The 54,332-nt window shown below is 36.6% G+C and overlaps 4 protein-coding genes across 4 annotated transcripts; 1 reads left to right on the plus strand and 3 right to left on the minus strand.

Annotated features, from left to right (window-relative positions):
• The first annotated feature begins 24,022 nt into the window (after positions 1–24,022).
• Positions 24,023–24,724, plus strand: LOC104112347 (uncharacterized). Its single transcript, XM_070178436.1, has 2 exons — positions 24,023–24,373; positions 24,458–24,724. Exons 1-2 carry the CDS (start codon positions 24,023–24,025, stop codon positions 24,722–24,724), a joined length of 618 nt encoding a protein of 205 aa, XP_070034537.1.
• Positions 24,725–26,079: 1,355 nt separating this feature from the next.
• LOC138893776 (uncharacterized) lies at positions 26,080–34,611 on the minus strand. Its single transcript, XM_070178437.1, has 12 exons — positions 34,141–34,611; positions 33,741–33,868; positions 33,510–33,668; positions 33,056–33,392; positions 32,728–32,842; positions 32,572–32,639; positions 32,410–32,499; positions 31,832–32,323; positions 31,280–31,563; positions 31,021–31,135; positions 26,582–27,081; positions 26,080–26,476 (listed from the first exon to the last, which is right to left on the minus strand). Exons 1-12 carry the CDS (start codon positions 34,609–34,611, stop codon positions 26,080–26,082), a joined length of 3,156 nt encoding a protein of 1,051 aa, XP_070034538.1.
• Positions 34,612–38,229: 3,618 nt separating this feature from the next.
• LOC138893777 (uncharacterized) lies at positions 38,230–39,039 on the minus strand. The gene has a single exon (XM_070178438.1). The coding sequence runs from the start codon at positions 39,037–39,039 to the stop codon at positions 38,230–38,232; it is 810 nt and encodes a 269-aa protein (XP_070034539.1).
• Positions 39,040–39,095: 56 nt separating this feature from the next.
• LOC104090213 (uncharacterized) lies at positions 39,096–44,948 on the minus strand. The gene is made up of 5 exons (XM_070178439.1): positions 44,917–44,948; positions 44,738–44,859; positions 40,757–40,854; positions 40,043–40,643; positions 39,096–39,799 (listed from the first exon to the last, which is right to left on the minus strand). The coding sequence occupies exons 1-5, from the start codon at positions 44,946–44,948 to the stop codon at positions 39,096–39,098; spliced, it is 1,557 nt and encodes a 518-aa protein (XP_070034540.1).
• Positions 44,949–54,332: the final 9,384 nt, after the last annotated feature.

The raw sequence follows: 54,332 nt of genomic DNA on the forward strand, positions 1-54,332 counted from the left end.
AAGACGCATCGGCTAAGCTTGGACCCTAAGTTCAGACCGGTGAAGCAAAAGAGAAGACCTCAGTCCGAGGTAAAACACGCATTCGTAAAAGATGAGGTAACCAAACTTCTCAAGATAGGGTCCATTCGGGAGGTGAAGTATCCCGAATGGTTAGCCAATATAGTTGTAGTGCCTAAAAAAGGAAACAAACTTAGAATGTGCGTGGACTATAAGGATTTAAACAAAGCATGCCCCAAAGATTCTTTTTCGCTACCCAACATCGATCGCATGATCGATGCCATGACCGGTCACGAGATCCTTACTTTTCTCGATGCCTATTCCGGGTATAATCAAATCCAGATGAACCCGGAGGGCCAGGAAAAGACTTCATTTGACACCAAATATGGAACATATTGCTATAATGTGATGCCCTTCAGGATAAACAATGCAGGGGCTACTTACCAACGCCTAGTAAATAAAATGTTGAAGAACAAATAGGTAAATTAATGGAAGTTTATATTGATGACATGCTAGTTAAGTCACTGCGCGCAAAGGACCATCTGACCCATTTGCAGGAGGAAACGTTTGAGATTTTGAGGAAATACAACATGAAGCTCAACCCCGAAAAATGTGCTTTCGGGGTCGGTTCGGGCAAGTTCCTCGGCTTCATGGTGTCAAATCGGGGAATCGAGATTAACCCCGATAAAATCAAGGCCATTGAAGACATCACCATCTTGGACAGCGTAAAAGTTGTACAAAGGCTAATGGGACGCATCGCGTCCAAGGCCGATTCATTCCGAGATCATCAGATCGAAGTCACAAATATTTCTCATTACTCAAAAAGAAGAACGATTTCACTTGGACCCCAGAATGCCACCAACCATTGAAGGAACTGAAACAATATCTGTCAAGCCCACCACTACTTCACACTCCAAACACAGACGAAAAACTTTGCTTATACTTGGCAGTATCAGAAGTCACAGTAAGCGGTGTCCTAACTCGAGAAGAACAAGGTACGCAATTTCCCATTTATTATATAAGTCGAACCTAAGGAGAAGTAGAAGCTAGATATCCACACCTAGAAAAATTGGCACTTGCACTGATAAGTTCCTCTAGAAAGTTACGACCGTACTTTTAATGTCACCCCATATGCATATTAACAACTTACCCACTCCGTAATATTTTTCCCAAGCCCGAACTATCAGGCCGATTGGCCAAATGGGCCGTCGAAATCAGTGGGTACGATATCGAATATCAACCCCGTACGGCCATCAAGTCTCAAATTTTAGCAGACTTCGTGGCCGATTTCATGTCAGCCCTCGTACTCGAAGTCGAAAAAGAATTCCTGCTGAAATCGGGTACGTCCTCGGGGATATGGACCATTTTTACAGACAGGGCATCGAACGTAAAAGGGTCTGGGTTGGGCATAATTTTAAACCCACCCACAGGCAACACTATTAGGCAATCTATTAAAACTACCAGGTTAACAATGAGGTCGAGTATGAGGTCATGATTGCAGGTCTCGAGCTAGCTAAAAACTTGGGAGCAGAAGTCAATGAAGCCAATTATGACTCTTTGCTGGTGGTAAGTCAAGTAAACAAAACCTTTGAAGTTCTAGAAGATAGAATGCAACGATATTTGGACAAACTACATGTCACTTTGCACCATTTCAAAAAATGGAATTTACAGCACGTTCCAAAAGAGCAAAACAGTGAGGCTGATGCACTTGCGAATTTGGGATCATCGGTCGAGGAAGGTGACTTGAGCTCGGAGACTATCATTCAACTCTCGAGATCCGTGATCAAAGAAAGTCACGCCGAGATAAATTCTACAAGCCTAACCTGGGATTGGAGAAATAAGTATATTAAATATTTAAAGGACGGAAAGCTCCCATCGGACCCTAAAGATTCAAGAGCCCTACGGACTAAAGCTGCTCGATTCACGATGGCTTCAGATGGAATGCTATATCGAAGGACATTCGATGGACCATTGGCAGTATGCTTGGGTCCGGGAGATACCGATTACATCATACGCAAAGTGCACGAGGGCACTTGTGGGAATCACTCCGGCGCTGATATATTAGTCCGAAGAATAATCAGAGCAGGGTATTATTGGATCGATATGGGCAAAGATGCGAAGGAATTTATTCGAAAGTGTGACAAATGCCAAAGGTTTGCGCCAATGATCCATCAACCCGGAGAGCAACTTCACCGAGTCCTATCCCTATGGCTGTTCATGAAATGGGGAATGGATATCGTCGGCCCTCTGCCATCGACCCCAGGTAAAGCCAAATTCATTTTATTTATGACTGACTATTTTTCTAAATGGGTTGAAGCGCAGGTGTTCGAGAAAATAAGAGAGAGAGAAGTTATAGACTTTATCTAGGATCATATCGTATGCCGATTCGGGATACCCGCCGAAATAGTATGTGACAATAGGAAATAATTCGTTGGCAGCAAAGTGACAAAATTCTTCGAAGATCACAAAATAAGAAGGATATTATCAACACCGTACCACCCCAGTGGGAATGGACAATCCGAATCAACAAACAAAACTATCATTCAAAACCTAAAGAAGCGGTTGAACGACGCTAAAGGAAAGTGGAGAGAAATCCTACCCGAAGTCCTTTGGGCATATCGAACGACGTCAAAATCCAGTATGGGGACGACCCCATTCTCCTCAGTATACGGATCCGAAGCATTGATACCAGTCGAAGTCGGTGAACCCAGTACCAGATTTCGATACACGATGGAAGAATCAAATAACGAGGATATGAACACTAGCCTCGAATTATCAGACGAAAGACGAAAAGCTGCTCTCGTCCAATTGGCCGCCCAAAAGCAGCGAATCGAAAGATATTATAATCGAAGAACCAAGCTCCGTCATTTCAAGCATGGGGACTTAGTACTAAGGAAAGTCACCATCAATACCTGAAATTCGAACGAAGGAAAACTAGGACCAAATTGGGAAGGACCATATCCGATTCTCGAGAACATCGGAAAGGGATCATAAAGGCTCGGCATTATAAATGGCAAACAGCTATCAAGCAATTGGAATGTGTCACATCTAAAATGATACTACTGCTAAGGTACGACCCTTCCACACTCATTTACATTTCAAAACTGACCCCTGCAGAAGTCCGAGCAAGAGCTAAGATAGATCCTTCGCCATAGATCTTAAAGCACGTGTTGCACTCTTTTTTCCTTAGACCGATTTTATCCCAATTGGGTTTTTCGGCAAGTTTTTTAACGAGGCAACCAAATATCATGTTGCACTTACAACAGTATCCGAGGCCTCTTTACAATCGACCTCGAATACTGGGGGGCATTAGCCTTCAAACATATCAAGTTCTGATGCAAGAAAGTTATTTCACAACAACGGGGTTCCTATAGGAAAAGTTGTAAGAGCCAAATGGTCAAAACGAACCATGCTCATGTAATTAGCCCGAACCTAGGCGCGAAACATGAACACATGTATAGTGACTTGCAAAGAAAGTTCTCCTCTTTACTGACATCTTATATCCAAGAAAAATTCCTCTATTTGGAGATTTATTACACAAACAGAGTTAAGATAAATTCGACTGCTAAGCCTACGGGCTACTTTCATTTCGAGTTCGAGCAAGAACTCACTCGACCATTACGCCTACGGGCTACATCACTTCGAATGCGAATCATTCACTCTACGACTAAGCCCACTGGCTACTTTATTTCGAGTTCAAGTAAGCACTCACTCAATCATTACGCCTACGGGCTACATCACTTCGAGTTCGAATCATTCACTCGACTACTAAGCCCACAGACTACTTTATTTCGAGTTCGATCAAGCACGTACTCGACAATTATGCCTACGGGCTATATTACTTCGAGTTTGAATCATTCACTCGACTACTAAGCCCACGGGCTACTTTATTTCGAGTTCGAGCAAGCACTCACTCAACCATTACGCCTACGGTCTATATTACTTCGAGTTCGAATCATTCACTCGACTACTAAGCCCACGGGCTACTTTATTTCGGGTTCGAGCAAGCACTCACTCGACCATTATGCCTACGGGCTACATTACTTCGAGTTCGAATCATCCACTCGACTGCTAAGACTATGGGCTACTTTCATTTCGAGTTCAAGCAAGCACTCACTCGACCATTACGCATATGTGCTACATTACTTCGAGTTTGAATCATTCACTCGACTACTAAGCCCACAGGCTACTTTATTTTGAGTTCGAGCAAGCACTCACTCGACCATTATGCCTACGGGCTACATTATTTCGAGTTCGAATCATTCACTCGACTACTAAGCCCACGGGCTACTTTATTTCGAGTCCGAGCAAGCACTCACTCGACCATAACGCCTACGAGCTACATTATTTTGAGTTCGAATCATTCATTTGACTACTATACCTACGGGCTATATTACTTCGAGTTCGAATCATTGACTCAACTTATAAGCCTAGGAGCTACATCACTTCAAATTTGAATAAGCACTCGCTCGATTATAGAGTTTACGAAATCCAGAATTTGATTAAGTAGATTAAATCTTTGTGAAAACATTTATAAGGCATGTACAAAGTCTTCACAAAACAAAAGCAAGTCGGCAAAGTTATCTATATACACAATCGTCTACATGATTGATTACAAACATAAAAACTAAGGACTAAGCTTCCTGGTCATCCTCAGGAGCAGTTTCTTCTCTATCGGGCTCCCCCCCCCCCCGTTCTTGGATCCGCTCTTACTACCATCATCATCATCATCATTGCCATCAGAAGCCAAGGCTTCAGCTTCGAGCACTTTAGCCTTTTTTATCTCTTCAGCAAGGTCGAAACCTCGAGCGTGTATCTCCTCGAGGGTCTCCCTCCAAGACCGACACTTAGCAAGTTCGGTAACCCAATATGCTCGAGTATCGACAGTATCCGCTGCCTCTCGTTCCTCCATCTGAGCAGCCTCGGCATCATCCCGATACACGGCAATGGACTTGTCCGCCATGACTTTCGACGACTCAACCTCTGCCTTGGCTTCAGCAAGCCGTGTTTCAAGCTTCTCGATCCTCTTAGCCTGAGCCGAACTCTTTTGCTTGACGCTTCGAAGATGAACATCGGCCGATAATAATTTGGCCAAGATGGTTTCTTTTTCCGCAGCCAGGCGGTCAATAGTCTCCTACCACCGATTACATTCAGCCTTGATTTGATCGACTTCTTCCCGAAGTAACCCGATCTTTTCAACCTTTTGTTGCAGCTGAGATAACAAAGGGTTAACTTCCACAGTTGAGTCAAACTCATACTCTAATAGAACGAGGCTCACCTACTTATCTAGTTCGGCCTCTTCTTCATGAGCCTTAGCCAAATCTGCTTGGAGGTCCTTTATAGCCTCGTCCTTTTGGCTGCAAAGAAGGCGCATGGCATCTCTCTCCCCGGAGACCTTCTGAAGCTCGACCTCGCACTGGCTGAGGTCGACTCGAAACCTACTAATGGCCTGCATAGTGGGAAAGAACACAAGTCAAGTTTGGAAAAGAACGAAGAAACCAAGTACAGAAAAATCATTACCCGAGAAATAAAATGTTGGGCCTCTTCTAGGAGAAGAGAAGCATCACCAATGTTGGAGGCATCATCGACTCCAGTAAAGTAATCCCAAAAAGGGTCCCCTACACTAGGTCTTCAATTCTCGAGCCTCCTTTAATGCCTCCTCAGAAAAGGTTGGAAGAGAAGGCAAATGACCCACTGTCATGGTCCCAAGAGAATCGCTCGGGATGCTCTGATCGAGACTCGGGGTACCGGAACTGACCCCGACCAGTACAGCCGCCATCGGCTCTGAAGCTCTGGCGACCTTGATAGCTTTAGCAGATCGAATCACCAAAGTCGAGGCATCATCTTTTTCTTCTTCTTCTTCTCTCATTCATTGGACCGAGTCCATCGAAAGAGCGATTGCCTTCCTCCTCACCCTTCAAGTTTTGGGCTTGGGGTCCTCTGATCGAGAGACAACTTTTCGCTTCTTATCTTTCTCCGGTTCCGGGACCAGGGACTTGGTTCCTTCTTTACCACTCGAAGGCCTCAAAACGACATCTTTGGTTACACATGCATGAAAGGAAATCCGTGACGAATGGAGCATAAAACATATTTCGAAGAACACGAGAAGTAACCCTTACCATGATTCTTGGTCTCCTATCTACCTTTTGCCATATCATGCCAAGCGCGTTCGGCATAAGAGGAAGTCGAGGCTAACTTCCGAACCCAATCCTCGAGGTCGGGTACCACTTGTGGCATCCAATGGGTAGATGTGTATCGGGGAAAGACATCAGATAAAATCGGGAAAAAATACGAAAAGCAACGTCTTATGAAAACCACTTACGGTCGAAATTTCAATCCTCGGGGAACGGCATCTTCTCTTCTGGAATGAGGTCACGGGTCCTTACCCAGATATAACGGCCCATCCAACCCCGATCCTTGTCTTCATCGATGCTCAACATCAAAGCCCTCGATGCCCGATGATGAAGCCTGATTAGTCCTCGAAAGATTTGAGGCCGATACAATTGTATGAGGTGATTCAGGGAAAATTCCATCCCCCTGACCTTGTTGGAGAAGAAGCAGAGCAAGGTTACTATACGCCATAAAGAGGGATGAATTTGACCAAGGGTGACCTGATATCTTTTGCAAAAATCGATGATCAGCGAGTCGACGGGACCCAACATGAAGGGGTAAGTGTAAACACTTAAAAACCCCTCCACATGGGTGATGACGCTCTCTTCGGGGGAGGGAATATGCAACACGACCTCGGAACCCCAGTTGCAGTCTTTCCTCACAGTCTCGAGATGACCCTCCGTTATCGAGCACATGTACATCGACACATGCTCACATCGACCCGGAACAGATGAAGGATTCTCAACCTTAAAATCGATCTTCAGAGTACACGGGCCGGGAACATACCCATAGGTAGGCGGCTCTGCCGGCGCCTTGTCGCCGGACGGCCGTGAAGAAGAAGCTTTCTCCTTCTGAGGTATGATTTTCGAAGTTTTGGCCATTGATATGAGAGAAAGAAAGGCAAAGGAAGATGAAAAGTTAATGTAGATGGCTCTGCAAGCGGCGAAATAGAGAGAAAGGGTAAGAAAATTTGGAAGAGTGAAAGACATAAAAATGGTAAATGTTAGATGAAGGGGTTATTTATAGGCTTGCATTGTGACGATTCAATATCAGAGGTGGCCGACCACCGTATGACATGTATTAAATACCTTGAAAAGACTAAATCAATGGGACAGCTATCACATACGTTATGATTGAGCCCTGTGCAAACGTCAGCTTATAAACCGATCGAACCATCGAAGATCATATCGATTCTCACCACATCCTTCCTAAGAATTGAGGGGACTATCTGTATACGGTCGAAATAGATTTCGGCTTTCCTACGTTCGATCGAGTTTGAATGGTAAGCAACTAGAGTGGGATTTTGGAATGAGTTTCGAAGGCCGTACAAATGAGCCTCGAGTCCGAAGGCAGATCGAGGAGTCGACTCGATACTTTTATCGAGCCCGTGACCAAATCGATCCGCAAGGCATTGCTTCGAGGTCAGGAATGCGCTACGCCCACCCCGGAGGTCGAACTCAAGCCAAAATCGAGGTCTCGACCCAATAACGAGTTCGAGCCAGTGTCGAGCTCACAAACAAGAGTCGTTACAACCGTACTAAGAGAGAGAATCTTGGCGGGAATCGAGGAAGAGACAATTCATTATGGGTCCTCCACTATATGCTTTATTTTATTATAGATAGAATAGGATCCCTCTATTATAAAGTTGGGAATCCTTGTAAGGAGAAAGGACACGTAGAATGTATTCTAACAAAAGATCACTTCTCATATTGAAAGATATCTCCTCATGCTTGTTTTATTTTACCTTATTCATTCTTTTGCGCACTATTCCCATTCTCATAGCCAAGAATATACATATTTCTATTTCTTTATACGATTTGTATCAAATAGTATCACATATCCTTTGAACCATACACAAATTTAACGTTATCTGATTTTTCGGGAAAACACATACAACTGTAGTTAGTTCTAGTTAGTGGGGTCTCAGATTAGTTCCAGGCTGTTAGGAGTTAGTAGTTAGTAGTTGATTAGTTGTTGCCAGCTAATATAGTCACACATGCGCATAAGTCCTGTAAATATGTTTGTATAGTAGTGAAAATATCTTGAGCTCTCGTTTTACGAAATACTTTTGCTTTCAGCTCCTTTTCTCCTTTTATTTCTCTTTACCAGAAACTTCTGGAATTTCACCATTCACGCTCATCTTGAGCTTCGTCTGCACTCCATCTCTGGAGTTTGATATGATCTCTTTTATTTGAGTGATACATTTTCAAGACAATCTTAACTTTTTTACTTCTGCAAGTACAAGCCAAAACATACAGAGAAAAACAATCAAATCTTTTAAACAAAAAACACAACATATGGCAAACTTTTTTTAACAATACGACCAGATTTTATTTCTTTTTTTTTTCTTTTTTGGACAAAAAAAAGTAATAATATTATTGATGCGGAACTAAGAAAGTGTTGTGATATGCACAAGGGACTTTCTTCCACCAAAAGTTATATAGCATAACATAATTCCACACCTATAATGACTTTTAAAATCACATATTTTTCCGTCGTGACATACCATATTCAACATCTTGTTCTAATCCGGGAAGTTCTCACAATAATAAACTCATTGGGCTTCAATTCAACAGGTTCCACCACTTGATTATATGTCACAAGTACAAATAGTATTCTTTAGACTTAGAAGAGAAGCGAATATTAAATTGATGAGAAATCTTCAAAAGAAATTACGAAGGAAAAAGTGGTATATTGAGTCAACTCTTGATACCCGATCAATGCTACTACTGGCAGCACAAACTCAAGCTCCACTTCCTTCTTGGATATGGAAACTTTAATAAAATGATACTTAGTTAGTATCAATATACTAGCTCTTTTCATGAAACACTGGATTCTTGGCCAATTAATAGCCGATTTATTATCAACATAAACTTTAGTTGCATCTTCTTGTGGTTGTTGAAGTTCTTCCAACATGCTTCATAGCCATATCACATGACAAATACAAGAAGAAGCTGCCACATATCCTGCTTTATAGGTGGATAAAGTCATAATTAGTTGCTCTTTTAAAATTCCATATAAATGCATAATTTTCAAGAAAAAGAATAAACCCAGTATTACTTTTTGATCAACAATATTACTAGCCTAATCACTATCATAATATCCAACAATATTGAGGTCTTTGAAAGATGAATAAAATGACATAGTCGATAATACTTTAATTTTGATGTACCGAAGTATTCTTTTGGGTACTTTTAAATGAGAAGCTGTTAGAGTTTCCGTAATGCAACTCACAAGTCCAACACCAAAAAGAATATCAGGTCTTGTACAGCTTACTTTAAGCTTCCAATAAAACTCTTGAAATATGAAGAAGTGATCTTTCTTATATCTTCATGCCTAGACAATTTAACTCCACATTCCACGGGATACTAACGGGCTTACAATTCTCCATATCAAATTTCTTGAGAATCTCATTTGCATATTCTCCTTGAGATATAAACATGTCATCTTTCCCTTGCCTCACTTTAAGGCTAAGATAATAGGACAGTAATCCAATATTCATCATCTCAAAATCTCTCGTCATTACTTCCTTGAACTCTTTAAACATCTTCGGATTATTTTTTGTCAAGATCAAATTGTCCACATACAAATAAATAAATAAAGTATCATCATTTTCGTTAATTTTTACATAAAGTGCACGTTCATGTAGATATTTTAAAAAATTATTTGCTTAGAAGTATTTGTCAATTTTATTATTCCAAGCTCGTGGAGCTTTCTTCGGGCCATAGAGAGCTTTCTTGAATTTTAAGACTTTTTCTTCATGTCCTTCAATCTTATAGTCAAAGGTTAATCAATTTAGACTTCTTCCTCCAAAATCCTATTCAAGAAAGCCGACCTCCATTCGATGGATTCTGTTGGTTTCGGGCTACCAAAAAAATTATCAAGCGGATGGTTGGGTGATTGATAGGAATGACGCTCTAAGGGGATGGTCTTTAAATATTTTTCATATTTTGTAATGTATTTTAAAATAGCCTTCGATCGCATACATATTTATTATTCACCAGGGATTTCTCAATTAGATTGGTAAATTTTTATGCTATATTTACTCACATATATTGTTAGTTATTCACAAATTATACCCAATTGGCATGACTTTGTGATTGGTCAATTATTCATCAAACTCTACCATATTGGTATCATTATGTGTCATCTACATGCAACCTATTTGTTAAATATTTACAAACTCTATTATGTTGGCATGCTTTTGTGTTTATTAAATTGTTCGCCAAACTCTACCAGATTGACATGTGTACTATCTGCAATCGGCCTATCTGTTATATTATCCATCAAAGTCTACCCGATTGGCATAATTATTTTGTATTTTTCAACAAAGTGTTCTTCGAGTTTATAATTTTAATTTCACTCAAACCACCCTAAATCTGATTCAAATAATCTCAAATTAGAAACAAAGCATTCAAATACCAAAAAAAACGATCAACAATCACCAATTTAGTCAAATAATACCAAATCAAAAAGATTCACTTTGTCTTCTTCAAAACTTTTGAAGGAACAATAATAGAGATTTGAGATTGTGATTTAAGTACAAATTATCAATATTCAAATAATTTTAACAATAATCGATCATTAATTTTCAGTTTTTACCCCCAAATAAGAATTTCAAGCTTCCAATATTAAAGAACTATAGTGTTTTTAGTGAAGAAAAAGCTTATTTTTGCAACAAAGACAAAAATAGGGATAATATATAAAGATTAGTCTCTTAGGGGACAATGTTTTGCAGATTGTTTTCGAACGAGCAATCGGTGCAAATACCTCATCATACAGGTCGTTCGCTTGTACCCATTTGCTGCCAATTTTCCTTTGAGCCTTCTCTTTTATAATTTTTCTTAAGCTTGTGAACTCATTTACTCCTACGGTGCTTTGCCTTCTGGAATTGTGACCAACTCCCATGTATTATTCTTCTTGATTTCTTCATCTATTGGATCTCTCTATTTTGAATTTTGGCCATCATCTCCATAATTAGAGGTTCACTATCTACCAACAGATAAAAGTGAGTTAAATCCAGAGGCGGAGCCAGGGATTTAAGTGTGTGGGTTCTAAATTTTAAAATAAAACATTGCTTCCAATGGGAATCTAACCCTCACCTTCTCCAGCGAACCCACAACCCTTACCATTGAACCAAGACCCCTTTTGTTACTGGGTTCAGTAGTATATATTTATATAGATTTAGTAAATATTTCAATACAAATACAGAATTCCGTAAAAAGTCACTGGGTTCGCCCGAACCCGCACCCACTACTGTAACTCCGCCCCTGGTTAAATCATGCAATATTTCCTTACAACTTCCGTCGTTTCATACAAATCAAAAATATTTCTAGTCTTCCGAGACACTTTGTTTAAACTTGAACTTGATTCTCCCACTTCTTAAACTTTTGTGTCACGATCCAAAATTCAATCCATCGTGATGGAACCTAACTCAACCCGCTAGGTATGCCAAATAACAATAAACACGATTTAATAATGACGATAAGAATCAAAAGTGAAATAACTGAATTTTATACAACTTTCCAAGGACTGGTAGTACAAGTAATATGCCACTAAGACTTTAGATTTACAAAGCTGATATGAAATAATGTTTACAACATCTATTTAAAATATACATAACAGATTACAAATCTAGAACTACCAAGGACAAGCGATAGTTATGTCCAGAAATCAGGTACACTTCCAATGTCAGCTTCCGCCATACGCAACAACATCGGCTCCAAGATTTGCAAGCAAGGTGCAGAAGTGTAGTATGAGTTCAACTGACCGCATGTACTCAATAAGTATCATAACTAAATTCGGCGAGGTAATAGAAGCAAGGATTATAAATGACACTCACTATCACCTGTACAATTCATAAATTCCAACAAGTATAGAACAAATATATGATCAAATCAGAAAATCTCAGGTAAAACCAACTTGGTGCTCACGATTCTTTATTTTATAGTGTTTTACTCAGTCAACAATCCAATATATAAGGAGGATATACAAGTAAATCACGTAAACAGTCAAGGGAATTGCAAGTAAAGATGAAATGCAATAACCAAATATCAGCCTGTTGCAGCGTGCAACCCGATCCAAATAACAATAAGCCAATAAGGCTTGTTGCGGCGTGCAACCCGATCCAAATAATAGTAATCATCTCTCCTAGAGCTCACATCAACCAGAAACCCGTCGGTTTCTCACTATCCGTATGTACACCATCAAGAGAGAAATATGAGAGGGTGACCCTAAGGGGATGGATCTGTATCAACACGCTGCACGGATAATTCACGTATTGCACGGACAACTCATGTACTAATAATATCAACCGCACGGACAACTCACGTTTTGCACGAACAACTCACGTGAAAATATCACAATCCGCCCGGCATAGTCACATGCACAATATCATAATCTATCCGGCATGGTCACAGGCATAACAACACAATTCGTCTAGTATGGTCACAAGCATAATAACACAATCCATCCGGAGTGATCACATGCATAATAACATAATCCGCACGACGTGGTCACAGGCCTCCAGTCCAAATCATATCACACAGAATTAAGTACACAGGAACATATGTATATGATGAATAAATATCATATTTCATTCTCCCAGACTGTTATAATAACATGCTAAAGTATAGGCATGTGCAAATTGTGCTATCATAGCTCAAATCAGCAAATTTTATCACAGAAATAGCAATTACCAAGTTTATTCAGGGAATTAGCCTCTTCGTAACATCAAACATAGCTCAAATAGTTCATAACAATATTATAAATATGAGAAACATTATAAATTAAAGCTTAACAGTCAATTCTAGGCATATCATAGCCTAAACAATATCCCGAGCATGGATAAATACACTGGTGCTCGCACATGGGCTCAAACCCCATAGATATGCGAGTCCATAACACGTAGCTATCACAAATAATTCAGGCAACTAGTGCCTCAGCCATGTTTAGATAGGATACTTACCTCAAGCAAGCCAAATCAATAATCTAGACATGCCATCCCGCGCATATAAATCTCCGAATAGCTCGAAACTAGAGAAAAGCAACTCAAAAATATCAAACAATGCTATAGGAGACAAACCCAATCGATAAAGGTTGTATCTTTAATCAATTACTCAAAGTCAACAAAAACGTCAAACCCAGGCCCGCACCTCGGAACCCGATAAATCTTTATAAATTCCGATAAAATATTTAATTACAAGTCCAACCATACGGATTTCACTCAAATCCGACTCTGAATCGATGTTCAAAACGCAAAAATTTACTTTAGAAAAGTTTAGACAAAACCCCGCAATTTCTCTTTCAAATTCATAATCCAAATGACAATATCGAAGATAGATTCATGAAATATAATTAAAACTGATTCAACAATACTTATTTCAATCCATGTGGTGAAAATTCTCTCCAAAATCGCCCAAAACCGAGCTATAAATTTCAAGTTGTAACAAAATAAAACAAAACCTCGAAATATATATAATCAGCCCAGCACTTTGGCATTTGCGAACTTCCAGTCGCTTCTGCGGCGCTGCTTTTGCGACCATATTCCGCTTCTGCGGACTCCACTAACTAGCCGACATCTCGAACCTACAGACAGTTGTCCGCTTCTGCGCAATCACGGTGTGAGCCCAAATCCCGCTTCTGCGCTCCAGGCCGCTTTTACGCCCAAGACCATCACTTCTACGTGGCTGCTGATTCACCCAATGCTCCGCATCTGTGAAGTCTCCAAATTCAGCCCTTTTTCGCAGGTGCGACTAAAATTCTGCATAAGCGGTACCGCACCTGCGGCCAAAACCACACAGGTGCGACGAACCAGCACCAAAACTGCTCAAAGTGATCAAAACCATCCGAAACTTACCCGAATCACACTTGGGGTCCTCGGGACCCCGTCCAAACATACCGACAAGTTTCAAAACACAACACGTACCTACTTGAGATCTCAAATCACACATAACAACATCCAAACTACGAATGGCACCTTAAATCAAACTTAATGAACTTTAGAACTTTAAACTTCCAAAACTCATATCCATATCAAATAAACTCGGAATAACCACAAATTTTTCACACAAGTTCCAAATGACACAACGAACCTATTTCAACTTACGGGCTAACAATTTGAACCCGATATCATCAAATTCAACTCTCCGTCAAATCGATGAACATTCTAAAGTCTCAAATTGCCAACTTTGGTCAAATAATGCCGAAACCTTCTAGAAACATCCAAATGTAAATTCGGGCATACGCTCAAGTCCAAAATTATCATCCGGACCTAACGGAACCATCAAAACGTTAATCTGAGGTCAAATATATAAAAGTCAAACTTGTTCAACTCTTCTAACTTAAAGCTTTCTATTTAAGCATCATTCTTCCAAATAAATTTCGAACACCTCAAATTCCGAAACCGATGACATACACATGTCATAATACACCATATGAATTTACTCATGACCTCAATCCACCTAATGAACTGTAAATACTTGAAACGACTGGTCCGGTTATTACATTATGGTAGAGGTGTTGGATGTGATATAATAGGCTGCTCCTCATCTTCTTTTTCTTCATAATTATTATCAAATAATGGAGTAAAAGAATAATCTTGCTCTTTAGATTTCCATTTCCAAGCCCTATCTTCATCAAATTAAACATCTCTGCTTATAGTGACCTTGCTATTTTTTGGATTATATAAGTTTTAACCTTTAGAACTCTGATCATAGTCAGTAAAAATATATCTCTCACTTTCGTCATCAAGCTTAGACCTCTTCTCATCTGGCACATATGCATATTCAATGCTTCAAAAACTCATAAGTGAGCAAATTTTGATTTGAAATCACTCCAAACCTCTTGCGGAATTCTGAAATGAACACTTTTGGTGCGGCATTGACTTGATAAAGAAACTGTTGCAGCACAAACTCCTTTAACATATTTTTTCTCTTCAACGTACTCCTTGCCATATTGAAAATAATCTCTCTTTTTTTACGATACTATTTTGTTAGGGTGATCTATGAACAATTAAAGAATAATGAATTTTATTTTTTTCACAAAGTCTTAAATTCATTTAAAGTGAATTCTCCACCTCTATCGGACTAAAGTGACATGAGTTGATAGCCACTTTGTTTCTCTATCATACTGTTGAAATTTTTAACACTTTCAAACACCTCTGATTTTTTCTTCAAAAAATAAACCTAAATTATCTGAGAAAAATCGTCAATAAAAAAATTATTTTTATCAAGTGATGATGGTTTGTTCGGTGTGCACACATTTATGTGAATCAAATTCAAAGGTCATCATTCTCTTGTCAAAGACTCTTTTGAAGGCTTTTTCTGGCTTATTTTCCAAAGAGGCATCCTTCACAAAGTTTTAGGATAATTGATAGATGGCAATCCTTTCACCGTATTTTTTTTTATCAACATTAAACTTCAAGATCCACAAATAAATATTTCTTTTCACAAATGTGATTACTTGCACCATAATCAAGGTACTATTAGTTCTTTTTTAAACTTTCTTTATTTTTACATGCAAGAAGAAAAGTTCCATCATCTTTTTCATTCTTGCTTTCCACAAATTATTGTTCTCCATGTTACTTTTATACTACCACGAATAATGACCAAATTTATGACAAGTACAATATTCAATATTTAATTTATCATACCTTCCTTGATTTGATCTTCATCATCTATCTCTTTCACTATCTCATCCTTGGTTGTAGTCTTGACTTTTATTTTCTCTATTTTGTGATTGATTACTACCTCTTTCTCCTCTACCATGACCTTTTTCATGTCCACAACCTCTTTTTTTGTGAACAATTCCTTTCATTTTTCTCCTTAAAAAATGTTTTGATTGTAACGCTTATTTAATTGATTCTTGTTTTGGTTTCTCCAATTTTTCTTCATGCGCGTGCGAAGAACCCATGATTTCTCCTATGGTCATGGTGTTCAAGTCCTTAGACTCTTCATTGACAATAATAACATAATTAAATTTTAAATCTATGATCATAGTATTTTTGTAACGACCATATATATCATCATTTAATTCTTCATCATATCTCTTTATTTGATTATAAACCGCCAAGACTCTTGAAATATAATTAAAAAGCGATTTAGATTCCTTTAATTGTAGTGATTCAAACTCTTCTCTTAAAGTTTGGAGATGAACCTTTTTCACCTTGTCCGAATTTTTAAAGGAAATTTGAATAATATCTCATTCTTGCTTGAAGTGGTTGCATTTATAACCTTCTCGAATATCTTTTCATCCAAACTTTCATGGGCGAGAGTGAGCATCTTTTGATCTTTCTTCTTTGTGGCATCGGCATCTTCCGCTTCATCAACTCACTCTCCACCATTTCCAAAACATAACAGGCTCCAAGTAAAGCCTTTATTCGGATACACCAATTTTCATAGTTTTCTTTAGTGAGCATCAAGATGTAACGATCCGATCGGTCTTGCGCATCTTTGAATTATGTGTTATGATGTGCGTGCGTAGTCGAGTTCAGATTTTGGATGATTTGGGATTGATTCGGAAGAAGGATTCTTATTTTAGAAGATTAAGCGGTAAGAGTTGACCGAAGTTTGACTTTTATTTACATGACTCCAAAATGGCATTTTGATGGTTCCAATAGCATCGTATGGTGATTTTGGTCTTAGGAGCGTGTCCGAATATTGATTTGGAGGTCCGTAGGTCGTTTCGGCATGAATTGGCGAAAGTTGGAAAAATGGAAGATTTTGGAAAGTTTGACTAGGAGTTGACTTTATTGATGTCGGGGTCGGATCCCGGTTGTAAAAGTTATAATAGGTATGTATTATCATTTATGAATTGTGTGCAAAATTTGAAGTCAATCGGAGTTAGTTGGGTATGAATCGGCATTAGTTTTGGAATTCGAAAGTTCATAAGTTTCTTAGGCTTGAATCGATGCGCGATTTGTGATTCTAGTATTGTTAGAGGTAATTTGAGGCTTCAATAAAGTTCGTATCATATTTTGGGACTTGTTAGTATACTTGGTTGGGATCCCATGGGGCTCGGGTGAGTTTCGGATGGCTTTGGATTGTGCAGCGCTCTTATTTGATATTTTGACGTCGTTTCTTTTGGAATAAAGGGTACCACATTATGCTAACGGACTTTGATTTATGATTTTATTGAACCATTAGATCCGTATCATAATTACAGAACCATAGCAATAAGAATCGTCGCATTCCCAGGTCGTATAAGAGAGTTATGCACATTTCCGTGTCGAGAAAGACTACGGTTTTTCTGGTGTTTGAGGGAACAAAGGCAAATCGCAGGTGCCAAATGCGATTTATAATTCTCAGGTGTCAAATGTGACTTGTCTTGAGAGGTTTCTAAAAATCGAAGTTTCACCATTTTTAACATATTTTGAGTTGTAGATCTCGGATTTGAGAGACTTTGAGGGGTTCTTTATGTGGTTGTTTGGGGTAAGTGATCTTTACCCGTATTTTATTATATTTCATGATTTAATTAGTGAATTGAATGAAAGAAAATAGGAATTGTGTAAAATCTTTCAAAAATATAAAATGAGGATTTGAATAGCGATTCGATATCGGAATTTGATAATTTTGGTATGGTTGAAATCGTATCGGAATGAGTATTCGTATATTGTGAATTTTGTCGGGTTCCGAGGTGCAAGACCAGGGTTGACTTTTTAGGTTGACTTTTTAGTTTTAAATAAAGATCGAAACTTTATTATCCGGAATTATTTTCTATGAGTTTTATTTGTAATTTGAAGTTATTTTAGCTATATTTGAGTCGTCCGGAGGTTGTTTCACTCGAGAAGGTCATTTTAGAGTATCGGTCTAGCTTATTTGAGGTAAGTATCTTGTCTAACTTTGTGTGGGGAACTACCCTTTAGGATTTGAGTCATTTGTGCTAATTGTGTCATGTGAGGGCCGTGTACGCGAGGTGACGAGTACGTACTCGGGCTTATTTGTGGAAAATCTGATCGTTTAGGGCTCTTAGGTTCTTATGTCCATTAGATATGTAGTTGTTTTATCATGTTAAATCCTCCATTTACTAAATTCACCCTTACGTGTTTTATTTGGAATTAATTAATTCATGTTCTACCATTATTGCCAATTAAACTCTTATGTGCCTTGATTGAAATTGTTGCCTCTTTAACTGTCATGTTGTCTTTTCCATAATTGCTTAACCTTAATTGAATTTATGTTGTCTTTTCTGTAATTGTATAACCTTAATTGCAGTTATATTATCTTTTCTGTAATTGCTTAACCTTAATTGAAGTTATGTTGTCTTTTCTGTAATTGTTTAACATTAATTGAAGTTATAGTCGTCCTTTCCGTAATTTGCTTAACCTTAATTGAAGTTTTGTTATCCCTTTCACTATTGACTTATCCTTATTTGGAATTATTGATTCATAATATCTCTCTTATCGTCGAACTGTACCTACGTGGAATCAGTGTTGCACATTATCTCTTCCCTTGTTGAGCTATTCTTGTTGAGACCATCATTACCTGTTGTTTCTTTCTTTGTGAGCTTGTTCTTCCGTTCCTTTGTGTTCTGAAGTTCTTGTGTTGATTTACTTGCCGTACTCTCGTGTTATTGTTGTTGACATTGTTGTACTCAGTGTTGTTGAGCCGAGAGCTATGTGCGGTTGTGGTATTGAAATTGTTTTGAGGAAAGTTATGGCATATGGACACATGTGGTAAAAGACCTTATATTATATCGTTATGTTTTGGCACACGTGATATTGTTAAGAGGATTGTTGGAGTGTTCGCACGTGAGTTGTCTGTGCTATTGTTATTATTGATATTTGCACATGAGGTGTGACAAGTTGGGCTATATATGTGGGTTGCACATGTGGCGAGACAAGGTGGGAATATTATTATGCGTGTGTGGCGAGATAAGGCGGGCATTTACTTTATTGTTGTGCACGTGGCAATACAAGGTGGGTTATGTCGGGGATGATTTGTGATGACTTGTGATGGCCTGGGGGCATTGTTGTTGTTTATATTTGTATAGTGGTGTGTCTACCTTGTGTGAGTCATGCATTTTATGTCTTGTTGTGTTGTTTCCTATGTGCCATTTGCTGTCTCTACTCTTACATGTTGACTCGAGTTGTGATAGAACACTTGCACAAGCATACACGTAATTAATCACTCATATCGGTTTGAGAAGATGAGCCCTCATGTCTATTGATCATTTACATATATTCTCGTATACTTGCCTTATGTGTGAAAGTTATTCTTCTGGTATGTGAGTTGTCCGTGCATTCAAGGTCATTATTATTGTAGGCACGTGAGTCGTCCGTGAGGTTATGAATTGTTATGTAGGCACAAGATGCCAAGTGATTAGGGTTCATGAGTCGGGACCCGTAAAATATGACTATGAGGTGAAGTACCTCGGGAAAGTCCCTGAACAAATCTTGTGAGAAAGTGGTTGCTCTTATTGAGTGTTACTTGTTTTTCCTTACTTGGTCTCATCGGACTTAAACTATTTCACCTTACTCCACGACGTTATTACCTGTTGTGTCTTGTTACTAATTGTTGCTTTTAGTTTCCTATTACCAGCATTGTTTCATTATTGTTATCATGCTTAGCTTTAGATTGATATTATTCCCTGTTAGTTTCACATCCATACTTGTACATATTATTAAGTCTAGTAGGTGTCTTGACTGTCCCTCATCACTACTCTACCGAGGATAGTCTTGACACTTACTGGGTACCGTCGTGGTGTACTCATGCTATGCTTTTTTGCACATTTTTGTGCAAATCCAAGTACTCAGAGTTTGTTGATCATTAGCTAGCTGATCGGGCATTGTTGTAGAGATTCAAGGTATACCTGTTGTTGCATTCGCAGGCCTCGGAGTCACCTTCTGAAATTTTACTTTGTACTATTTATTTTTATTCCGGAACAGTTGTATATAGAGATCTTCCAGTAAACTCAGTAGATCTTATGACTTGTACTACCGATTATGAGATTGTAAGTTTTGTATAGAGATTTCATATTTTACAGTTGTTAGTTGAATTTTGCTATTAATTCAATAAGTGTTAGGCTTATCTAGTCTTAGAGACTAGGTGCCGTCACGATATCCTACGGAGGGAAATTGGGTCGTGACACAAGACTTGGAAGGGAATTCTATTAGTATTAGTTACTTTTTTTTCTACATTTAGTTGTCTCCAATCACACCAGCTCTGATACCAAATATTAGAAAATTAAGAGAAATACAACGAAAATAAACACTCAAAAGCTCACTAGAAGAGCAGTGGAAGAATGGTGGATATTTCACTACTATGGCTTTTACAAAATGGATAGGAATACATGAAAAATTATATGTATTTTTCATCATTTATTTAAATTCAATTTTAGGCTTTTACTATCGTAAAGTACATGAATAAGAACTCACTAAACTAATTCAAAAATTTTCTACCAATGCATGTACCTCATAATCCATTTAATCTACTAGTTCATGAACTAAAAATAAATATAATGCGTGAACAGATTTAATTAATATTTCAACACCCTTAATATACAGTTTTAGCGACATTTACAATTTTTTTTCTTCTTTTTATTAAATGATAATAAAATATAATTTTTGGTCTGAGTAAATCTATTTTAATCTCACAAAGTTATAGACTCATATCTTATACTTCTGGGTCCATAAAATTGTGAGACAAACAAGAGGTCTCACACAACTAGTGTTAGTTGTGTGAGGCACAAAATAAAATTTGAAAAGTTTTATGGTGTGATTCACATGACTGATGTTAGTTGTGTGAGGCCTATTTTTATCTCACAAATTTATGGACTCATATCTTACACTTTAAGTCCACAAAATTGTGAGACAAAAAAGAGCTCTCACACAACTAGTATCAGTTATGTGAGGTACAAAATAAAAAATTTCATCTTTAGTAAGTCTTTAGGGTGGCTTAGAAACAGGGGCGGGCCAACGTTGGTTCAAGGGGTTCAATTGAACCCTCTTCGTAAAACGTTTTAACTATTTTTATGTGCAAATTATCTTTCTAAGAGCAACTCCAACCTTGTCCCCAAAAATGGGAAAATTCCAAAAATGGGGATATTTCACTCCAACCCTCCCCCATTTTTGTCCCCAAAATGGGGAGTGAATAGTGTCTCCCCAAATTTGGGGACACTCTATTCATCTCCCCACTTACTATTCTCCATTAAAATATTATTATTTAATCTTTTAATTTATCTTTTTATATATACTTAATTATGTTTATATAATATATTTACCTAATTAATTTTTCATCTTAACTTTGACGTATAATTTTGAAAGATTAATAATCGTGCATCTATTTTTTTAATGTAAAATTGATAGTTAATTTTATTATGAGTTATAATTAATCTTGTATCGCAATGATTTCACTTTTATTTGAATTATTAGTTAATATATAATAATTGCTTACAAATTATATTATTTAAAATTTTATGGAATTGTTTTAATGGAAATTATAAATTAATAAAAATAAAAGATGGAATTTGTTTAATGGAAATTAAAAAATAAAACTGAAATGAAAGATAATAATATAATATAGAAGAGAGAGAAGAATATAAAAAAGAATATTCTCTTTTGGGGGAAAAATAGGGGAATAATTGGAGTAAGTTGTCCCCAAAATGGGGAAAGGACCAAAATGAGGGTAAAGGTTGGAGATGCCCTAATAAACTAACTTCTATAAAGTAAAGGCCATTGAACCAACTTGACAAAGGCAGTTCCTTGGTCGGAGTGTTCAAGTGGGCTCAGAATGTGTCGTAGTTCGAAACTCAGTTTTGCATTGTTCTTGTTTTTTATACTTTGAGAGAAGTTCATTTGTAGCCACTAGAGCCAAACTTATATCACCTAATAGCCACAAAATAACCCTTTGCAAGTCATAGCCTAAAAACAATAATAAAGGCTAGCAACGGAAAAAGCTGAAACCATACGCTCAACTCAAACGAAAAGGAAAGCACTCCTAATCGATTTTGTTACCTAAATTCACGCGTTCAGTATGGGATCTTCAATCTCCAAACACTATAATAGTCTCCCAATTATTCACATTGTCAAAAATATTCTAGGGTTTTTGAAGATTAAACCCAGAGAAGAGCTCCAAAAAATTCACGGCGGAATTCAAAGTTTTTGCACAATTGCGGCCTACAATCAGCTTAATAGAGTTGAGATTTTGTTCTTAAATTGTGAAATTGATACAAAATCGACAAACTCAACTAATGTCTATGGAGATTGTGAATGTTGGAACTACTGTTCCAATTTTGATTCCGATTTTACTTCAACACAATGGTGAATGGGTAAGTAAAAGTAAATTTGTTAATTTCCTTTTTAATGGCGTGCTGATCAATTCGGGATGTAGCTATGAGTATTTGTTTGATGAGATATACAAGCAATTGGATATAGATTCAATTACAAGTGCGATGGAGATAAAATATACAACGAAGGATGGCTATATAGCAATTCCAATATACAATGATATGAGTGTGCGCTTGTATATGGAGATGAAAAAGAAAAACCTGGATATCACTGAATATCCATTATGCATAACGTTGAAAACTCTGTATTCAAGTGTTGAATGCTCATATTCAAGTTCATACTTGGGTGGCAACTTACTCGCAACAACTTCGGCTGGTTTACTATGTCAGAACGTAGAAGAAGTACACGGAACTAATATTGTTAAGATGATGGATAATCATGAAAAAGAAGACAAAATTGAAATAATAAAAAAAATTATATAATAGACAATCCACAACATGAAAAAATTGCATAAGGTCAGTTATATTGGGACAAAGATACACTCATTAGTGTAATGAAGCACTACGCAATACGAGAAAAATATCAATTTATAGTAGATAGATCATCTACAACAAGGTATGATTTCTACGTATGAGATTGAACTTCTTTGTAATTTTGTGTATACTGCTTGTATTATTGTATAATGAGATTGCATATGTATATTGCTTATTTATTATAGATACAAGTGTAAAAATATGAAGAAGTGCATTATCATAACACTATATTTTAAATAGGTATTGTCTTAAATGCGTGGATGAAAGTTGCAAATGGAGTCTTAGATCTTCAAGTCTATACAAATCAAATGTCTTAAAGGTTAGATGGTTCAATGATGTTCACACTTGCCCAGAGACGAGTAGATTATTTTCACAACGCCATGCTACTTTGTCAGCCATTGCAAAAATGATTTGCAATAAATATGCCAATCCAAAAACAATATACACTCCGGCAAACATCATGAGCGACATGAAACAACAGTATGGGATTAATATGAGTTACGTAAAAGCTTATAGAACAAAGGAAAAGGCGCTTGAACTGCTAAGAGGGATACCACACGAATCTTATAGTAAACTGCCGGGTCACTTGTATATGATAAATATGATAAATCATGTTTCTGTCACAATGTTACATAAATCAGAGGACGAGCGCTTCATGTATGTTTTTGTCGCACTAAATGCATCAATCATAGGATGGAAATACTGCTACCCTATTGTAGTGGTTGACGGGACATTCCTCAAATCATCACACAGGGGAACAATGTTAACTGCTAGCGTACAAAATGCGGCAGGTGAATATGTCGCAGACTTGTATAATAATTATATATGGTATAGATAGTTCTTATCCATGTATAACAAAAATAACATGTGGATGCTTTCTTATTTTCTTAACCAGGTAAAATTTTTCCACTAGCATATGTTGTTGTCGATTCTGAAAATGATGCTTCCTAGGAATGGTTTTTTGAAATGTTTAGACAGGCTTTTGGGGAAAGAGAAAGGATGTGCATCGTATCCGATCGTCATGCAAGCATATTGAGGGGTGATTCAACTGTGTATCCAGAGGTATCTCACTGTGTATGCATCTTTCATCTTTGGAATAACATAAAGAAGCAGTTCAAGAAGAACCATGACCGGCTGAGAGAAGTATTTTTTTACAATGGCCAGAGCATACAAAATTAAAGATTTTAATCGCCTCATGCAAGATATGGACAGCATTGATAAGAGGGTAAGGGGTTACCTGTTCCAAGTTGGTTTTGAAAAGTGGTCCATAGCGCATTCCACTGTTAATAGATCCATGGTGATGACTTCAAATATTGCCGAGTCACTCAATGCAAGAAACAGAGAGGCAAGAGAGCTACCAATCATGAGTTTTCTAGATTACATGATGAATTTGGTTATGGAATGGAATAATACAAATAGAATGACTGCAATGAGTACATTTACTGGCCTAGGAAAACAATATAACGAAGTACTGAAGGAAAATAGCTATTTGTCGCAGAAGATGACGGTAAATATTCTTTTATCATGTCTTACTTCATACATTAATACTTGTCATATCCCTATTTTACTAATGATATCTATTTAAATTTAGCTGAGGCCTTCAACCGATTATGTATATGTAGTAATGGATGTTGAACAAAGGCGGAACATAGTATGCTTGCAAAAAAGAGAATGCCCGTGTAAACGATTTCAAGTGGATGAGATTCCTTGTCCACATGCTATGGCAGTATTGGACTACACACACATAGAAGCACCCAAATATTGTTCTTCCTATTACACCAACCAATACTTCAAGAAGACATATAAAGTGCCAGTTAATCCACTTCCAGATGAAACTACATGGGACTTTCCAACATAGGTGTTAGATAATGTGATGCTACCACCGATAGTAAAGAGCAAATCAGGAAGACCGACGAAGTCGTGACGCAAGGGACTTTATGAATATTTGTATACTGAAACACTTACCTGTAGACTGTGTGGAAAATAAGGACACAACAGAAGAACATGCAGGAATGCTCAAGATAACTAGTAGATGTTCATCAATGATTTAGTATTTTGTAACATTTTTTCTTGTGAATGTTACAATTAGAATAATGAAAATATAATGAGATTTACAATCAGATTCTCTCTGATGTATGAATAAAGATGCTACTTTTTGTCGTAATGAAAGTACTGGTAGAAGTTTTATTCCAAATACTATTATGGATGTCATTATACAAAAAATTATACAAAATATATACAAAAAAGAATATCACTTTACAAATAATATATAAAATAGACTGTAACTATACAATATATATATATATATATATATAATATTTTATTCCTATACAAAAAATAAAAAAATAAACTGTCGCTATACAAAATAGATGTCACTATACAAAACATATACAAAAAAGACTGTCACTATACAAAAAATATACAAAATAGAACTTGTATATTTATACAAAAAAATAATATACAAAATAAACTGTAACTATACAATTTATATATAATATTTTATTCCTATACAAAAAATAAAAAAAATAAACTGTCGCTATACAAAATATATACAAAATAGATGTCACTATACAAAAAATATACAAAAAAGACAGTCACTATAAAAAAAAGTATACAAAATAGAACTCGTATATTTATACAAAAAAAATAGATCGTCACTACTGTATATACAATTTACATACAATAGACTGTGACTATACAAAAAATATACAGAATAGATATCACTATACAAAAAATATACAAAAATAGATGTCACTATACAAAAAATATACAAAATAGATGTCACTATACAAAACATATACAAAAGGACTGTTACTATACAAAATTATACAAAATAGATCGTTGCTATACAATTTATATACAGTTTAGTTGCCCCCCAAACTTCATTCATAAAACTTCCTATAACAACTTAGCAACACCACAAAACCTGTCGAAACAAATTATCTGTATAAATTACAAAACTAAAACTATAGAAAAGTCAAAACTACACAAAATCTGAAACTTACATAATTTCACTATTAGCCGAAAACAAATAAGTCGCAATTAAAAGTAATATTCAACATTAGCATTTCAAACATATTGTTCAAAAACATCCCAAATAAAAAGCATAAAACGTGATATAAGTATGCAACTGTATTCAATCATAAGACAATATCATAACCAAACTACTTCATCTTAAAACTACATGTGAATTTTCTGCTAAACTATCCCAAACTACTTTTTCTTGCCCTTCAACTTGCCTTTTTTCTTGATATCCTTCAAAGTCTCGTCATCACCAATGGCACGCGTCTTGCCCTTTTTCTTGTTATCTTTCAAAGCCTTGTCATCAACAACGAAATGCGACTTGACCTTTTTCTTGTTATCCTTTAAATCCTTATCATCAACAACGGAATGCGACTTGCCCTTTTTCTTATTATCCTTTTTGGCCAGATCCTTCAATCTACCAGTAGACTCGGCATCACTAAGTGCATGTGCTCTTTGTTTCTTCACTCCATAATCCCATAGCAATATACCATATCGGTTCCGTATCCCATCAATATCAATAGCTTCAGGAATATTGCTGCCTTGAATGATGTACTCAGCAAATACCGCAACATAAACACCACAGTCACTACATACAAGGTCGCACATAAATGAATAAGTTAGTATAATATCCAAATAGGAATTCATGTACAAAAAAATGAATAATAATCAGAAATATTCAATAATAACTTACGTGTTATCTTGCGTTGGCAACCCATCAATGACATGAATCTCAAAAGGATCAATGGTGGGGATTCCCATAGGATTCTCCTTTGTGTCCAAAAAACCAATACGATGAAGGAAATATGGGAGCAACACTGAGTATGGCTCAATTGATCTCCGAACTGCACTATTCTGCCGCGCGCCACTCATGGAATCGTATATATAAATGCGCAGATCTTTGAATGACAGTCTCGCCAATATCCAGTACCACTTATCAGACAGATTTATTGGAAAAAGGACTTCATCAATAGTACACCAAGGAACATTATATCTTAAAAAATACCCAAGTATATACTCAACAATTGGATCTGTTTCAGTAATCAAATTCATGTCTCTCTTTTTCTCCAAAAACTTCTTGTATAAATTTGAAATCAAGCAGTTAAACCAATAGTCGGTAGTTGTGAATCTTACTGGAACATCAACACCGTACTTCTCTTTCTTTCTCAAATAGTAAAAAATAACATCAATATGCTGAAATATAAAGAATAAACACACATTGTCAGAAAATTACAGTATGAGAAAACTAAAATGTATATTTTATGTATAAACCGATTATATATTTTACAGAAGATACTGCAAATATACATAAAAAGATACTCTTCCAAGTTGATACTATGTCTTCTATTGCCATTATTGTTCTAGTCCTTTCTTTCACCTACTATCCATGGGTTACCGAGTCTCATTTCTCATTTTATTACAGATATAATCTATATGTAATTATGTAACGATCCGACCGGTCGTTTTGAGTATTAAAACCCCATTTTCCCATTTACTGCTCAAATTGGGCTTTACAGTTATTGTGTGACTTGCCGGGGTAATTGGTTCGGGTCCGGTGAGGTTTTGGAATGAATTAGAATACTTAGTTTCAAGATTTAAAGCTTAAGTTAAAATAGTGACCGGATGTCGATTTATGTGTAAACGGCCTCAGAATTTAATTCTGATGATTCCAATAGCTCCGTATGGTGATTTTGGACTTAGAAGCATGTCCGGAAAATTATTTGGAGGTCCGTAGTGGAATTAGGCTTGAAATGCCGAAAGTTAAATTTTTGGGAAGTTTGACGGGGGGTTGACTTTTTGATATCGAGGTCGAAATCCGATTCTGGAAATTGGAATAGCTTCGTTATATCATTTATGACTTGTGTGCAAAATTTGAAGTCATTCCGGATTGATTTGATGTACTTCGGTATAAGATATAGAATTTCAAAGTTCAAAGTTCATTAGGCTTGAATTGGGGCATGATTCGTGGTTTTTAGCATTTTTTGATGTGATTCGAGGCTTCGAATAAGTTCGTATGATGTTTTAGGACTTGTTGGCATATTTGGTTGAGGTCCCGAGGGGCTCGGGTGAGTTTCGGGGTGGTTTCGAATTATTTCTAGGCCATTCTTAGTTGCTGATTTTTGGCCACAGAGGTATACATCGCGATCGCGGACAAATGGTCGCGATCGCGAAGAGCAATTTTGCTGTTTAGGCACGGTGAATCGCGATCGCGGAAGCCTTTTCGCGATCGCATAGAGGAAAATCCTGTTGCACTGACCCGATTTTGAAAAATTATATCTCGTAATCTATAAGGAATTTGGAGATTATCCAAAAATAAAAGTTGTAGCCCTTTGTGTCTAATTTTCAGAAATATAAACTATGTATCATTTGGAATTTTGTACAAAAAGTTATGGTGAATACACTATAATCTATCCGGGAAGAGTTTGGAAATCTCTGTTGCAGAGGGCTAACTTTGGAAGCTTATATCTCGCAATATATGAAGAATTGGGAGATGTGCAACAAATGAAAGTTATAGCTCTTGATGTCTAGTTTTTAGAAGGTTAAACCATTTATAATTTAGAGTTTTGTACAAAACATTATGACCATTATACTAGAGGTTGTCTGGAAGTGCTGGGAATTTGTTCTTCGCGATCGCGAAAGGCAAATTTTGGGCTGAAAATTTTTGTGCTTCGCGATCGTGAAGCATTTTCCGCGATCGCGAAGAGTAAATGCCTTGACAGAAGATATATTTTGAGGTTTCGGCCATTTTAACACATTTGGAGCTATGGAGCTCGGATTGAAGCATTTTTTTAGGCGATTTTCACCATATGGATGGGGGTAAGTGATTCTAACTCGGTTTTGGTTAAATTACACGAATCTATTATTGTTTTTATCAACAAATTAGTGTTTTGGGTTGAAAATAGTAGAAAAATTCATAGACTTTAATTGAGGATTTGAAGGCCAAGTTTGTGGTCGGATTTGAGTAATTCTGGTATGGTTGGACTCGTGATTGAATGGGGGTTCGGATTTTGTGAGTTTTATCGGATTCCAAGATGTGGGCCCCACAGGTGATTTTTGGGACGGAATTTCATATTTTTAGAAAATATTAGCATTTTAATATGGAATTAATTCCTATAATTTTTTTTAGCTGAATCAAATTAATTGTGACTAGATTCGAGCCGTTTGGAAGTTATACGCGCAGAATGGAATTTCTGGAGCATTGCTTAGCTTGCTCGACATTGGATTTGGCTTGTTCGTGGTAAGTAACTCTTCTAATTTTGGAGCTGAGGGTATGAACCCTGAATATATGTATTATGTGAATTGTTGGGAGGTGACGCACATGCTAGGTGACGGGCGTGTGGGCGTGCACTATAGAAATTGTGACATAATTGTTTCTGTAGAATTTTGTAGTTAAATAATCTTGGCATTTTCCATGTGGTTTTATGTGTTAAAGAAATTGAGCTGAAAAGCATATTAAAAATCATGTTGAGGCTATGTGCCAATATTATTGGGACCCACAAAGGTCATATTGCTGTGAATTATTTGTTTTAAATTGAAAATTATACTCAGTCATATTCATGTCATTACATATCATATCTCAGTCTCTGTTATTATTTATTGATACATCATATCATCATTTTTGGGCTCTTTTCATGACATTGTGAGCCCATGAGAGAGAGACTGGAGAGATTGATGACTGAAAGAGGCCGAGGGCCAGATTGTGGGGATTATTATGTGGATCGGGGCTGCCCGCCCACAGCAGGCCATATTGGCTTTATATATATTATACTATTGCACGTGAGTTGGCCGTACAGCACATGAGTTGTCCGTGCGGATACATATATTATAGTATTGCACGTGAGTTGGCCGTGCAGCACGTGAGTTGGACGTGCGGATCCAGATATTATTATAGCACGTGAGTTGTCCGTGCAACACATGAGTTGTCCGTGCAGATCCAGATATGATATTATAGCACGTGAGTTGTCCGTGCAGCACTTGAATTGTCCGTGCTTATAGTACTTGGGCTGTAGGAGCCCCTCATGAGTCTGTACATACCCCCAGTGAGTGCAGTCGACTATAAATAGGGATCGGACTGCACGCCACAGCAGGTATTGTATAGCGCTGAGTGATTGAGTGTACTAAGCATAGTGAGAGAGAATGCGAGACAATGAGATTGAGTACTCTGAGAGTGTGAGTACATGAGTACAATCTCTGAGATACATTGCATTGACATGCACACATGACATATATGCATAGAGACGTGTTTTTCTCATATTGTACGGTATCACATTATTCATAATTTCTCACACATATTGACAGATGGGCATAGTGACGCATTTGTTTTACACGGGTTATTTGGAAAGAAAATGAAACATATCATTTATTATTAAAAGGATTTTGGAAAAATTATTGCTTTCAAACTTATTCATATTTTTGGAAATTTCGGTAAACGATTTGGGTTTTTCACTGATGTACTTGAAAGGAAGAACTATTATTTTTGAAATCATGATTTAGCTGAGTATTTTATCTCTGAGTTACGTCTAGTATTATTTGCTTTATGTTGTTATGGATTGTTGTGGACTAGTGGTTTTGGACCCAACCTTGGTAGAAGCTCGTCACTACTTTCAACCTAAGGCTAGGTTTGTTACTTACTCAATACATGGGGTCAGTTGTACTGATACTACACTTCTGCACATTGCGTGCAGATATTGGCTGTTGTTGTTGATATGCTCGATGGTTGCGGGATTTGAAGATGTACCAGCGTTCCTGTTGTAGCTGTCTCTTGTTCATGGTAGCCTTAGATTTATAAAAGCTCTGTTTATGTATTATTCAAACAGACTATGTAATTATTTCATTTTCGCTTTGTATACTCTATTCTTAGAAGCTCATGATTTGTACTACTAGTTCTTGGGGAATGTATAAGGTTAAGATAATTATTTACTTAAATTGCTTTAATAATTATTATTGAAATTGGATAATTGAAAGTTGGCTTACCTAGCGGGTTGGATTAGGTGCCATCACGACTAATTGGATTTTGGGTCGTGACAAATTAAAACATGGATAAAAGAAAAAGAAATGGCATTTATGCTAACAAATTAACATCAATATGCTAAGAATATGAAGAACCATTATAACGTTGACTTACTGAATCACACAAGGGTAGGCCGGGATATGCAAATGTGAAGAACCATTTTTTTCTCCAATATCATCAACTCCAAATTCAAAGATTTTATTTAGCTTATTTTCAATCTCTGTATAAACATTGTCCCTGATGAATCAGGATAAAAAGATATGGTTCATAACACGAAACACGAAAAATAAATAAGAAAAAAAAAGATATGGTTCATAACACGAAACACGAAAAATAAACAAGAAAAAAAAGAAAAAGAAAAAACTGAAACATAAAACTTACGGTGCATTAGTCCTTAAGCCTCTATTGATGAAAGTATTCCACTTACACAATATTCTGAAATCAACAGGATTGTCAACATTTCCTTGAAAATGATACTTTATAGTGAAGATGGACTTATTTGTCAAGATGGGCTTCTTTGACTTAGTTGGCTTATCTTGAGCAACTTGGATGGTGCCACCAGAGTCAAATTTGTTCATGAATGGTGACTTCATGACCCCTGCTGATTTTCTTTCTCTAGGGATCATTTCAGGTGCGTCATGATCAACAACAACTATACGATCTTCCTGCATAGTAGCAATATTTGTATCCACTCCTAAACAATCACCATGTACAATATTTTGATTGAAATACTTCTGCCACCGTCGCCGCCATAATAGCCACCGTGACTACCACTGTGATCAGAGCAGACATTTTGGAAGAAAACATCATTTTTTTTTTATGTTTTGTTTTGTTTTGTTTGGTTTCGTATTGTTCTACGTTGTGTTTCTATGTTGGAAGTGTTAATTGCTAAATTTATAGCGGTGGTTTGGTTGGGTTTTTATCTTTTTTTACCTTGTTTTTGGAAATTTGTGCTTTTAATCCATGGAAAATTGACAAATTTTGATTTTGGGTGATTGCAGTTATTTGAGTCTCGGCATCACTAGTCCAACCATTATCCTCACCAACTTCCTCACAACTATTTTTACCAACAACTTGTACAAAATCCTCCACCAACAACTTGTCACAAAACTTCTGGGTGATTGCAATGATTTTAGGCTCGGCATCCTCAATCAAGGTTTTGTCATCACCAACTCCTTCACTACTTTTACCAGCTTCTATAGAATCCTTCACCACACCTTCCATAACAACAACAGTTTGCTCTAGACTTACCTCAGTATCAACATTTTTCTTTACAACTTTCTCACTGCCAATATTTCTCTTCATAACTTCCTCACTACCAAAATTATTCTCTACAACTTCCTTATCGCCAAAATAATCCTTATGAATATCACCAGTATCATAATGGCCATGACTATCATGATGGTCGTCCTCTTTTCTATTACCCTATTCAGAAAAAAAAAAATATACAAAAAGTTGTAAAAATTATAGTAACAGGTAAAAATAACAAATAAGCATAGTCATGAGAATACCTTTGAAGCATCGCGTTCACCTAGAGCTTTAAAAACCTTTTCAAATGAGGTAATCATTAACTGCTCCAAAGATGAAACCTTGTCATTTACCTATAAAAGAAAAAGTGAAACCGAATATCAATTAAGTTGTCTGAACTGCTCAAAGTCAAAATAGAACTGTACCGTGTTGATTTCACTTCTCAGAAGTTTCAGCTCATTCTCGCTTGAACTCAAGTTACTGGTTTGTGGATCTGTATTCTCATTGTTAATAGGTTGTGATTCCAGCTTATTTTTGGGCTGCTTCTTAGCATTTATTTTTAGGTTGAGTGTTGAAATTACCAACATCATCTCTTGGATTAACTTCAGCATTTTGATCTTCATACACAGGAATAAAATCATACAATTCAAGCCTTGTTTGTTCAACATTTGTTGGGGCAATATTACCAAACACCAACTACAAATAAAAAAAAACTTAGCAATCATGAAATTTTTTAAAAATAAAAGACAACCAATATATTACTTGTAGAAACTACACATCATACAGTTAATTGATATTATGTATTAGAAATATATAATTTATGTATCAGAAATGCATAATTTATGTATCAAAAGTAGATTCATATGTATTGCTACAAAATGTTGTAAACTAAACAAAAATATTTTTTACCTGCTCTTGACTTAAAAGAAAAAATTCTTTCCTCAACCTCTTGAAGGTCACCTTCTTCTTTACAGTCCAGTTTAGTATGCGTGGCACAAGATATTCAATCTGGTAAGCAAGGTTTTTGTGAGTATAGGGGCAGCATTCATAAAACCAATACTTGAATGCCAAAGGCAAACCACCATATCGGTATATCTCTCTCCTGCTACGAACCTTATCCTTCATTAACTCCAATGTAGCATTAAAAACCACTTTTCCCCAAGGAAAAGTCTCAAAATCACCAAATTCAACCAACAGAAAATCATTTTTTATTATCAAATCATCATTTGTAATAGAAAATAGGAAACTGTGAATGAAATACAATATTATAATCTTTTATGCGTCCTCATCAGATTTTCACATCTTTTTTAAAAAACAGTCACTTAACAATTTCTTAGACACTTTCGACATGCTTAGAAAGTACAATTCCATCAACCGACTCAACTTGACAGATTCATAATCCTTATTGGGATCACCATTACACTTTAAACCTGTGATAATACAAAACTCTGCAAGTCTAAAGCGCAACTTGGTGCTATTCACTTTAATCCATAACTCATCATCTTTAGGTGACACCACTTCCCTAAGCAATAGTGAATGAATAAGTTAGTTCTGTATAAAAAATTCGGGCAAGTTCACAAAATAACCAAAATACGTTCTTCTAAACATCTCAATCCGCTGATCATCCAAAGTATCTTTCAAATATTTTACTATACTGTAGTTTGTATGCACACTGATACGAGTACTATAATGATCACCCAAAGGAACATAGTAATCCCAAAGCTGCAGACAACACAAAAATATAAATATATATAAGCTTCATAACAATCACAAATACGCACTTTAAATATTACTTATACACTATGTGGATAGATGATACACTTTATATACAAATTGCACATTACTTATTGACTTGATACAAATTATATGCAATATAAAAAAGAATGATATATTTTATATTCAAATCTGGAACATAACTATTATATTGGATAAATTTTCTACATACTAAAATAAACTAAGCGCACACAAGTCAGAGTTATATCATTAAAAAATACCTTCAAATCAGATGAGCTAGAACAATTTTGATCAACATGAACTTTTCTCTTTTTTGATGGAACATCATGCCCATCCATTTTAGCCTTCCTTTTAGAACCTTTACCCTTATCCTTCACAACATCCTTTCCTACCATTTTGATCTTTCTTTTTGAACTTGTGCCTTTTTCAACAACTACTCGCTGATCAGTTTGTAACCTCGTTACTCTATCGCTGGGAATCTCGCTATGTGAACGAGTCTTTCTATCAATAGGGGTACTTTGCATTCCTTCAATAGGGGTATTTTGCATTCCTTCAACAGATTGAGGGGTTGCATGCCCCAAATCGCACCCAAATTCTAGTAAATCTTCAAAATCGTCATCATCATTCCTAATAAAACTAGGGTTATATTTCACTAATTTACCAGCTAATTTCATAGAATGTGGAGATGCCCTCAACTTCCTATTTTTCTTCAAAAACTTCTTTTCCTCCATTATAGAGTCGACTATGAACAAAAATCGAAAAACCTACAAAAATTTTGACTTACATTGAGAGCAAGAATAAACATGGAGAAGCTGTGTTTGAGAAGAAATGGTGTTTCGAGAGGCGGGTCAGTGCATTGAGAGCCGAGTGAAATAGAAAAATGAGTTAAGAGGCGGATCAGTGTATTATGGATTATAAGCCATTAGATGTAATATGTTTGAGCCGGAGAGACATTTCAGGTCCAAGAGAAAAATATGGGCTATTAAAATTTTTAGGGGCTATACAGGGTAGTTTTCTCTTATACTTTTCCATAGCTTTTTGGCCTTTCTGTTTCTTTATTTTCACGTGTTCCAAACCAAGGAAAGCCACCTAAACACTATCATACCCCACTTTAACATTCTATCTTTGTAATTCTTCAAAAGAATCATGCCGTGATTTTTCATTTTTTTTTTTTTTTTTGGTTTAAGAATGGAACTATTGAGGTGAATATTTTAAAGGATCCTAATATACATAAATTATACAATTTATATAAATGTATAGTTATATACATAATGATTTTCGTTTTTGATTTTTCCTTCAAATATTATTCTACCCAAACTTGACGACCTTTTTATATGGAATGTTTCATATAATTTTTTAACCATTTTACTTGCCTCTTCGTTGTCGACGTGCATCGTCGCTACTAGGGGTGTCAATGAATATTCGAAAATAGATTAAACTGACCGAACCGTACTGTATCGAATTGATTTTTAGGTTTTTTTTTAAAAAACCGTAGGTTTTTATATAAATCTATAACCGCACTGATAATTACGGTAGGTTTTTTATTTTATAAAAATAAACCGAAAAAATATCGAACCGTACCGAATAAATTTTACATGTGAAAAATATATTTATCTAGTAAGTTTAAAAATAATAATACATTAAATTTTTCTTTGGGACTTGGAACTATGAAAACTATTACAAGCCAACAAGTAATTAAACTCAAAATACTAATTCCTAAAACTTATTATGCTACATCTACTTAAACTAAGTTATTTCAAGTATCTTTATTAGCAAGACACAAAGTATTCTAGCGATAATAAGTAGCAAAATACAATGTATTGAATATGTTTCCTTTCATATAATTTAGATTTATCTCTTTGAATATTTAATCTTCTATAGACTTTATTCTTGAGTCACAGCTTGGTTAATATCTTTCCACTCGTGTGATTTATATTTTTTTTGCCTTTGTTTGGTTTCTTTTAAGTTGTTGTAGAATAGTTGATGGATCTATACTCAAGCCATCTTTCATTTTTTTTTAATTCATCACCCTTTAAATAGTAAAAATGTCTAGAGAGTTTTGCTAAGTCCTGTAAAAGAACGTATGCTAGCATTCTACTTCTATTGGTGAATTTTACATGATATTTTAAAAAATATTAAAAAATAACTGAACCGTACTGATACCGAAGAGAAACCGACATGATTGGGTTGGTTTCGAAAAGTCTAATTTTGGTTATACATAATAGAATAACCGAAAAATTGATATGGTACAAATTTTATAAAATAACCGGCCGAACCGAACCATTGATACCCCTAGCTGCTACTGCTTCTTCTTCTTCTTCTTTTTCTTATTATTTATTTTATATTAGTTTCCTTTCATAGTTTTGAAACTTTTTTAATTGAATTATTAATTTAATTTAGTTTATAGCTCTCTTATCTTAATTTTATTTACAGCTAGCGCAAGTTAAATTATGAGTTTAATATTTTAATATAGATCAAATTGATGTTTGTTCCTGTAAAATTTCTAAAATAACTTTTAATAAATTGTAAAATTTGTAAGATAAATAGATCTATTGTTAAAATCTGGATAAATGTTTAAACAAAATTAAAACAAGGCGACTTCAAAACAAAATAAAGAGTAGCGAGCAATGTTTTCTTTAACGTTTCGTTAAGAACCAAAATAAAAGGAGCGAGGTAAACCTTGTATGTTAACTTAGTATTGATTTTAATGTCAACTGATGCTGAGGACTTAGCATATATCTGATGCATAAAGTTATAGGTCCGCTACTTGAAAAGTATTCTTCAGTCTAATACCTTTTTAGTTTCTTTCTCAAAACAAATCATTTCACATCCTTTTATAAAACCCCAATTCCTCTTCTCCTAACCATTATCCGAAATTTAGAAATCTTAAAATCCTTCTCCCTAGGGATGGCAAATGGGGCTGGGCAAAATTTTAATGGGGCAGGGCAGGGGAGCATCTAAATAGCGCAAGGCGGGGGCGGCAGCGCAAAACTTCATTTTTGGAAAATTCAAATGGGGCAGGGCAGGTAGCCGTTCAAAATATATATATATATATATATATATATATATATATATATATATATATATATATATATATAAAAAGTTGGGAATGAGAAAGGTGATGTGGCACTTCCTATGACCAGCATTGGTATTTATCTATTTTCTCCCTTTTCTATAATTTCTTATTCATTCTACTACATAACAAACAAACCAATTCGGGAAAAGACTATAGTTTTGCTTCTGAAGGGTCGCATTAGTAACGTAAAACACTAACCGTTTGCTTCTGAAAAGTCGCATTGTAATCAATTCCATTTACGCTTCCGTTCTCGGTCGTTCACTGTCTTTTGTCCTCCTCTAATATCTACCCATGCAAAGTGCAATAATTATATTCTAAACAGACCGCCCTACGGGTATGCCTCCAGCTTATTCTGTGTTGCAATATCCTTCTTCTTCAATTCCTAGAATTATTAACAATGATATGATTGCTTAAATTTAAGTATTAATATTATTCTTTGTTGCGCAGTTTTACTTTTGAAGAAATGAAGAGTTTTGACCATTACCAGACATAAATTTTGCGGCACATGCCCCTTCAGGTTCCAGATGCTCATGACTGTTTTGACGTCAATAAATAGACAACGATCATGTATGCATACTCTCCCACTTGAGAATTCATGTTGCCTTAAAAATATTATAAATTGAAGTGTTATTTGGAGAAAATTCTATTTTAAAAGGCTAGATAAGTTATCCAGAATGATAATTGTCCGCCTCATTCTGTTGGAAAATTTGATAAAAAGGAAGTATTAGAAGTTGAAGTAAAAAGAAGTTAATGCTATATATGCAGATATGAAATTCACTTGGCAATAGGATTCAAAAGAAGCTCTCTCTCTCTCTCTCTCTCTCTCTCTCTCTCTCTCTCTCTCTCTCTCTCTCTCTCTCTCTCTCTTATTTTGCTGTTTCTTGGGTAAGGGTTATAGCAAACTGAGTTTGCTCTTTTGTCATTGGTGCATTCACACAGTGACTGGCAGAGTGGCAGTTGGAGAGCTCGGAATATGAGATATGTTGGTGAAATTCTTTTTGCTTCATTAAAATTTTCTTCTTCTTTTTCTCAATTTGAATTGAATAATTGTTAACCTTCTTCATCTTTCTACTCTTTATTTAACCGTTTAATGTTGTATACTTTCAAGCAGAGGCGGAGCTAGGATTTAAAGTGTATGGGTTCTAAATTATAAGAAAAGACGATGATCTAAAACTAATATACAATAACAAGCTGACTAAAGAATGAGTATCGATATCTAATATATATTAAAGGTAACGAACCAGACAAACACAATATATGAATATAAACATTATCATTTCAATTGAACTCGACGACTTGTCATGTTTTGAAAACGATCAATGATCGCATCATTAGGTACACTTTCAAATACTCCATCCTCTATATAACAAACTAAACAATCATTCAAAAAGTCATCACCAATTCTGCTTCGCAAGTCATTTTTAATAAAATTCATTGAAGAAAAATCCCTTTCGACCGTTGCAGTAGCCACGGGTAATATCAAACTTAGTTTCATAAGTAAATAAACAAGTCCCCATATCTTGTGAATATTTGTTTTAACCAATGTCTTCGAGAGATCGCCAAGCCCTTTCAAGTTAGAGAATGCATTGTCCATTTCTCGAACATAGTCAATATAGTTGTCAAGCTCAAAACTAAGATCTTCAAGATTAGAAGCAGTGAACTCATTTTGATAATATGTAGCAAGTTTCATAATCTTATTTTTATCATAATTTGCAAAAGAATCATCGGGACTCAAACTAGCCATACCAAAAAGCAGATCAATATTCACTTCACTAAAATGATTGTTAAGCTTCGAAAGTTGCAAATTAATAGCGGCACAAAAAACTTCTACATGCAAATGATGAGAATATGTAACAGTTGAGCTTTTACGCTTCGACTTTCGAAGACCATACTTCTCATCCATTTTTGGGATCACAATACCATTCTTATCACAAAACGAAGAGACATCTTCTAACAAAGAATTCCATTTAGATTCCCTCATTGTTTGTAATTGCCTCTTTGTGAAATGAACAAGTTTCATAGCATTAACAATATCTTGATCTTTTCTTTGCAGAGCCATATTCAAATCATATGTAATTGCCATTATTTTTAACATCAAATGTAATATATACACAAACTCATAAGATCTTATATCTTCTACTAGACTTTTTGCCAGTGCTTTCTCCGATAATTTGAACCCTCATTTGCAAGAACTCCAAGTACATGAATAATTGATGAGAATAAAGATATAAAGTTGCGCAATGTCTTAAAGTGAGATCCCCAACGGGTATCACCTGGTCTTTGAAGCCCAAGTGCTTGATTTAATCCACTTCCTGTATGAACTTCACCAAGCACTAATAACTCATCTAATTTTTCAGCTTGATCATCTCTAAGCATCTCCCTACACTTATAAAAACCTCCAACAACATTCAGAACATTAGCAAGAATGTCAAAAAAATTATTTATATCATGGTGTTTCTTTGCAACAGCTACAAGAGTCAATTGCAATTGATGAGCAAAGCAATGTACGCAATATGCCGAAGGATTATCTTTCAGAATCAAAGCTTTAAGACCATTAATTTCTCCTTGCATGTTACTAGCTCTATCATACCCTTGTCCCCGTATTAAAGATGAACTCAATGAATGTTGTAAAAGCAAAGAATTTATTGTTTTTTGTAATGCATGTGCAGTTGTATCTTTAACATGAACAAGACCAAGGAATCGCTCAATAAGTTCACCCTCTTTATTGACATAGCGCAGAACAAGAGCCATGTGTTCCTTATGAGAGACATCTTTAGACTCATCAACTAATATCCCAAAAAAATTCCCATTCAAGTCTTCAATAATTGCTTTCACCGTTTCTTCTGCACAAGAATTCACAATATCTTTTTAAATATCAGGAGAAGTCATGGTGTTATTTTTGGAGCTTTTTCTAATACCACATTTTTTACATCTTCCTTCCTATCTGCATACCATTTTAAAAGATCTAAAAAAATGGCCTTTTCTTGTAGAAGTTACACTCTCATCATGGCCCCAAAAAGGCATTCTTTCTTTCAAAAGATACCTTATCACATCAATTGAAGCATTCAAACGAACTCGATGTTCACTTTTAATTTTCTCAGATTGTTTGTCCAAAGATGTTAGAATAGATTGTGCTTGATTCATTAAATCTAGCATCATCTTGAAATATCGATTATGAACACTATTCACGTCACCCACATGTGATTTAAGCCTTTCTAAACCTTTATTCCAACCTCTAAAACCATTTGTTGTGAAAGCATCACCTACTTTTTTCTCATATCCTCCAATCTCATTTTTAAACAAGTAACAACATAAACAAAATGTTGCATCTTGTTTAATGCTATATTCTAACCATTGAGAACATGAAGTTTTAAACCATTCAGGATTAAACTGACGCATTATTACTCCAAAATCTCTTTTTGGAAAGACAAAACCACGAGGTTGACAAGGTCCATTTTGTATATAATTTCTCCTTACTCTGTCACGTAAATTAGGTGGATATGCTGAAATTGGTTTTCTTTCAGCAGGATCGGACTCATAATCCAACACTTTATCCGATGCTTGGGAAAGATTAATATTGTTACTAATAACTGGACATAGAGAACTTGACAAAGGAGAGCTAGAAGAAGATGCAAAAGCTTGAGTTTTGTAAAAACTCGTGATCATATCGACTTTTGCTAGAAGACCCTAAAAATTACAAAATAAAATTACACTTCAAGACCCTAAAAAATACAAAACAAAATTACACCCAAAAGTTGGTCTCACTAAGAAACTAAAAACAAGAAAGTAGGACCACATACCTTGTGTGTCGATTTGTCGGAGAATCCAAGTTTGAACTTTTGAAAAGTATAAAAGCACAAATTGACAAAGAGAATGAAGTTCAAAATGTGGGACAACCCTAGAATCAAAGATTAAAAATCAGATTTTGTATAAATTGTCAAATATAAAATATAAGAGGAAAACATGAAGAGAAAAAATCAGGAAAGAGGAATTGAAGAAGAAAGAAGGGTCTAACTTCTAAGAGAGTAAGAGCATACACAACGAGAGTTTGAGGGTATCCGACTCCGGCAGAGGGTTGTAGCAGCGATCAAATCATCAAAAGACTGACAGAGGCAAAGAAATCTAGCTTTTTTGATTTGGGAATTAGAAAGACAAAAGGTGTGTTGGCTGTTTTTGTTTAAAATGAATTGTTTATTAGAAAGAAAAAATGCTTTATGTTTTATGTATTAAAAAGAATAAATTTTAGTCTAAAGTAAGTCAAAAAGTGTCCTTTGGAGTTGTTTGAGAATTATAGTTTGTGCTTTCTGAAATTCTTTTTGTAGTTGTTCGAGAATTACATTGTCCTTAGTTTGTATTTTCTGATATTTTTTTTGTAAAAAAACAATTGTGCTTTCTGATATTTGTTTTTGTAAAAAACAACAAAATAAGCACACTGCTTCGAGCGGGATTCGAACCCACGTGTTCTCTGCGCGAACCAAGAACTCTTACCATTGAACCCAAACCTCTTTTGTTACTGAGTTCGGCATGATATATTTATATAGAAACAGTAAAATTTTCAATACAAATATAGGGTTTCAGAAAAAGTCACTGGGTGCGCCCGAACCTGCACCCTCTACTGTAGCTCCGCCCCTGCTTTCAAGTACAAAATAATACTTAGGTAATGTATTAGTTATGGTGAGCCAAACATCCAAAGGATTTTGCTGTTCTCCTGCGAGATTGAACACATCTATTGGGATTCAGGAACGACAGTAGCTTAACTTTTGGCCTACTTTGCGAGAATTATATTTGATCTAAAAAATTTTCGTATGGAATGAATTAATCATACAACTTTTGGCCTACTTCGCGAGACTTTTGGACTCATGTGTAGTGTGACAAAAGTCTTGAGTTGATCAGAATTAGGAGTTAAGGTATGTTTTACGTTATAAGAATTCCATTTCTTTTTCGTTCATGATTAGATAATCGAACGAAGAGAGATACTACATGTTCGCCAAGTGTATTCATCTTCAACAGTTATCTTTATGAAATTGTCTTGTATTCACTATAACTGGGAAGCAAGCCATCAAAGCCTTATTCTTCTGGCACATTAATTTCTCATGCCTGTGTTGATCCTCCAATTTATGGTAATTGCTGGAATACATATATAGTTGGGTGCTGAGAGAAAAGGTGGTTAAGTTTTTGCATCTGAACATTTCTTCAGCTCATGATATATAATGCAATCCTACATACATGACAAGACGATTCATTCAAAATTTTTTGCATTGAAAAATGAATAAATTAAATTATATCGCCAATCAATTCCCTGTATCCGCTCATTAGTGCTTTTAGTCTCTTTACTTGCATACTATTTTTGTGCTTTTAAGTCTCTTTAGTTACTTTCATTACTGGGAAGTTACAGAGGAAGAAAGAAAAGGAAGATTTGGAAAAAGTAAAATAATCTCAAGTGATTAAAATTAGAGAAACAAGTTATAAAAAGAATTAAAACTTGAAATATATTCCATATTTGGACTTAAGGACTAAATTTTTTTAAATACTCAAATATTATAGAAAAAAATTAGCTCTTTTTATGACCGCGCGAAGCGCGGACAAATTTACTAATTTTATTCAAAAATAAGGTTTTCTCTAAGAGAAAAAAAAAAAGGATTTATAGCTTGTTTCCATGAGCTCCCAAATGGTTCTTTCATCAGAAGCTCCCAAACGGATCTTGTGTCAGAATATTTTAAATTGGATATTTCTTCAAAGCAATTTAAATGTTTGAATCAAATAAAGTTGTTCAATTTTACCATTGTTGCAAATCTATTATTGTATTGTACAACGTAGAATTACTCAAGAGTCTTAAGTGAGTTCACGTACTATTTAGAAGGTTCTAAAACAATTCTTGCATATAATAAACTTTGATTCTACTAAAGTCCATAAAAATGAATTGATATGGAAAAGAACAGAGAGTATACAAGTTGTCATATAGCCAATATTTTTTTCCCAAAATATTGATCTACTTGGATATTTGAAGATGAGATTAATCCATTTTGCTTATCGTACTTTGATTATGAGCTAAATATTAAAATAAAACTGAGTATTTAATCCATGTTCAACTAGCGCTTTTACGTCATCAAATTCTTGCAAAGAAATCTAATTAAAATAACAATCAATAACAACACAAATTGGAAAATTACAAAAGTAAAAAAAGAAGCTGGATATAATATTAAGTGGATAAAAATAAAAGAAATACTTAGTTTAGGGCTAAACGCGGCATGATCTAAATGGGGCAAAATTTTAGTAGGGCTAAAAATTGCCATCCCTACAGTGTTTGGTTCTCCCCTGTAAAGCTCTAAGAAAATTTTTAAACCAAGATTTGTTGCAAAACAAATGTTGGCTATGCAGATGAAAAGTGAAAAACTTAATTACGTAACTGCAATACAGTATGTTGGGCTTTATATATCTGCAAATCTCCCTTAATTTTATTTTAAAAGATTCCAAAAATTGATGTCTATATGGAGGCAGAAAATTAAATGGTTTAACTTTTTACTTTAAAACCTGTTGTTCTTTTGGGACGTGTGAGTACTTGAAGTTATCGGATAATAAAATAATGCAATAAGATTAAAATAGTGATACACATTCAAATTATATGAGTTGTATGTATATGTAGACATATAAATTTTATTAAAGTTAAGTTCATAAAATAATTTGGACTCTATTTGAAATTCAAGATATATTAGTTCAAATAAATTTATTGGGCTAATATAAGTGGATTAATTGTATATGTCCCATTTTTATGGATTAAATAAATAAGTCTTAATCCATTAGGCTAGCCCATTTAATTGGGCTAAAGTGATGAGCCCAAGATGTCATCTTCCTAGAGGCCCAGTTTGGTGCCACATGTCAAATGACGTGGCACGCCAAGTCAAACGAAAGAGCCAATATGATCATGTCACGTGTCAAAATGACAAGGCATGCCAAGTCACATTAAAAGGCCAATGAAATCGCGCCACATATGCAAGTGACATGTTCTGGCCAATCAAATGCGGCCTTGTCACTCCTCAATCTGATTGGTCGGAAAGAGTTTGTTCTTATCACAACTTCTCCCTTCCACAACTATAAATAAGGGTCTTCATAACCCAGAAAGGGGACCAGAAGTTATAACAAGAAGCAAGAGGGAGCTCATGGATCAAACGCTGCAGATTTCTCTAAAAGCTACAAGCATTCACGTGTTCTACGGATTAAAAGATCAAGACGAAGATTCAAGAACAAGCTGCAAGTCCTTGGATTAAAAATACGTCAAGATCAAGATTAGGCCTCAAGCACTTGGATTAAAATAAATTAAAATTCAAGATTAAGCTCAAAGGCTCTTTTATTTACTGTTGAAAAGAAGAATCAGAGGATTCATAGAGATTGTAATACTCAAATATTTGAAATAAAATACTACGATTGTTGCAATATTTTTCGGCCTAATTTTATTTTCCTGACGCAAATTTATTGTCTACAAATTCTGGTACGCCCAGTGGGACAATCTCTACCTCTCATCTCAACTTTTCAATCACCAAAGTTCAAGAACATTGAAATGGCTTCAAAGAAAATCAACTTCAGTTCAACTTCCACCAAGGCTGCTAATTCCAGGTTCTATGCTGATGTGGAAAGCATCCTCGATGTTACTTTTGGAAGCTTTGGACCAGTTACGAGGAGCAAAGCAAACTCGTTAGGACAACAAGCACCCCAAGTGCTATCCGCATCAACCCCTGTTTTTGGATCTTCATCCTCAAAAGGAGCAAGATCTTTCACAAACGCACCCGAAGGAGGAAGTGATGTTGCTGAAAAGATCAAGAAAACTCTTTCTCTGTTCGACCTCTCCGGATCCAAGCACTCTGTTGTGAAGGAAGATGGTGATGCTTCAAGTGATGGATCCTCCCCACTTACACCACATAGAGTGAGCCAATCAAGGATCAATCTGTGTGAAAATCCATGCTACTCTCCATCATCCACGACAATCATGCAAGCCATGGTGACAAACACTTCATCTGTGAAGGAGCAGTTGGCAAACTTAACGGAAGCAATCGCTGGCTTGACCAAGTGCATGCAAAATCAAGATGCTAGAATCGACAAGCTAACAGATAGGGTGGGAATCTTGATGGAAGAAGAATCCACACATGCACCTGGCAAACTCCCAGAAGTTCAAGAGATTGATCCTCCCCTACGACAAGTTGCATCCACTAAGGAAATTCCAGTCTCTTCGGAAGGGATGATTCCAATCAATCAACTAAAGGAGTTCATTGAAGGGACTATAAAAAACAAATATGAAGTCGCTTCCAGGTCCTCCTTTACCTACGCAAAGCCATACACTTCAAGGATCGATATGTTGAAGATGCCTGCTGGCTATCAACCTCCAAAATTTCAACAATTTGATAGCAAAGGAAATCCAAAGCAACATGTGGCACACTTCGTTGAGACATGCAACAATGTTAGGACTTATGGAGATTACCTCATCAAGCAATTTGTCTGCTCATTAAAAGGAAATGCTTTTGATTAGTATACAGACCTCGAGGCTGGATCTGTTGATAGCTGGGATCAACTAGAGCAAGAATTCCTCAATCGCTTTTACAGCACGAGACGTACTGTGAGTATGATAGAACTTACAAATAATCGTTAACAAAAGGGTGAACCAGTTATCGACTTTATCAATCGTTGGAGGAATGCAAGCCTCAACTGCAAAGACAGGCTTAGTGAATCTTCAGGCATAGAGATGTGCATCCAAGGCATGCATTGGGGATTGCGCTACATCTTGCAAGGTATCAAGCCTAGCACATTTGAAGAACTTGCAACTCGTGCCCCATGACATGGAATTGAGCATGGCCTCTGCTGGAAATGAAAGGCTGCCCATCTATGAACCTCGCAAGGGGAACGACAAGCAAGAAGTCATGAAGTGGGGCAAGTTCGTACCCAAGCCTGAAAGCAAAGAAGCTATGAATGTCAACACGTCACCAGTAAAGTTCTCGACGAAGGTGAGCAAGAACCAGAGTATAAAATCCACTTCTTTTCAAGATAAGCCAAGTGGAAAGTTGACTCTAAAATAAATGCAAGAGAAATAGTACCCATTTCTGGATTCTAATGTGAGCCAGCTATTTTTGAAGAACTCCTCGAGTTAAATCTCATTGAGATTCCGGAGATGAAGCGACCAAATGAAGCTGAGAAAATAAATGATCCAAATTACTGCAAATACCATCGACTTGTGAGCCACCCTCTGGAGAAGTGCTTTGTCTTCAAGGACAAAGTTATGGACTTGGCTCGTGAAAAGAAGATCGTGCTTGAAGATGAGAAAGCAAGCGCAAACCAAGTCTCTATCACCTTTGGCTCATTCAGACCGGATGAATTATGTGATTTTAAAGAAAGTAAAGATGAAGAATTACTGGAGAACAACAAAGCTGAAGTCAATCAACCTGATGATGATGAAGGTTGGACGTTGGTGACTCATCGTAGGCACCACAGAAGGAGCCCACGAAAAGAATCAGTAGAACAACCAACAAGGAAAATAATGGTAAAAAGACCAAGGAGATGGAATCCGATTAAGCACTTAAAGAAAGCAAAAGTGGAGGTGCACCACTCTCAAAAGCCACGAAATCCAATGACCTTGGAGGAGTTTTTACCAAATTGGTTTCGCATGAAGATTTCCCATGGGGGTATCGATGCCTCTTGTTGCCATGCTGACGAAGGGAAAGAAAAGAGTGATGACCTACCGTTGGCACCATCTTCGGAAAAGCTCATCGAGTCCACTCCTCAAGAAGTTAATGCTTGTGAGGAAAAAGTTACGTTCACAAATGACGATCTTCTGCTAGGTGACACTCTTCATAACCGCCCATTGTACTCGGTTGGCTATATGCGTGATGAAAGGGTAAATCGAATTTTGGTTGATGGAGGATCCTCAGTGAACATTTTGCCAATTCGCACTATGAAAGAACTTGGTATTCCCATGAATGAACTCTTAGAAAGTCATGTGATGATTCAAAGATTCAACCAAGGGAGGCAAAGAGCCATAGGTGCGATCAGGTTGGGAATCACCATTGAAGGTATAAAATCAAGTGCATGGCTGCATGTGATCGATGCAAAGACTTCATATAACGTCTTGCTTGGAAGGCCTTGGATACATGAGAATAAAGTGGTTCCATCTACCTACCATTAATGTTTGAAATACTACAAAGGTGAAGTCGAGATGAAAATAATTGCTTATGACGAGCCATTCACCGAGGCTGAGTCACACTTCACTGATGCAAAGTTTTATTTGAAGAATCACATTGTGAAGGAGCTAAAAGCTGATCATGGCATGAAAAGCAAGAATGGCGAGGCCACAACTAAAAGAGCTGAAGTGATTGCTGGTAGAGCCAAAGCTATTACTGAGGAGGTACAACTCAACGCAAATAAATCTCATAGAGGGGATATTGCGTCTTATGGCAAGAAAGTAAGTCCTGCACTCCAATATGTCCCTAAAAGAAAGAAAGATGAAGGCGAATCATCTAATCTACAAACTAACATGCTAAAGGAGTTAACTCTTCCGATAAAACGAATTGAGGCAGTAAAATTGTCCTCAATTCCACTTGCAGGGTTTGTAGCCCAAAATCATTTGCAGAATATGGCACTCCCTACAAAGCGAACAGATGAAGGTTTTGATCCTAATGCTTACGGGCTATTTTCAAAAGCTGGGTACAATCCCAATGAGCCGTCAAAGTTAGGGAAGCTCCCATCAGAAGATGCGACGAGGCAACCACGTGAAGGTTTGGGATATAAGCAACGGTCACGAGTGCGCATCTCCATAAGAAGGGCGAGCAGCAATTATATCATTGTAGAAGACGAATCTGCCGCATCTAACAAGCCTTCTGTCTTTGATCGACTTGGAAAATCAACTGTGAGGACTTCCGTGTTTGAGAGATTGGGTCCATTAAAGAAGGGGAACAAGTTCCATAGAAATTTTCAAAGCATAAGAACACCCGCTTTGCCCAAAATCCAGAAGTTCTCTAAGGATTTCTAAAGTTTGGTTCCTTCTAGAATGAGGCGACAAACAAAACTTATGGTTTCATGCAAATAATTACTGAAGGTAAAGCCATATACTGTGGTCTACAATAAGGAACGTGGCGAAGATGAAAAAAGTGTGAGTTCTTCATATCATGTTACTGTACAAGGCGAGAATGGTGTTCCATCTTCAATGGAGAATAATGCAGAATTGGAGGATGTTTCACCGTGTTATCATATATCCTTCAGCGATGGGGACTCTCAAGAAGATGAAGATGCGGAAGATGATCCGCCTGAACTTTAAGAAGGAGTGAAAACTACAGTTGATGCCTTAAGAAGTTAACCTTAGCATCGATGAAGAACCAAGACCCACCTACCTAAGTGCTTTACTAGAAGTTGATGAAGAAAGCACTTATATTGAGTTACTCAAGGAGTTCAGGGATGTCTTTGCTTGGAGCTACAAAGAGATGCCTGGCTTGGACCCGAAAGTAACAGTCCATCACCTTGCAGTCAAGAATGGCGCTCGTCCTGTTAAGCAAGCTCAAAGGCGCTTTAGGCCAGACTTGGTTCCCCTGATCGAAACCGAAGTTAACAAACTCATCGAAGCTAGCTTTATTCGTGAAGTTAAATACCCAACATGGGTTTTAAGTATTGTCCCTGTAAGGAAGAAAAATGGCCAGATTCGAGCATGCGTTGACTTCAGGGATCTCAACAATGTGTGTCCCAAAGATGAATTCCTGATACCTATTCCAGAGCTGATGATCGATGCTACTGCTGGTTACGAGGCAATGTCTTTCATGGACGGTTCATCGGGCTATAACCAAATTCGCATAGCACCAAAAGATGAAGAGCTTACTGCATTCCGCACCCCCAAAAGTATTTATTGCTATAGGGTAATGCCTTTTGGCTTGAAGAACGCTGGTGCTACTTATCAAAGGGCTATGCAGAGTATTTTTGACGACCTTCTCCACAAAAATGTCGAATGTTATGTGGACGAATTGGTGGTAAAATCAAGAAAGAGGGGCGACCACTTGAAAGGCTGGAGAATGGTGTTTGAGTTGCCCCGGAGATACCAACTTAGGATGAATCCATTGAAATGCGCCTTTGGAGTTACTTCCGAAAAGTTCCTTGGTTTCATTATCCGACATCGAGGGATAAAAATTGATCAAGCAAAAGTAGATGCAATCTTTAAAATGCCTGAACCTCGGGATATTCACGAATTGAAAAGTCTGCAAGGAAAGTTAGCATACCTTAGGAGATTCATCTCAAACCTAGCTGGGAGGTGACAACCATTCAGTCGCCTTATGAAGAAAGGTGTCCCTTTCAAATGGGACCAAGCGTGTAGCAATGCCTTTGAGAGCATTAAATCCTACTTAATGAAGCCTCCGATTTTAGCAGCCCCTATACTTGGAAAGCCGTTGATACTATATATTTCAGCACAAGAAAGGTCTATTGGAGTGTTGTTGGCCCAAGAAAATAGTGAGGGGAAAGAAAACTCTCTTTACTACTTGAGCAGGATGATGACACCAAACGAGCTGAATTATTCGCCAATTGAAAAGTTGTATTTGGCGCTAGTCTTCTCAATTCAAAAGTTGAAGCACTACTTTCAAGCTCATGTTCTTCGTCTTGTTTCTAAAGCAAATCCCATCAAGTTCGTGATGTCAAAACCTGTTCTTAGTGATCGACTAGCTAGATGGTATCTCCAATTTCAACAATTCGAGATTTTATACATCCCTCAAAAGGCTATAAAAGGACAAGCGTTGGCATACTTCTTGGCAGATCACCCTATACCTGATAATTGGGAGCTAACTGATGAACTGCCTAATGAGGACACAATAATCATTGAAGTTCAACCTCCATGGAAGATGTACTTTGATGGTGCTACACATCGTAGAGGAGCTGGTGCTGGTGTAGTATTTATCACTTGTCAAGGTGAAGTTCTGCCCTACTCTTTTACGTTGAAGCAACTCTGCTCTAACAACGTTGCTGAGTATCAAGCACTAATACTTGGGCTTGAAATGGCTGTCGAAATGAAGCGGTTGCAATTGCAATCTTTGGTGACTCTCAGTTAGTTGTCAATCAGCTTCTAGGTAGTTACGAGGTCAAGAAACCTGAACTACGCCCATATCATGATTATGCTAAAAAATTAATGGGATGGCTCGGTGATGTGACTATTCAGCATGTGCCAAGGAAAGAAAATAAGAAGGCTGATACTTTAGATGCCCTAGCTTCATCGTTAACCCTGCCTGATCAAGCGCAAGTTACTGTCTGCCAAAAATGGGTAGTACCGCCGCCAAATGAGGCTGAAGGTGAAGAAAATGAACTCAAGCATATTGTCGTTGTTTCTGAAGTTGAGAAAGAAGAATAGCGACAACCTATTATCGACTACTTATGCTATGGGATACTTCCAGAAAAACTGAGGAGAAGGACCAAAATCCGTCGTCGTGCACCTCGCTTCTTTTACTACAAAGATACTCTATATAGAAGGTCATTCGAGGGAGTACTCTTGCGATGCTTAGGGTAAAAATAAGCACTCCAAGCTTTGCAAATGGCACATTTTGGGGTATGTGGGTCACACCAGTCTGGACCAAAGCTTCACCTCCATATAAAAAGTATGGGATATTATTGGACAACGATGGTAAAAGATTGCTTGGACTACGCTCGAAGATGCAAGGCTTGTCAATTTCATGCGAATTTTATTCATCAACCTCCTGAAGTGTTGCACCCTACTATTGCATCCTGGTTGTTTGACGCTTAGGGATTGGATGTTGTTGGACCACTGCCAAAGTCCTCTGGTGGGCACCTATACATCTTGGCTGCAACTGAGTACTTCTCAAAATGGGCTGAAGTTGTTGCTCTTAAGGAAGTAAAAAAGGAAAATGTTGCAAGTTTCATCCGAGTAAACATTATCTATCGCTTTGGCATTCCTCATTACATAATAACGGATAATGGCAAGTCGTTCGATAATAGGTTGATGAACAAGATTTGTGAACTCTTTGGCTTCAAGCAACGTAACTCTTCTATGTACAATGCTGACGCCAATGGTCTAGCCGAGGCATTCAACAAGACTCTATGCAACTTGTTAAAGAAAGTCGTCTCCAAATCCAAACAGGATTGGCATGACCGTATAGAGGAATATCTGTGGGCATATAGCACAACTCACCGCATGCCAACACAAGCGACCCCTTATGCACTCGTTTATGGAGTTGAAGCCGTCTTGCCACTCGAGCATCAAATACCTTCATTACGATTAGCTATTCAAGAAGGCATCACTGATGAAGAAAATGCTCTACTTCGATTAGCAGAGTTGGAGGCTCTTGATGAGAAAAGATTGGAAGCTCAACAGAATCTTGAATGTTATCAAGCTCGATTGTCTCGCGCCTTCAATAAAAGAGTTCGCCCAAGATCCTATCAAGTAGGAGATCAAGTCCTTGCCATAAGAAGACCCATAATTACTTCCCATAAACTTGTAGAGAAGTTCACTTCAAAATGGGATGGGCCATATGTCGTACAAGAAGCTTACTCAAGTGGGGCTTACAAGCTAGTTGATGCAGATGGCATGAGAATCGGCCTTATTAATGGCAAGTTTTTGAAGAAGTATTATCCTTGAAGTTGCAAAGCTCCTTGACGCATGAGCCCAAACTGCATGTTCGAACGCTCCATGATGCATGAGCCTAAACTGCACGTTCCTACACTCCTGGCCCGCATGAGTCTAAACTGTGTACGGCCGACCAAAAAAAAGAGTCCGCTAGATTGAAAACCTCGAAAGAGGCGGCCTAGGCAAAAGTTAGGACATAAAAAAATAAAAAAATAAAAAATCACCCATTCTAAACTGCGGTATGACTTGATCCTCTTCACTGAGGTACGTAGGCAGCTTAGAGTTTCATTCTGAGTTCAGTCGCATAAGTTCAAAACATACATAGTGCCCCAATCGTTGTTCGAATGAAGTACGATGGAATGTAATCCATTCAATCAGTACTTGAAAATCGAGCTGAGATACCATTCTTCTGTTAAACTTTGGATCACATTTGATTCAAAGGGGGAAAGTTACTATGGTAAATTGATGTCTTCAATGAAATGATGACAGTCTTTTATGAGGCTACAACGTATTTTCATTTAATTCTAGGGATTCTCTATGTCTTCATGTTCGCATAACCTTCAAGTTTGTTGGTCTTTATATCCGCTCACTGCCCTAAAAAAAGGGAAGAAAAGAGAGGCGTCTAAAGGGAACACAAATATAAGAAGAAAGATTCCTGGGCACAACGTTTCAAATTCAGTGAGACTTGAACTGAAGATATTTGTGAGAATGGAGCTTTGGAATTTCGATTGATAGCAATAAAAACGTCTTGTGATCCCGAGGCTTCCATACCAAAACATAAAAGTTTTGGCGAAGTCGCGCTAATTCGAAATTGTTGGTATATTAAAATCTGATGTTGATTTCAAAATACTATCTGAAACTATCCTTAAGGTATTAAATCCTACATTTTGGAAATGTTTTAGATTTTGAATTCTTGTTTTCATAAAATCAAACGGTTTGTGATTTCGACATTCTTACATCAAGATATAAAAATTTTGGTGAAATCGCGCAAGTTTGAAATTGTCACCATGTCGGAATTTTAAGTTGACTTCAAAATATTATCTGAAACTATCCTCCCACGTTTTGGACATGTTTTAGATTTTGAAGTCTAGTTTCCAAGAAATCAAACGGTTTGTAATTTCGATATTTCTACACCAAGATATGAATATTTTGATGAGACTGCGCAAATCTGAAATTGGTAGCGTGGTGCAATATAAAGTTGGTTTTAAAATGTAGTCAGGGACAATTATGAAGGTGCTTTTTTTAAGTTTTTCGTTGCGGACTTTTAAAGTTGTTCGTCTCAAACTTTTAAAGGCATTTGAAGTTTTAAAGATTTTCGTTGCGAACTTTTAAAGGTGTTCGTCTCGAACTTTTTAAAGGCATTCGAAATTTTAAAGATTTTCGTTGCGAACTTTTAAAGGTGTTCGTCTCGAACTTTAAAATGGCATTCGGGTTTTTAAGGTTTTCGTTCTGAACTTTTAAAAGGCGTATGTTTCGAACTTTTAAAGGTGCTTGTGGCGAACTTTAAAGAGTCCCCACTGCCGACTTTTAAAGATTTCTACCACGAACTTTTATGGATCTTCGCCACGAATTTTAAAGGTTTTCACTGTGCACTTTTAAATATCTTGACCACTAACTTATAAGGATCTTTGCGCGAGCTTTTAAGGGTCTTCATCGCATGCTTTTAAAGGTCGTCACCGTGAACTTTTAAAGGTCTTTACTGTGCACTTTTAGAGATCTTGACCACGAGCTTTTAAGGATCTTTATGCGAACTTTTAAGGATCTTCGCCACAAATTTTAAAGGTTTTCATCGCGAACTTTTATGGTTTTCCACCGCAAATTTTAAAGGTTTTCATCGCGAACTTTTATGGTTTTCCGCTGCAAATTTTAAAGGTCTTCACCGCAAATTTTTAAGGTCTTCATCGCGAACTTTTAAAGGTCTTCGCCACAAATTTTTAAAGGTCTCCATCGCATACTTTTAAAGGTCTCCACCGCAAACTTTTAAAAGTCGTCACCACGAACTTTTAAAAATCTTGGCCACGAACTTTTAAGGATCTTCGCCATAAATTTTAAAGGTTTTCATCACGAACTTTTATGGTTTGCCGCCGCAAATTTTAAAGATCTTCATCACGAACTTTTAAAGGCCTTCATCTCGAACTTATAAAGGGCTTCGTAGTTTGACGAAGTTACTTTTAAAAAAGAGACAACAGAGTAAAAAAAAAAAGGCACAAATAAAGAAGAAGATATTACCTCAGCGTTAATGCTTCCGAATTCACAAAGGTAGACTCAAGTGGCTTGCAAATACTGCGAATGGATGTTGAACAAATACGAGCACGCGGGTTTATATAGATCTTTGAAAGAAGATGTTACAATGATGCTGCCGATGTGGGAATAAGTTGCAAAGCGGCGAGACTAACTTTTTATCCAACAAGGATTCGGCTACTAGTAGTGGCGGTGTTCTAATTGGTGCCAAGAGTGTGGAAGTCTATATTAGCAGTATGTAGTTTCCTTGTTAAGCCACGTGAAGTTGGAGATGTTATCTATAATTCTTGCAAAAGTTTCTTATGGAAGATGCTGCATCATGTCTAGGAAAGCTCAAGTCAATATAAATCCCATCTTAATTCCGTGCACTTTATCATCTCAAAATTTCTTGGCACTTTGTTTGAAATTACAAAAAAGAAGAAAGCAATTAACCATCCAAAGATTCCTTAATCAAATCTGTACTGGGCAAATCTTTGGATTTGGAGAATTAAAACTTTGAAAGCTCGTCCTAATGCCCAGAAACGTTAAAGGAAATAAGACATGAAATT

Source organism: Nicotiana tomentosiformis, chromosome 6 (assembly GCF_000390325.3).
Source record: "Nicotiana tomentosiformis chromosome 6, ASM39032v3, whole genome shotgun sequence".
Classification (NCBI taxonomy): domain Eukaryota; kingdom Viridiplantae; phylum Streptophyta; class Magnoliopsida; order Solanales; family Solanaceae; genus Nicotiana; species Nicotiana tomentosiformis.

What these genes read in the sequence shown, in the direction of transcription:
- LOC104090213 (XM_070178439.1), bottom strand. Translation starts at nt 44,948, where the DNA reads ATGGCTTGCATGATTGTCGTGGATGATGGAGA. An exon ending in AACATCACTTCCTCCTTCGG is followed by an intron (nt 40,855 to 44,737) that starts GTGCGTTTGTGA and finishes CTTTGATTCTAG; the next exon opens with GGTTGTCCCACATTTTGAAC. An exon ending in ACAATCTGAGAAAATTAAAA is followed by an intron (nt 39,800 to 40,042) that starts GTGAACATCGAG and finishes ATTCTTGTGCAG; the next exon opens with AAGAAACGGTGAAAGCAATT.
- LOC138893776 (XM_070178437.1), bottom strand. Translation starts at nt 34,611, where the DNA reads ATGGAGGAAAAGAAGTTTTTGAAGAAAAATAGGAAGTTGAGGGCATCT. An exon ending in TGAGAAGTGAAATCAACACG is followed by an intron (nt 32,500 to 32,571) that starts GTACAGTTCTAT and finishes TTTCTTTTATAG; the next exon opens with GTAAATGACAAGGTTTCATC. An exon ending in GTGAACGCGATGCTTCAAAG is followed by an intron (nt 32,324 to 32,409) that starts GTATTCTCATGA and finishes TTTTCTGAATAG; the next exon opens with GGTAATAGAAAAGAGGACGA.
- LOC138893777 (XM_070178438.1), bottom strand. Translation starts at nt 39,039, where the DNA reads ATGGCAATTACATATGATTTGAATATGGCTCTGCAAAGAAAAGATCAA.
- LOC104112347 (XM_070178436.1), top strand. Translation starts at nt 24,023, where the DNA reads ATGGCCAGAGCATACAAAATTAAAGATTTTAATCGCCTCATGCAAGAT. An exon ending in ATTTGTCGCAGAAGATGACG is followed by an intron (nt 24,374 to 24,457) that starts GTAAATATTCTT and finishes ATTTAAATTTAG; the next exon opens with CTGAGGCCTTCAACCGATTA.